Below are 57,740 nucleotides of genomic sequence, written 5' to 3' on the forward strand. Positions count from 1 at the left end.
CCACCTTAAGCTTTGCCTTTTGCTAAGAGAGACACAGGAGATTTTAAATTTCATAGATGAATTCATTCGATGGACTTCATCTTGTAACTTGTACCTTTAGTAAGAGCCGAAGAGTTTCTAAATCATTTAGTTCAGGACTCAAATTAGGGCATTAACAAGCAAGAGAGATGGTCGCTTCAGAGGATGCCAGTTTAGAATGCAGGTGGTAGGAAGGGACCTAGTCTCTACTTAGAAGGAGGGAAGGAAAAGGGGTTGTGGGAGAACTACTCCAGAGATCTCAATAGTCTCCTCGTGATGCCACCCTTTTGGACAGCATGGAGACGATAACAATAGTGAACACAATAGTCCCAGCAGCTCCTCCAATCATCATTCCCAGGAGGCTTCCATGAACCTGCATAGCCTGACATCGTTCTCCAGTGTAAAAGAAGGCATGTCCAGAGGCACACCTGGGGAAAAACAACATAAATGGCCAAATGTTAGAAATGACCAGACGTTAATAGATTCACAGATTTTTGGAATGGAGAACATCTAATCTGATTCTCTATTTTTCATTTAGAATCTGATGTACCGAGGAATAAAATACTCTATCAAAGACCATACAGTGTATCCACGGCCACATTAGAACCCAGACCTCCTGGCTCCTCAGTGCTTCTTAAACTGTGAGTCATGACCCCATATAAGGTCACAAAAAATTGGCAACAGTAAAAGGTTTCTGAATGCACAAGGACAAAAAATTAAGTAAAAATCAAATACATAATGAATCTGTGGTATTTCTGGCAGTGCTTGCCCATGTTGCATGGTGCAACTTCACTGCAGCCTTGATTCTGAACGTAAAGCAGGCACACTTTGCACTGCGCATGCCCTCAGGCCACACAATGCCAATAAAGCTGCCAAAAGGAAAAGAGGTTATGAGTGGAAAAAGTTTAAGAAGCCCCATGGACAATGCTTTTCATACTATACTGTCTCCCAGTGTTCGAGTAATCTTCATGTGATATCAGAGAAATACTCCCCTCCCCTCCCCTCTCCTCATTTCTCCTCTCCTCCCCTTACCTTAGGGTATTCTGCCCAAAGGAAGGTATATTTGATGTCCAAAAGCTACCTAGTTAACTTGGAGTTTACTGGCAAGATTTCTTTCTCCAAGACCAAGCTTTAAACCCAATTCACTCTGGATTTCATGGATTGGACAATAGATCCCTAATCAAGCACCACATAATGGTTATTTTTTAGGCCCTCCTGGCTCAGAGTGAATGTAAATAGTAACTGTTTCTCTTTTGGCCAGCTACTCACAGCATCTTCCCTCCTAGTTTGATTTTTTTTTTATTAAAGGGGCCATCCCTTGACTCACTTCTTAAAGAGCCCTATTCACTGAATGGGTGTTGCCTCACTCAAAGTGAGAACCTGAAAGGACATTAGCTTAAAAGGGCCAAGGTCTCCCACCAGTAATTGAACATTTACTAGGATACCCCTGGTTGCATTTGTGACAAATCCGATAGTGTTTACTTGTTACGAGTCTTGACTCCTACTCAACGAAGTTATGTCTGCTTATTCCGAAAGAATTTCCATAGATCTTTTTTTCCTATTTGTCATGTGCTCTAAGAATGTCTGCTACTACTACCCCTACTACTACTACTACTACCACCATTACCACTACCACCATTACCACTACCACTACCACTACTACCACTACCACTACCACTACTACCACTACTACTACCACCACTACTTCTACTGCTGCTGCTATTTCACTATATAATTCTCATGCATACTCCCAAGCTTTATAAATAATTATTCTCTTAGTTCTAGATGTGATTATTTTGCCTAGCCTCTGAGGAGAGATCATAACCAAGAATTCTCCAAATTGGAAAAAAGATCAGAATTACAAGAATTCTAGAATTGCATTTTTTTGATCAACCCTGTTGGCTATCAGATTCCAACTTCCGAATTTCCACTGATCCACCACCGCCACCAACATCACCACCACCTAAGGACCCTAGTACTAGTTGCCCTGGGTTCACACTGAAAATTTGAAAGCACCCTGGAGATCCTTTTGGTGCTAGTTTTCTCATTAGTAAAGTGAGAGAGTAGGGAGGGGAGGCAGGATGTTGCAATTGATTAGTTTGAGTCCCAACTTTATCAGTCTATGTATGACCTTGGGCTAGTCACTCAACCCCTCTGAGCCTCAATTTATATATCTGTGAAATATTGTCCTATTTGATCCTTTGGATCAAGTGCAGCTCCAGATTCTAGTTTCTTGGGAAACTATTCCAGTGTTTAATGACATGAGTTCTTCATTCCATGTGCTAAGACTCCTATCACAGAGGAATCTTATTTCCCAGTTTTAGTATAACTTTGAGTCATTTTTTTTCTGGAAATATTTTAGATCTGGAAAGATGCAGGAAGAATGTGTAAGATGGTAGTAAAACACTGACTTTGCTTTTAAGCTAGAAGAAAGGAACTAAGCTGAAACACAGGTTAAAATAAAAAGGCTATAAAAATGGTATAATATCATTGTTACTATTTTTAATAGCTACCATTAGATAGCACTATTTAAGACACTGAAAGCTGTTTATTTATGCTATTGTATTTGATACTCACAACAGACCTAGAGGTTTCATAGCTAACTTGAAGGGTTTTGAAAAGAATTAATCTGAGAGAGAAATAAGTGAATACTAGTCCAAACTGAAAAGCCAACTTACAGGTGCTAGGGACTGTTCCCCCTGAGTTAACTGACGCTCCCCGTTAATCAGGCAGAGCATTGGAATAGGAATCAGGAAACCTCATTCAAATTATGGCTCTGCTAAGAATCAGCTGTATGAACCTGGGCAAGTCATTCTCTTTCCCCCATTGGTTCAGCTTCTTCTATAAAGTGAGGAAAAATATCCTCATGAGCTCTAAAGTCCTTTCTAGCTCTGACAGAAAGTGATTCTCTAAAACTGCCACATTGCTCTGAAAATATAAACCACGGGAAGGGCTAGGATACCTTTTTTTAAATGTAAAAAGTTTTTTCTTTTAGATCTACAAAATTTGTCTGGAATACTATATGAAGTAGGTAGAAGGATAATCCCAGGGTTCCTGGAGCCCCCCAGCACCCACCTGCAGCTTGCCATTCCTTTCACGTTCACACAGATCCCTTCATTCTGACAAGGGTTTGGTTCACATGGGTCTCTGAAGTACTGTGGCCAGTTGTGATCCTCCAAGGGGCCCGTGTTTTCCACAGACCGCTTCTGCCGCCCAGCTCTAGCAACCGGGCTGTTAGGTTGGTCTTCTTCTAACACCAATGTCCTGGAATCCTCCTGTGATGTTTGAAGCTCTTGACTTTGGAGAATCAGACCTGAGGATCTCTGTCTCGCTGTGGTAACAGGAACTTCAGTCTGACTAAGGTGAGTGATATCTTCACAAGGAAACAGACAAAGGAAGGGATCATGCAGATGACTCAAAGTTAAAACAGTGAACACAATCAGTTTTCATTCCCCAAGATGCTAGAAAAACCTAAGATTTCTGTGGCACTCATGGATAGAACCTGACCCAATAGTCTGTGATATCTGCGATTAAATGGTCCATTAGATGAACTGTTTGTTCTCATCCAGGCCCAGTTCAAATATTCTATAATTCCATCTGCCAGACAGGCTGAGGCTGATGGATCACTTGAGCTAAGGAGTGCTGAGCTAAGCCAACAGGCTGTTTGTGTTAAGCTTGGCATTAATACATGGAGCCCGTGGGAGTAGAAGGGCCCCTAGGTTGCCTGAAGGAACAATGGGCCCAGATTGGAAATAGAGCAAGTCAAAGTTCCCATGCTAAGCAACAGCGAGATCAGGCCTGTGAATAGAACTTTGCATTTCCATTCTGGGGGAAGTAGAAAAATCCAGTCCTTCCTTTGTTTATTTCTTTCTTCTTTCTCTCTCTCTCTCTCTCTCTCTCTCTCTCTACCCCTCTCGCTCTCTCTCTATCTCTGTCTCTGTCTCTCTCTGTCTCTGTCTCTCTCTGTCTCTGTCTCTCTCTCTGTCTCTGTCTCTCTCTCTCTCTGTCTCTGTCTCTCTCTCTCTCTCTCTCTCTCTCTCTCTCTCTCTCTTAAAAATAGGAAAGAGTAAACCCATCTGAAGAGGCCCCTGAGGTAATTGTTTTAAATGAGTGATGATCCTTGAACCTGGGGTAGCTTATCTGGGGGCCCTATGTGCAAAAGAGTATTACCCCAGGTCTCAGACTCATGGACTTGCAGGAGCACCTCACCTTTCCAGAATCTGCCCCAAATGGCCAACAAAGGACGCACTCTCTGCATCATTTAGATGTCAGCTACTCTAGTAACTACTGGCTTCCTTGTCCTCCATCATAACTAGGATCCCTTTCTGCCAAGAAATCTACCTACTTCAAGAAACCAAACTCTGGCTATTTTTCAAATTTAGCTCTTCTTCCCTTACCTCCACCTCTTCAAAGCCCTAGCTCCCCTTCCTTAAGGCTCACCTCAAAGGTTTTTCCTGATTCCCTTAGGAAGGAAAAAAAACTGAATATGTTTGATGTTTTAATCCTAGGCCATCTCATTGATCCCTTAGAGTTAGCGAGAATTGAGTAGTGATAAAGAGGCAGCTAGGTGACACAGTGTATAGTCAGGAAGACTCTTTTTCTGAGTTCAAATCTGAGCTCAGACACTTACTAGCTGTCTGACCCTGGGCAAGTCACTTAACCTTGCTTGCCTCAGTTTTCCCATCTATAAAATAAGCCAGAGAAGGAAATAGCAAGCCACTACAATATCCTTGCCAAGAAAACTCCAAATGGAGTCACAAAAAGTTGGACATGGGGGCAGCTAGGTGACACAGTGAGTAGAGCACCGGCCCTGGAGTCAGGACGACCTGAGTTCAAATCCGGCCTCAGACACTTGACACACTTACTAGCTGTGTGACCTTGGGGAAGTCACTTAACCCCAATTGCCCTGCCTTCCATCCTCCAAAACAAAAATTAAAACTCCCCTACTGAGAGTTGCTCAAGCCAAAAAGTCACTGATCCAAGTGCTTACCTGATAGATTCCTTTTTTTAAAAAAAAATTAATTTATGAAATAAAACAAGCATTTCTATAATATAATACAATAAAAAAGATGATTGTACATGAAACTGCAAATCTACTATGAGCAACTTGTTATGCCTTTCAAATATACAAGAAAATTATCATATAACTTTCTTTTTTTTCTTCCCTTCACTTCCTCTCAAACTAGACATGGCTACCATTAGACATGAATATATATATATATATATATATATACATATATATATACATATATATACACATACACACATACATATATACACATATATGCATACATATACACAATTATGTATACACACCCATACATATATATATACATATACATACATATGTGTGTGTATATTATATATATATATATATAAAATTATTAAATACACACTTCTATTTATCAGTTCTTTTTCTGGATGCAGATAGTGTCTTTCTTCATATGTTCTTTGTAGTTAATCTGGGCATTTATAATAGTCAAAATAACTTATTTGTTCAAAGTTATTCTTAAAATAATATTGCTGTTACTGTATACAATGTTCTCTTGGTTCTGCTCATTTCACTCTTCATTATTTTGTGCAAGTCCTGATTCCTTTTACTATTACTTTTTTTAGCTTGTTTTTGGCTTTTTTTATATCAAATCTCTGTATCTCACCTAGGCTGGAAGTTCAGTGGACACTCATGGACCTGGCACCACTACAGATCAGGACAGAAACTTTGATGTGGTCCATTCCTAACTTGGGTTGGTTTGCCCCATAGTGGGCAGGCTTGTGCTTCCTCCCACCTCTAGGGGACTCCCTTACTGAGAGTTAATGTGGATTTACTGTGAGTACATGGCAGGTCTTAGCCCTACTACAGCTCAGAACTCCTGAACTCAGCGATCATTCCACTAACCTCAGCTTTCCCAATAGCAGAAGCTACAAGCCTGTGCCACCACTCCGACTCACCCAACTTCTTAATAAATCCCCAAATAAGGGTCACTGAAAACAGTTCCTTCCACCTTAATCTCTCAAAAACAATTCAGTAGTTCAACGTGGGAAGAGCCATGTGGCTCTTTGCTAAACAAAGAAAAAAAGGTTCACAGAGTTCATGATTACTTCAGGCAATCAAATAAGACAGGTACCTTCAAAGTCCACAAAAATGACAAGTGTGTCATCTTTAAAAAAACTCCGCTTTTCTAGCTGCTTATGAGAAACGATGGCACTCCAGCCCCAAGAGATGCCTCTGTAACAGTCACAGCTCTCCTCATAGGTCCCCACAATGGATGGTCTGTCCCAGATGACAGAATTATTTATGGCTGCAAAATCAAAAGTTTTTTTTAATTATGTTTTCTAATAGAATATATTTTCCCCAAAGGAATCAAGCCAGGGAGAAATTTGAGAAGATTCTTTGGAGCAGCCAAACATCTATCCCTGATTATCTTCCCCCAATAAATGACAAGAGAGCTATATATAGAAAGAAGTTTCTTGAAGTTGACAGTACAATTCAAGGACTGAATACCAGGTTTGTCCAGCTGTATCTGCTCCCTAATAATAATCCTTTTTTTTAAAAAAAAGTTCATTTCTTGGAAGTTCTGTTGTTATTAAGGTTCTGTCAGGATTTGCTGTGTTGTGTTTCTGGTTTTGGTCTTTTTCTTTGTTTTTCCCAGATGATCAGACTTCTAAGATGACAGGGCATTTGAATTTTAACATGTTGTATGCAGCACCAAGCTGAGGATATTTAATAAAGTTAAAAGTAACAAGGAAAATGCTTTAAGTTCTTCATTAACAAAAATTAATGGAAGCATTGGCTTAGACAACCCCAGTCAGCAGATGACTGGTGAACCCATTATTTTTAGCTTTGGAATACATTATATGGTAGCTTAAAGGTTGGAGTGGTTTGGGGTTTCCGTTTTTTGCTTTGTTTTTTGTTTATTTCTAGTTTTGTCCTGGATTTGACCTTCATAATTATATATTTGCTTTTCTTAGCTTAACATTATAATTACTTTGCTTAGGCATTGAGTGGAGAATGTTCTTTCCTGAGCTCAGCACAGAATGCAACTAGGAACTGAAATTGTGTGGCTAAAAATGGAAACAAAATAATGGTCCATTAGAGAACAGCTTGACTGACTATGGTATTCATGAATGCAATGGAATATTATTGTGTCACATTGGTGTTTTGCTGTTCTGATTTTTCTTGATCCCATTTGGTGTTTTGTTTTTTTGACAGAGTTACTGGAACAGTTTGCAGTTTCCTTCTCCAACTTGTTTTATAGTTGAGGAATTGTGGCAAACAGGGTTAAGTGACTTTCCCAGGGTCACACAGCTAGTAAGTGTCTGAGGTCACATTTGAACTGATGAAGATGAGTCTTCCTCACTCCAGGCACAACGCTCTATCCGCTGTGCCACCTAGCTGCCCCATTTATTGTGCCATGGGAAATGATAAAAAATAGACTAGGGCAGACTGTTGCATATATTCTCAAATGATGTTATTCATTAATTATTTTTTGCCTAGCTATTTTCTTTGTTAAAAAAAAAGAGGGAGGAAGTTGAAGGTTGGTCCCTGGAATGACCATGATGTTTAAAAAATGTATCAATTTTAAAAAAATAACAGGAAGAATTCAAAGAAACATGGGCAATATGTATATGAACTGATACAGAGTAACGAAAGTAAAACCAAGAACACACACTACAACTACACTAATAAAGATAAAAAAGAAATCACTAAATGATATCCGAATTCAGCTGAAATTCAATGACCAATCAGTTTTAAAGGACAGATGGTGAAGCACTCATGCTTAGCAAAGAGGTGGTAGGTTACATAAATGGGATGGAGCACGCATTGTCAGATGGAGTTACTATGCTGGTTAGTTTGCTTACTTGATTTTCTTCATTAGAAGAAAGAATTCTGAGGCTGGGGAAATTTATGGGAATGATAGTGGTGTTAAAAAAAAGCATCAATAAAACTTTAAAAAAAGGCAATTTGCTGTAAGGAATCAAAAATAGACAGAACAGGTCATTGATGTGCCTGTTGAAGGATATAACCTTGTTATATTGTTTTTGTTGGTTTCTCTTAAACAGAGAAAATCACATCTGTCAGTCCTTTCCAAAGCTTTTGGTCACATTCATACCAAAAGCCACCTACCTACCTGCAGACGTATGGTCCTTGGAGGTAGTGAACACCATGCTTGATGACATTCTCTGGATGACATCAGGATTGTTATCGACAATTGTCATGATGACTTGCCTATTTTCCACTGGCCACTCCAAGATAGCATCATTCTCCCCACTGTAGAGTTGAAAAGCAAGTCCAACATAGCCAACGCGGTCGGTGTTAGTTCTGCCATGGGGGTATAAGGTCACCCCATAACCATATCCTTCTGAGCTGTAGAATCGAGGGCTTAAGAGCCCATCACCTTTTACCGTGTCCTGAAGGACCTGAGAGAAGTTTCGAACCATCCAGACTCCTCTGGGGCAGGGAGTTTCAGTCAAACTGATGTCATCCAGGAAAATCCCCCCACTAGAGTTCTCAGGGTCTCCCTTTGTGCCTTGGAAGAGGTAGCGGAACTTAACTTCCTCTCTGAGGGTCACATGGCCAATTTTCCAGCCATAGTCATTATCACCTGGGATATAAACAAAGCGAGCTGTTAAATGACGCTCAACCATGTGTTTCATTCAGATCAGTCATGTATTTATCTCAGTAATTATTTAATTCTACGATTTTCCTTTTGGGTCTTGGTTCCAGGCTTTCTGTTTCCTCATACCTGTAACATTGAATGCATTAGTGTTCAAAATGATCCAATCATCAAAACTATGGAGTCACTGAGTCTGTACTTGAGACTTAGGGAAGTGGGAACCCCTGCCTAGATATTCCTCATCCTCCCAAAAAGCAAATCTTTTTGTTGCTTGAAATTACAGCATTTCATTTTCTCACATTGTCAAAAGTTGTACCTTTTAGAGGTTTGCTTAAATTCACAAGCATTTTCTTAAAATCCAGTTAATGAAGGTAGGGTTAAACCTACTGCTTAAAGCTCCTTCTGCCTTAGTGCAAATTAGTTCCAGAAGCTTCTCTTTTTGCTCTGTTTAGGGAAACCAGTCTTTTGTTGAGAGAAGGATGAAAGAAGGGAAGAGAAGTGATGGGGTTATAGGATTTAGAACTGTAAGAGGAGTTAGAAATCATCCAGTCTAAGCCATTATTTTTTTTATAAATGAGAAAACTGTTAAATGACTTGTCCAGGGTCATACAGGTAAAAAATGAGAGGTAAGAGTTACAGCCAAATTCTCTTATTCCAAATCCAGTAATCTTCCTGCTATGCCATGGAGAGCATTCCTGAACTGGGCATTTTAGTGAGGAGCTTTCCAGGTCAATTACCATGTCAAACTTTCCATGACACCAGAAAGCCAGTAGCAGAAGAAAGAACAGAAAAAGTAAGATGAGAGGGTACCAAATACAGGCTTTCCCACTTTGAACCATATATTGTCTAGGGCTGGCCCTAACTTTCGACTTGTAAAGAAAGAGAAACCCCACAGGGCAAGCATCAAGATAAATAAATATGTTAAAGTGAAAATGCCCAAATTAATTTTAAATTGTATTGAAATCATTTATAAATAGAATTATTAAAGATTATCCTACTTAAGATGTTAAAGCTTAAACATACCATAATGGGACTGGAATGAAAACTTTTAATTGTCATACATGACATATATTTACCTAACTTTAAAAACAAATTTATCAAAGGTCACAACAGTTGTGTTGATTATATTAGGGGGAGAAGTCTTAGAGACTGGTCTGCACACAACAGGTGCTAAATAAATGGATTCTATCTGTAGATAAAAAGCTCACTTTATAGTTGTGTAAACCCTCCACATGGGAAACTCCTCCACTAATGCAAAGGGCAACTATAAGTCTACACATCAGTCATACATGTAGAGTGAGGGATATCAGATGAACAGGCCATGTGCTGTCCTGATTCCCATAAAGTTTAAAATAGCCTAGAGAAAGGTCTCTGATGTTTGTTGGATGCTCTATGGAATATTTATGGGAGAATATGGACAAAATTTGCATAGCACTTGAAAACAGAGATGGTTGCAAATCTGCACCATTGGGCAGATATTGCCTTCTCCATGGCACCTCATCTTGTACAATTCTTATCCACGTGTTTCCATTTGTCTTCCATAGAGAATTCACCAAATACCCTAGAAGATTTTATTAAGCAACTTGAGGTTACCAGTGGAATGGTTGGGCTATCTATCATCTCCAATTCTTACTATATGACAACTCCACCTTCTTTTTCGCCATGCACACCCTTAAGAATGTCTTTTAAGCCATATCTCTCAATAGAATCCTCAGTTTTTACATGGTATATTCTAATTACACTCACCATATGTCTTTCTATTATCAAGCAGGTTGTTAAAGTTAATTTTTTTGAAGTTCTTGATGATAGTTGGCATTAAAATATCCCCCTTATAAGCCTTGATTAAACCAGTTGTCCTAGTAATGGTTTGCCTTTTAATGACTCCACAAATCTTTTTTAAGTTAACTTGGGCAAATGCAATTTAATTTGCAAAATATTTTTGGAGTGCCTACCATGTGCCAAACATCATGCTAGACTCTGTCAACACAAAGAAACAGTCTTTGCCCTCAAGGAACTTACATTGCAAATGTTTTTAAAACATTTGTTTTATATCATTCACACAACAGTGATTGCATTCAACTTTGTATTATAGTTATTTGGATATGTATCCCAGCTATCCTACTAGAATGTAAACTCCTTGAGGTCAAGGGATATGTCATGATCACCTTGGGGAAAGCAACCTGGTTCAGCAGAAAAAGCCCTGTATTTGGAGTCCCAGTACTTAAGCTTCACTCCCAGCTCCGAAACTTAATACATCTCAATTCCCTTCCTGTGCTGTATCTATGATCTTCCTGAACCAAGTATCCCTCCACTGTCAGGCACCGATTTGATTTTCAATAAAATTGGTTGATTTAAATCATTCAATTGTCCAAAGACATGGGTGTGATGGAGACAATAATTAAATTTTCGCAGCAAACATTTACACCTTAACAATTGACAAAGGCTACAAATCAGGGCTTAATTTAGGGTTTTAATTGTCTAGACTTAAAGTGATGGAGAAAATGTTAATAATTCAGATTTAACTTAAAAGTCTATCCTGTGCATTTTTTCCAGAGAGCTGATTGTTAAATATTCACCCAACACTTCAAATCTATCTCAAAAACACCCAAATTAATAATTCTGATTGATCAAATTAATCATAAGCACCTGGTTTAAAAGGTATACTGTATACTTTCTTTTTTAAAAAAGACTTTATTACATTTCTTGAGAAGAGAATATGCTAAAATTATCTGTGACCAGGTATCCTCTTTTTAAAGAAAGAAAATCTCTTAATCTGATTTTTCTTCTTTAGAGATTCAAAAGCCATGGTTTCAATGGATTTGATTAAGCTCAAACTGGCCTTTTAAGTACCTCGAAATGTTTCTAACTTGACCAATTTTCGGACATTGCCGGTGCTGTCATCCCTCCTGACCCAGACAACGAGTCTGTCTAAAGGGCTTCCCGTCATCTTGTAGTAAAACTGGAGACACTGTTGCTTCCTCTTGGGATAAAGAATCCTCGACTCCAAAAGAGCAGCTTCTTCCGTCGTCCCAGAACTGGTGTCAAAGTGCATGAAGTAGCCTGCCTCTAACAAGAGAACAGAACAATGCTTTATCGCAGGTCCTTCCACTCTGGTCTCTATTTACATAGCTAAAGGTAAAGACAGCATCAAGGCAAAGACCAAAAAAAAGGATGAAAAAGCAAGATATTCACCAGGCATCCTTCCAACAGGCTATCTAGACCAGGACAGAATTCACTGACTTGTGCTACATTCCACTATGAAAACATACCCTTCATTTCCTTCATCCTCAGATTTGTGAATGAGATTCACTCTTTGCTGTTGACATTCTATCAAATATTAGATAGAGGCAGAAGCATGGGTTGTACGTTTCCGCTAGCCTATAACAAAATGCTGTGGAGGCAACAGACTCTTAACAAGCATTTGTGGGATTTGTTTAAGAGAAAAAAGAATACTTTATGAAGGAAAGCTTCTTAACATTGGGAGCTGCCTAAAAAAGGAATAGGTTGCCTCAGGAGACAGTAGAGTGCCCTTCATTGGAAGTCTTCATGCAGAGGTTAAATGGCCAATTATCAGGAGTAAAGCAAAATATATTCCTCTTCAGGTGTGGACTAGACTAGATGGCCTCTGAGGTCCCTTCCAACTGGAGATTGTGTGGATCATAGAATGTTGCCTACTTTCTCTCCCATGACAGGCATACCTCGTTTTATTGCACTTTGCTTTTTTGTACTTTGCAGATATTGTTTTTCAGCGTGTATGTTCTTTACAAATTGAAGGTTCATGAAAATCCTGCATTGGGCAAGTCTATCGGTGCCATTTTCCCAATAGCATATGCTGACATCACGTCACATTTTGGTGATTCTCAAAATTTCAAACTCTTTCGCTGACCTGTGATCAGCGATCTTTGGTGTTACTATTTTAATTGTTTCAGGACCATATTCATAAGACCACACCCATAGAAGACATGCAATGTAATCAGTAAATGTTGTGTGTGTTCTGACTCCTCCATCAGCCCTCTTTCCCCATCTCTCTCCTTCTCCTCAGGCTTCCCTATTCCTTGAGACACAACAATATCGAAATCAGTCCAACTGATAACCCTACAAAGTCCTCTAAGTGTCCAAGTGAAAGAACCAATCAATGAGGCAAACTTCACTGTTGTCTTATTTTAAGAAATTACCACAACCACCCCAACATTCTGCAACCACCAGTCGGTAGCCATTTACATCAAGGCAAGACCCTCCACTAGCCAAAAGATTATGACTCACTGAAGGCTCAGATGAGGGTTGGCATTTTTTAGTAATGAAGTAATTTTTAATTAAGATATGTACATTATTTTAGACATAATACTATTACATACTTAATAGACTACAGTATAGTATAAACATAACTTTTGTATGCACCAGGAAATTTTTTAAAATACTGAAATTTGCTTTATTGTAGTGGTCTGGAACTGAACCCACAATATCTCCAAGGTATGCCTGTATATGTTTTATATTTACTTCACCTGTGTACATCTTATTTCTCCCTAGTGGAACATAAGCTCTTTGAAGATGAAGATGGTTTCATTTTTGTCCTTCTATCTCCAGTACCCAGCATAGGGACAGGCATGTTATGGGGGAGTGAAGAAAGGACTCCAATTGGTCTCAGAGGATCTAAGTTTAAATCCTGGTTCTGCCACCTACTACATGTATGACTTTGGGCAAGTCATTTAATTCTGATGGGACTCAGTTTCCTCATATGATGTCCCATAAGGTCCTTTCCAGCCTATGCTCCTATGATAATACTAGGTGACTGGTCCAAAGTAATACAATTATTAAGTGGAAAAGTCAAGATTTGAACCCAGCTTCTCTGACTGTTGTGTCAGTATTTTTTCTGCTTATATCCTGCTACCTACACATTCTTTACTGAAGGGAATAAATTTGTTTAAGCAGTTTTCTTCAATCAACTTCTCTGAAGCAAATCCAATTTTCTCATTAACTTGTATTATAATGTCATAGGTGCATTCCACGGAAGGAAAGTTTATATGTCTAAGGAAACCTGGGAATTTATGGACTCAAGAATCCTATTCAGACTATTTACTATATTGCTTGATATGGATTTAGCTGCCTCTGCTCCAGGAGTCACTGTAGATATACTAACCCGAGAGTACACGTCTTCCTTATACATTTTTTTAAATTTTGGTCCAGACCTGTGGTACCAAATGCTCTGTTTAATATTCAAAGTCCTTCATAACCTAGTCCCCTCCTGCCTTTGCAGTCTTCTTAACCTTACTCTCTTAAAGGTACTCCTCAATCCAGTGACATTGGCCTCCTCACTATTCCACAAGCAAGATACCCCATCTCTTGGCCCCCCAGAATTTTCTTTGACAGCCTCCATGCCTTGAATGCTCTCACTCCTCCATTTAGACCATTGACCTCCCCGGATTCCTTTAGGTTCCAACTAAAATCCCACTTTCTGCAGGAAGCCTTCCCTAACCCATCTTAATTCCAGTGCCCTCTTTCTGTTAATTGTCTCCTATTTATCCTATGTATAACTTGCTTTGTATATATTTGTTTGCATGTTTGTCTCCCTCATTAGATTGTTTACTCCTTGAAGGCAGACTGTCTTTTGCTGTTTTTTAATATCTGCAGAGCTTAGCACAGTGCCTGGTACATAGTAGGTCCTTAATAAATATTTATTGATTGATTGGTTGGGTATAGGGAATTCTTGGTAACTCTTGTTCGGTATGGGGAGCTCTGGGTAACTCTTCTCCAGTGTCTGGTCTTCTAGGATTATCTGGGGCACTACAAGAGTAAACAACTTGCTTATGGTCAGATAGTCATGTATCAGGGCATAAACTGTACTAAACTTTTCTATAAGTTCTCCGTTAGGCCAGGCTATCTCTAATGGAAAAGACATGACTAAGTATTAAACTTGTATGTGATTTAAACCTTGTTCTTGTTACAATCAGAAGAGTCTCAAGAATTCTACACATTGAATCAAAGCTCTAGAACTCAAAGGAACCTATCTCATAGTTCATCTAACCCCACCACCTCATTCTACAGATGGGAAAACTGAGATCAGAGGAGTAACCTTGGGCTAGTAGTAGAGTCTGGATTCAAATTCAAGTCCTTGTATCTCTGAGTGCATTGTTATCTCTGCTGAACCACAGCATGTCGGGATTATGTTAGATGCTAGGGATGTGAAGACAAAAGTGAAACAGCTCCTGCCCTCAAAGAGCTTATATTCCACCAGGGGGAAACTACATGAACACAAATAAGTAAATCTAGAATATCTATATCCATTTGATATAGATTTATATATCTATATGTCTCTAAATCATATAAAGATATATACACATATACTACACATGTATATTTCTTACATAGACACACGTGTCTATATATAAATGTATAATTCACATTGTTTTTCAGTCATTTTTCGGTCATGTCCAACTCTTCATGGCCTTATTTGGGATTTTCTTGGCAAAGATACTAGAGTGGTTGCCCTTCCTCCTCCACCTCATTTTACAGAATAGTAAACTGAGGCAAATCAGGGTTAAGTGACTTGCTCACTTACACAGCCAGTAAGTGTCTGAGGATGAATTTAAACTCACAAAGAGGAGTCTCCCTGACTCCAGGTCCCCACAGTCTATCCACTGGGCCACCTAGCTGTCCATATATGTTATATAAAAGCATATTATGTTGTGGATATATATATATATATATATATATGTGTGTGTGTGTGTGTGTGTGTGTGTGTATGTGTGTGTGTGTATGTATATGTGTGTATACACATATTTATACATATATGTGTGTGTATGTGTGTGCATATATATCATTTGAATAGTATTTTAAGGTTTACAAAAAACTCTATGAATATTATTCCATTTTATCCTCACACCAATCCTGGAAGACGAGTGTTATCTTTCTTTTACAGAAGAGGAAACTGAGAGAGATCAAGGTTAAGTAAGTTGCCCAGACTCATGCAGCTAGTAAGTGTCTGAGGCTGGATTTCAAATGATTCCAGGTCCAGTGCTCTATTCACTGTGTTGCTTATATCTTGACAAAAAAGCCAACAGCATTTTAAGTGAGAAGTAGATCCCAGTGGGTTCCCCTATCACAGGAAATCCCTAGGAGAAAGATAGACTACACTATGAAAACCTCGTGAGGTCAGGAATATCTTAGCCAAACATTGCATTTTTTCCCAGGCCTCATGCACCATTCTACACATGGCAAGCCTTCATTAAACACTGAACCTTGTGAGAAAAAGAACACTGGGCCTTAATCCCCGCATCGCCACCAGCTTGACTGAGGGTGGGACATGCTGTTCTTTAGTGTTGCTTTCAGCTGTATAACCTATGATTTTTTTCTCAGCTGATTAAAAACTATCTAATATCTTACAACAAACACCAGATTTTTACATTGTAGAAACTACTCCTTCCTAAGAGGAATAAGTTATAGATCAGAGTCTCATAAAGCAATTCCAGAAACTTATTCAAGGCTGAGGTGGTCTTTTCTCAGTAACATTTTGAACATTTCAAACAGTATACAAAAAATTCCTCCCATTTAAAGATCACTTTTGCTGCTTGCTTGAAAATCAATTATTAACTTATAAGCAATTATGATTCAGACCTTAGATTTATGATTATAATTGGGCTTCAAGAACATCTTCAGTATCACCAGGAGATAACATAATGCTGACTTAATAACCTTGAAGATAGAAAAGAGATTTTATCTTTGTCTGGGATACAGGAAAGGAAATTTGCCTTGCCATAAGGCAGCTGTGTATTTGTCCAACCTGCTTTGGGTAGAAAGTCTAACCCCAGATGTCATTTCTACCTATTGACTCTCAGAAGACATTGAGCAAATCACTTAAAAGACTATATTTTTAAGTACCTAAGTTATTCACATGAGATGACCTGGTATAGTACATGGAGAGCAGGACTCAGAGTCAGAAAGGCCAGGGTTCAAGTCCAATTTCTAAAGCATGCTGTCAGTGTAAGTGGCTCTGGACAACATGGCAACTCTCCATGACCATACACCACACAATGGCTTGCCAATCTGCTTTGAGAGAGGAAATCTCCACACTGGAAATTCCTTATACTAAGAAATAACAGATCCAGTCAAAAATCCAAAAGAAGATATTCATATTCATAGTCTCTCAGAGTTAGAAAGACCTCAGAATCCATCTAGTCCAGTCCAAACCTGAATAAGAAACCCTTTGACATTATCCCCAGTAAGTGGTTACCTGGCCTTTGCATGAAGAACCCAAATGATGGGGAACTCACTTCCTATCAAGGCAGCCTGTTCTACTTTTGTACAGCAATAAAGTTTGAATTGTTAAGAGGGAGATAGGCATAGATAAATGGATAAATAGAAAGGAAGGAAGGAAAGAAAGAAGGAAGGAAGGAAAGAAGACATCAAACTGAAATTTGTCTCTGGGACTTCCACTTATTTCGAGTTCTGCCTCTGGGCCAAGAAGAATAAGTTCAATCCATATGACAGCCCTTCAAATACTTGAAAACAACTACAAAAGTCTTCAAGTCTTTTAAGTGATTCCAGTAAGGCACCTTCCTGCTTGCCCTCCTCTGGATGTTGTTCATCTTGTTAACGTCCATCTTAAAATCCACTGCCCAGAACTAAATGAAATATGGTTTGAACAGAAAAAAAGACAGGGAAAACCTTCTCCCTGGTCCTGGACACTATTCCTTTCTTAATGTCTCACCTCCACTATCTTATTGTTAATTCATGTTGAGCAGTTGGTCCCCTAAAACCTGAAGACATTTTTCAAACAGTTATTCAGCTGTTTCCCCCATCTTGACTTTGTTGAAGCTGACTTTTTGAACCTGTGAATCATCTTTTTCCTTCTCTCGTTGCTCATCACACATCCTCTCAACTTTCCTGTCACTCAGTTTTATCTTTTCTTTGCATGCACTGTCCTTGATTGTCTTTTTCATTCAGTTAATGTATACAACATGCCCTTTGTCCTTTATTAGATTCCTACATATAAAAGTATCTAGATGCCAGAAAAAAATGCTGACTTGAGGCAGTCCAAATCAACCTAGTAAACAACCTGACTGCCCTTTAATTTTCCCCATTTATCTTATTTCACTGACCTGTGCATTGTCCAACCACAGTGTGATCCACTTGTCCAAGACTATCACCTCTCTCATGAATCCAATCAGCATCATCGCTAGTTCCCTGGATCATGCCACAGATGTTTTCCTTCTCAAAAGTACACTGGTCCAGAAGGGTATGAGTTGCAGCTGGAAAGAATGTGCCATATAAATTCATGGTTCAAAAGATCAAGGTTTCTTCTTTCTAAAGGCAATTAACTTCTAGATAGAAAGTCTAGAAATTGTAGTGTACTTCTACTTCACTTTGAGTTTTATAAGATTCTTCACAACATCTGGGAGGTGAATAATGCAAGGATTTGTAGGCCTATTTTACAGATGAGCAAGCTGAGGTTCAGGGTAGTTGAACAACAGTCAAGGCTAGGATTCAAACCCAGGTGTCCTGACTCCAAGTCCAACAATTCACTCCTACCATTTCACTAAATTTGTCCAGAAATGATAATATCATGAAGCTCTGATTTCAGAATCTGAGTTGTCTATTAACACCAAATTGTTGTGTCCTCAATTAAGTCACAGCAGGTTCTCCACTTACACTTGTTAGACACATTGATACAGATGAGTGATTGTTCATGCTGGATGAATGAAATGCTGGGTTTATAAAGGACGCTAAAGAGAGCTTACAAAAATCTCCCTTCTAGAGACACAAACAAGATCAGTTCTAGTGTGCCTGGGTCTCTGCCCTTCAAAGTAAAGTGGAAAGAAAAGAGAAGATCACCACAAAGACAGAGTGCACAGACCCAAGGTGAGCAGGGAGATGACAGTTTCGAAATCCCGTTGTTCAACCCCATCATAACTCACTGCAGTTGTACATGCGATTAAGCCTCTCTATGTCAATGGTGCTAAAATCAAGGCGCTGCCCAATGACATCATCAAATGCAGGGATCTTGGCTGTGATGGTGGGTGCATCATTCTCATTAAAGGAAAGTGGTCCATAGTGCATCACAGATTCATAGTCATAGGGAGTGTTGAGGTCAGTTATGAAGCTGTCATCATAGGTATCGAAGTTGTGCTCGTAACCTGTCAAGGAGAGAAACAGCTGATCGTCAGTGTTGAAAAGTATTTATATAGCTTGCCTGCAGTGAAATGTCTCCTGGTGCATCCCAAGGAAGAAGCTCTTCTCTCATCAGTCGTTAGCAGGAAGCGGATAATGGAAGACAGGTTGGAAGTTGGAGGCGAATGAAAGGAGATTTAAAACATGTAGACTGTGAGATCCAAATTTATAAATAAAATAAGTTTGGCCATTTCTTTTTAGAAACTATGGCATACCTTCAGATTTCTGCAATAATTGTTTAGGAAATTAAACTATCAATGGTTCCCTTGTTCCTGTAGGATGAAGCTTAAACTCCTTAGCCTAAAAATCTGACCACCACCTTGCCTTTACCTGCATTTCCAGCTTTATCATTTCCTTATGCTCTCTGACATAAACTCTCTGCTCTGTTCACGTTGATTTAATCACAATCCTGATTCCTGTGCTTGGCTACCTTTTATTTTTGCTCATGCTACTTTCTTCTACCTAGAATACCCTCATTCCTCCTCTTTACTTACATAAATCTTATCTAACCAGTTAAAATCCTTCTTCTAAGAAGCCTTCTCTGACCACCTCAGTCCAAGAGGACTATTTCTTCATTTGAACTTCTATGGCACTTGGCTTTTGGACTCACATGGCATTTGCCCTGTGCTTTATAACATCTTGTACCATTGGTGATCTTTTTATGGGTTTATGCTTTCTCTTTCCAGTGGGCCTATAGAGCAAGTGCTATGACATGTTTCTTAGCATTGTCGGGAGGTGCCTTTATTCAAATCCCATCTCCACTAATTGCTAGTTTTGTGACTACAGAAAAGAGATGTTGAGACTCGTTGAGACTCAGTTTCCTTGTCTGTGTACCATGTCACAAGGCTGTAATGAAGATAAAATGAGATCATGTAAATAAAGTGCTCTGCAAGCCTTAAGTCATATAAATGTTAATTGGTGTTTCTATTATTATTTTTTTGAATGAATGAAAAAGCGTTTATGAAATACTCATCATATGTCAAGCATTTGTATCCTTCGTGGTACTGAATGCAGCTGCTTGTATACAGTAGGTAGATTACAGTAGGTAGGCTAATCAACAAACATGTACAGTATTCTGTCATTTTAAGTGGGTACTTATTACTTCCTATAGTTGAAACTAATAGTGCTTATTTCTTCCTCCTGAACCTACGTTATCTGACAGTCAGTATGCATAATAAAATGTGTTCTTTTTTTGCACTTAATAGTATTTTAATTTTTTCCAATTACACGTAAAGGTTGTTTTCAACATTAATTTTTGTAAGATTTTTAGTTCCAAATTTTTCTCCCTCCCTCCCTCCCCTCTCCCCTCCCCAAAACAAAAAGCAATCTGATACAGGCTGTACGTGTATAAAATTTGTTCTTAATAGTAATGTACATGCATATATATTTACATGTAAATGTATGTTTCATATGTATAAATAGAAAAGGTTTTTAGTTTGTTGGAACTTTAATCGATCAACTATACGTGTATATAAATGTATACACACGTGTATATATACATATATATGTACAAACACACACATATATATATGCACACACATATATGTTACCATAAAGAACAAATTTTATTACATATACTGACTCAACCAGACAATCCCAGAGGAGGAAATAAAGACTGTTAGTCTCAATTATGGGAAGTAATAAGTACCCCAACTAAAATGACAGAATATTAGGACATATTTATTGATTAGGGACTATTTAATTAAAATATTCATTATGTTAGCACATATAGTTGATTGATTAAACAAAGTTACAACAAACTAAAGACTTATATTATTTTTATTTTAACTCCTCGCAATTGTCTGGAGCTCAAAATCAACCCCTAAACGATTAGGCCTAGCCCAAAGCGATTAATGAGATTCTCGGTGGCTGGACCCACAGAAGCCAAGTTTAAGGAGAAGCTAAACAAACTGAAAAGGCCAGGTCCATCTCTCCTCTATGGACCAGCCTAACTAGTTTAGTTTACATGAGATTTGGCCACCACTGGAGTTTTTCAAACACAACAACTCATGAAGACCAAGGTATGGAGGAGTTGCAACATATTTTGGTGGGAGGAGCATTGTCTACCATTGAACTCACAGATCTTTGAAGTAAGTAGATTATAGATCATAGATTTTGAGCTCAAGGACCTCAGAGGCCAGAGAGGAAAACCCCTTCATTTTTTTTACATATGCGAGATCAAAAGCACAGAGTTTGGTGGCTTGCCCAATGTCATATAGTAACCAAGGGTCTGAGGTAGGATTTGAGCTCAGATCTTCCTGACTCCAAGTCCATCACTTTATCCACTGAACCAGCTACACAAAATTATCATGTATTTGAATTTTGGATTTTTTTTTTCCAGCCTTGTTCCTTCCTTTGGATCCTGTACAGCATCCGGTTTTCTACTTTTTGCACAAAAACAACTCGGATGCTTCTCTATAGTAGTCCTGACCTTTGCAGACTTCTTTCTCCATAAAAACTATCCTACATTTCTCTGGGTCCTGGCAGATGAATAGTTAGCAATTCTGATCTACTTATTCTCTGTTGGTGGGTTTATGGATGATGATGAGAGACAGAATTGGAGTAAAGGGCAGGGGAGGAGTGGATAGAGCTAGAAAAGTCTGGCCTTGGAGTCAAGAGGACCTGACATGAAATGCTAGATAAAACAATGTTACCCGGGGAGACAAGTAGATTTCCAGTGGAAAAAAAAATGTTACAGTAGGATTTCATGACATTATGTCACAGTTTGCTTAAAATTTATTAGGGACTTAATACTGTGAAACGATATTGATTAGGGCAATATTAAGTGACTTATGCCTGTATTTTCACTTCTGTGACCTCTCACGTGTAAGATAGTAAGTATAGTGTGGTAGATGGAGAGCTGGTCTTAAAGGCAGGAAGATCTTGATTCAAATTCTGCCTCTTCCCAATACTGGCTGTGTGACCCTAGGCAAATCACTTAATCTCTCAGTCGCCCTTTAGCAACTTTCTGAGATTAAGCATTGCAGAGAGGGTGCTGACCTGCATTGGTTGAAAGGATGTCTTAACCTGAGAGTTCCCTGTAGCAATTAAATCATTTCAGTCATTGTTTTTTTAGCCATGTCTGACTCTGTGATCTTATTTGGGGTTTTCTAGGCAAAGATACTGGAGCAGTTCCCCATTCCCTTCTCCAGCTTATTTTACAGATAAGGAAATTGAGGCAAACAGGGTGAGGTGACTTGCCCAGGGTCACACAGCTAGGAAGTATCTGAGGTCACACTGGAACTCAGGTCTTACTGACTCCAGGCCTGGTTGCCCTAATAAAATCGTAGTTCTAGGCATTATCCCTAATTTGTCACATGGCTTAAAGCATTGTGTTTGTTTTTAAATAAAGAAGCTATTATGAAAATCTGAATTATCTTTTTGCAACCCAGACTTTCAAGTCTGGAGCTCTTTGAATGTGCAGAAAGAGACACTTAATTGGAAAGCTAACAGTGGTGCTGCCTGCCTGCCACAGGGTTAGAGCTGGTGGGAGAGCTGTGGGGAAGGAGCTAGGGACATGTGGTTCTTTGAGATAGAGACATGTGGTTCCAGACTTCTTTCAGACCCGCTCCAGGGAGGAGAGAGAGAAAAAAATTATAAAAATTGCAAACCAACTCTTTCAAATGTCTCTGATTTTCAGGTTACCTCCTAGGAGATTCTGGAGAAAATAGTTTCTTCTTGAGCGAGCTAGGGATCTCTCTTTTAATTCAGCTGAGAACATCTCTAGCTCCCATCTTTAGACTTAATTCACTGTTCTGTATTTTTCTGATGTATTCTCTCATTTTTGTTTCTATTTTGCTTGGATAAAGCTCTTCTCTATTTGTATAACCAGCATTCATAGGAAAGGTGCCAAGCCAGTGGAAGTAAGCTTAGGCGTATCCTACCCTAAGGAGTGACAAAGGAAGAGGCTTTTTCTTAGAACTTATCACACCTTGGGACCAGCAATATTGAGGGGGAGAGGCAAGTAGATATAATTTAATATAGTACCCCTCTCAGAGACTGGTGAAAAGAACGACCAAATCTTGTAGCCTTTCTCTGGCTTCCCTGAAGGCAGGAATCACAGCCTCACCTAAGAGGGAAGGGCAAAATTCCAAAGGTATTTATCAATGCTTCTCATGTGGACATGCATACCTTATATGCATAAAAAAGCTTCTACACAGGTAACCTTTTAGAAACATGATATTATAAGCAAGGGCAACAATAAGTATGTGCTAACATTCTGACAATTTAATTGGGTACTTATTATTTCCTGCAATTGAAACTATCTGTATTTCCTCCTCCTGAATTTATCTGGTTAAGTCATTATATGTAATAAAATTTGTTCTTAACAATAATATGCATATGTGGGTACGTATATGTATTCATATATATGTATATGCACATATTTATGTATATGTGTGTGTATATAGAGACAGAGACAGAGACAGAGAAATAAGAGACAAATGTCCTCTGTCATAGCATGGCTATGTGACTATCTCAATTCCTTGTGGCCCCACTTCAGGTTCTCTTTTTCATTTCCTTCTCTAGCTCATTTTACAGATGAGGAAACTGAGGCAAACAGGGTTAAGTGACTTGCCTAGAGTTACACAGCTAGTAAGTATATGAGGCAGGATTTGAACTGAGATCTTCTTGACTCCAGACCTGGTGCTCTATTCACTGCATCACCTAGATGCCCTTAACCTGACATAAAGAACACAATCTGGACATGACCTAAAATGCTAATTACATTAAAATTTGAGTAATTTCCTTCAATATCTTCAACCAAAAGAGTGCCTAGAGAGAGGAGATTTCAGACACAGTGGTAAGACTAGTGGGAAGATATTTTAGTATGAGGAAATCAGTCTTGATACTCCTCAAACAGAACCAAGTAGCTACCTATTTCTCTGGCCTTGTTTACTTAAAATCTATCTCTCTTTCTCCTAGTATTGATATTTTTAAGTCAAATGGTCAGAAAGAAACTATGTGAATAAATTTTACTCAGATATGTAGAGTGGAAGAGTGGAAGGGAAAGTTTCCCAATTGATGCTCGGTCTGGCAACAGCGGAAGGTATGTAGGTACCCAGTTCATAGAGAAAGCATCCTAGCACTTCCATCCACTGGTTCTATTTCCTTTCTGCCATTAATATATATACATGATGACTGCAACAAAATGATTTAAAAGAACAAAAACAAGTGAAACTTAATATTAGAAAATTATGCCTAAACTTGGTGTCAAAGACAACATGCGTGGGCCTGGGGTAAGGGTAAGGGGTTATAGGAGTGGAACATTGTATGCACTGTTGGACTTTTTAAAGATGTTGGTGAGTTTACCTGAACTGGTTTTTTTTGCCTATTTTTTAATCTTTTGTTATAATGATCCAGAAGTAGGAAGAGGATTGCAATTGGTGGCACAGCTAATGTTGGAGGCATGATATGAACCCAGGTCTTTGCAAAATCAAAGTCCAGCACTTTCCCACTACATCATGCTGGGAACATAGAGAGGAATGACTTCTCTATGGTTGTGCACCTAATACCCTTAGCTAGCACCAATAGGAGAGAGAAGTCATTAGATTACTACTAGACCACTCCATCCAACTTCTTCCTAAACTTCTCTGGCTAACAAATTCATTTTTCATCCATACTGAATTTGGTGGGATGAAAGGAATATTTTCTGTCCTTTTATCTTAGAGGTAGCATGGTGAAGCTACCTTCAGAGACAGGGAGGGCTGGGTTCAAATCCTCCCTCTGACACCTATTGGATATACGACTCCAGACAAGTCACTTAACTTTGCAGTGCTCTAGACAACTATCTAAGATCATAAGTTGCAGGGAAGGTGCCAACCTCCATTGGTAAAATATATTTCCTTCTGAGAATTCCCTATACACATGAAATCATGGGTCCAGTCTTTACTCTGCTGAATTGCCTTCTGGTTGATTTCCCTACCTCAAGAATTATCCCACTCTATCCTCCACTCCACACAGTAGATAGAGCACTGGGCCTGCAGTCAAGAACACCTGAGTTCAAATCTGGCCTCAGACATTTACTTTCTGTGTAACCCTGGGCAAGTCACTTAACCCTGTTTGCCTCAGTTTCCTCATCTGTAAAATGAGCTGGAGAAGAAAAGGACAAACTACTCCAGTATCTTTGCCAAGAAAACCCCAAATGGAGTCACAAAGAGTCAAACACAAACAATAACCACAAAGCTTCCACTCAGCTGCCAAAGTGACCTCCCAATACTATACAACTTAATTATGGTAAACTTCCGTACTCAATAAGTTCCAGCAGTTCCCTATTACCTCTAGGATCAATATCTTTAAAATCTTCTGTTTGGCTTTTAAAGCCTTTCACAACATTTCCTACCTTTTTGACCTCTTTACTGTTTATTTCCCTCCTTTTAATCTACAATATAGGGACAGTGGCCTTTTTGCATCCTATCTCCCAACTCTCTGCCTTTTCACTGGCCATCCCCCTTGCCTGGAGTGCTCTTCCTGCTTCCACTCCTGGCTTCCCTGGCTTCCTTCAAGGCTCAAATCCTAACTTCAGCACAAAACCTTCCTTGGCCATCCTCCCATTTCCCCTCCCCCACCCACACATCGCTAATGCCTTCCCTTTGAAATGGCCTGCTATTATTTTGTGGTTGTTTGTTGTTGTTGTTTAGATATTGGAGTGGTTCGCCATTTCCTTCTCTAGCTCATTTTACAGATGAGGAAAATAAGACAAATGGGGTTAAGTGATTTATCTGCCCAGGGTCACACAGCTAGTACGTGTCTGAGGCCAGATTTGAACTCATGAAGGTGAATCTTCCTGACCTCAGACCTGACACTCCAATCAGTACACTGCCTAGCTGCCCTGGCTCACCATTGATATTGTATATATCTTGCACTTACGTAGTTGTTTGCATACTGTCTCCACCCTTAGACTATGAGCACACTGTTACCAAAGATTACAATTCAAGATTTTTACGATACTCTAGTTGCATTATCTTGTTGTTATTTAACAACTACAGCTAATAAACAGTCATTCAATAAACATTTATTAGGCACTTTTTATCTACTTTCCTAGACAGGAATCACCAGTTAGGAACAGGAGAAAAGAGTTTGCTCATTTGGCTCTGCCCTCTCTGGCTGACCTGTGGCAGAACATGCTGAGCTCATATTGGTCTTATCAGCCACAGTCTGACACACTGATAGCATAGTGATGTCTTTTTGGTCCTTTTGAGAACGAAGGACAGCAACCACTCAGTACAGTGTTGATACAGGATTGCCGGGGTCCACACACCTTGTTAATTTGCTCACACATAATTTATTAGGGAAAGGAAGGTGGACTCTGCCAAATTTTACTTGCCAATGGTCAGATTAACACCTACCTGGAATAATTTCATCCCACCAAATGTTCACATAATCATCCCGGTCCGACCTTGACTGCTCATGAAAAAATCCCAATGCATGCAGTATTTCATGCTCAACAACAGCCTTGAAGTCACAGCCTTGACCAATGGAAATGTTCTGCCCTGTTTGTTGATCTCCAACCATAGACCAGCACCTTCAAAGACAGAAAGGAAACTTTTCTCTGACAATTCCCAAGCCCCAACACCAATTACTAAAGCATGGAGTGGCTTCTTCTTAGTTGCTTGATATTGGCACTAAACTTAATGACAGGAATCATAGGGATGCTGAGGGTTTTAACAAAGATTATCAACACCACCTCCAGCAACCAGCAGACGTGTATCTCATCCAGTGCAATGAGAAAAGAACCTACCATGTCTCAAAAAATTCACAAAACATGATTCCATAACATCCTTCCCAAAAAAAAAAATCCTTCTATTCAGGACTTTTTTCATGGACAAAACTTAGATCCCTCAGGGTATAATATCTTTTCTTTTTTTCTTTCTGGTTATTTTGGTCTTTCCTCATAGATCCATTGTTTCTTAAAGGAGTTATGTAGTTTTCTCTTTCCCATGTTTTCACGTAAGAGACAGGGTGGGTTAATGGAAGAATACTGGATTTGGGATCAGAGATTTCCTGTGGTAGAGGAAACAAATAGCTGTCCTGATATCCATACTGTACAATGCGATCCTGCTGCTTACATTTTGTGGAGACCTTAGACATGAGCCATACTTAAACTTTGCTTTATAGATTACCTTGTAATTTTACTCTAAGGTGGGAGCAGAATCAGAGAAAGAAACCTAAAAACCACACTGCACTCAGCCCCACCCCTCCAGAATGAATAAGTGTATATGGGAGTCTAGAGCTCTTTTGGGGAGCCCTTGGGGTCACTCATAAATTCATCATAGGCAGAATTTTCAAAGTTTTTAAAACACGAACCCATCAAACTCCTGAAATATGATGTAACTTTCTTCTCCTTCGTAGGGCTTGAAATCCACACAGGACTTGAGACGGAACATTTCAAAGGCATAAAGAATGGCTCCTTTAGCATTCAATCCTAGAAAACACATTATGCTCATTTTAAATACCCACTTGAGAAAATGATTCCTGTATAGTGGTGAAATAAGTCTGGCTTCTGCTGTCCCTCCTCTGTCCATCAATATTGACCCTCCCTCTGATAGCTAGTATAGCATTCTATATTATATCTTCTGAATGCATTTTGAAGTATTATAGTTAGCTGGGTAGAATTTAGAACTAGAAAGAGAGGGTGTTTGAGATCATTTAACCCAACTGTTTATATTATTGATGAGACAGCTATGGTCCAGGGAAGAGAAATTACTTGCCCAAGATTACACAAGCAATACAAGCAGCAAAGTGGGATTTGGACCCAAGTCTTCCATTCCAAATTCAGTGCTCTTTAAGCTACATCTTGTTTCCTTCCCTACTAGGCCAGGAACCTTCTAAACCTTATGTCTTCCTCAGTGCTCACTAGAGTATATATATATATACACACACACATGTATATATGTATATGTATATATATTATATATATACACACATATATTTGTATATGTATATATGTGTGTATATATATATATGAAACTAAATGGATATCTGTTGAATTGAATCTATTCATAAAAACCTTACTGAAACATTTCTTAAAACAGTATTTTTAGAAAAAATACTGGTCTTTTTAGAAAACAGTTCCTAGGAGTGTTTCATAATAGGGAGTCTGGCAAAAGCTTAGAACTCAAGTCTTTCTAGGGATAACCTCAGTAACAAAGCAGGGGTGTCATCACAAGTAGAGGCAAGTTAAATAACTAATGAGAGGGGGGAAAATGATGGCTCTCAAAAATAAGACTAAAATCTTTGACAGGAAAAATAGTAGATATGTTGATTGATAGTTTCAAATTACTCATTTTTTTTTCTCTTTAAAAATTATCTTTGTTATAGGGGATTAGATAAGAAGGGACACATTCAAAAACAAATATGGTATAAAAACTAAAGGTATCCAAAAATTAAAATAAAAAGATAAAAAATGTAAGCAATCTAGAAGAGCTTTAATGCCAGATTTACCTAGAACTTTAACCTTGGATTTTATTCCAAGATAATATTGAGAGTACATTAGAAGCTAGATAGGTAGCTAGTTAGGACAGTGGATAGGGCACCAGTCCTGGAGTCAAGAAAACCTGAGTTCAAATGTGGCCTCAGACACTTACTAGCTGTGTGACCCTGGGCAAGTCACTTAACCCTGCTTGCCACAGTTTCTTCATCTGTAAAATGAGCCAGGGAAGGAAATGGCAAACCAGTTCAAGGTCTTTGCCAAGAAAACCCTGAATAGGGACATGACTGAAATAGCTGAACAACGACAAACATCAGAAAAAAACCTTCTACTCTATATCATGGGATGAGATGAGGATTTGATAATCATATAGTACCACTTCTTATTCAATAAATATTTGCTAATTAACTGGCTAATTGAAGCTGTGATCAAGAGAAAGGATTTAAAAGAAGAGGTCCTAAACCACTACCGTTTGTTTTTGGAAGTTTACTTCATGAGATTATTTACCATATTGCTTAAGGGCTGCTCTGCTTACCCATTTTATTTGCATGTGGTATTTCTTTAAATTTAGCTGCATACAAAATGTATAATTATGATCTAGATCTGGGAAACTATGTGATTATTCAAATCAGGTGGTCGTAGTGAACAGAGACAATGAGAAGTAACTTAAGAAAAAAACCACCACAACCAAATCAGGATTCAGAAGATCTGAGTTCAATGCCTGACTAGCTGAGTGAAATTTGGCAAGTCAAACCAAGTCAATAAGCATTTACTAAGTGCCCATGATGTGCCCCCACAATGCTCAGTCCTGGAGATTGCAGAGACAAAAAATGAGATAATCCCCTACCTCTAGGAGCCTGCATTCTCTTAGGGGTGAGTTTAGGAGGAAAAAATATGTTTACAAATAAATAAGTATAAAGGGAAGAGAACAAACAAATTATATGGTGCCCATTATATGCCAGGCACTGTATACTAAGTACTTTTTGAAAAAATTTTGGTTTTTTTTACAAATATCTCACTTGACCCTTAGGAAGACCTGAGTTTAAATCCTATATTAGAAATTTACTAGCTGGTATGACCAGTGGCAAGTTATTTAACCTGTGTCTGTCTTAGTTTCCTCATCTGTAAAAAGGGATAATAGCAGGACCTACCTCATAGGGTAGTTGTGAGGATCAGATGAGATAATAATATATAAAGTGCTATTCAATGCTATCTATTATTAGTATGTATCATATAGTACCCTTTAACAGATAAATGCTACATAACACAGGCTCCACACAAATACAATGTTAGCTGAAACAACATTATAGGAGGAAGTTCAATCTATAGGAGCAATAGGCATTTTAACAATGTTATTGGAAAATAATATTGGTTTGGCGCAGTATAATATGTCGGTAGGCCTTTAAATGCAACATTCTCTCAGGAATTTCATGAATGACCATGTCTGACACTATTGTATAGAACAGAAGAAAATGAATCAAGCTAAGTCATGGGTGCCAAGTTTAGAACAACCACTGTTACCCAGATTATCAGCCAGAATGTAAGGAATTGGGAATGTCCATCTTGTTGTTGGATCTCGCAGTGCATTTCGGCTTTTCTTCTAGAAACAAAGAAGATAAATAATTCACTATGGTCCCCTGGCAGGGAGGAGTACTCTTCCAAGAAGTCTCCCTTTACTTCTCTAGTCCTCAGGAATATTTCCCCCATCACTAAATGCCTTCAGAATTTATTATCTGCACTCCAACACTTAATGTATATAGTCTTTAATGTTGTGATAGGTTCTGGTCACTATGTTTTTTTAGAACACTCAGAGGAGGCATCCAGTGTGGTCAGGACTGGAGACCATATTATTTCACATGCAGTTGAAGGAAGTAGAGATGTTGTTATGGTAATTAGGGTAGGACTTTTTTACTGCTTTCTCTTTTAGGATGCTAAAATAATCAAGCGCCTTTGATTAAGTCTTGCTAGGAAGGAGGCCCCAGGCCCACACCCTTTTACTGATTAGGTGGAAAGCCTTAAGGTCCTAAGAAGCCAATATAAACTCAGAGGTTAGCAGTTTGTTTGGGGCTCTCACTCACTGGAAGAGTGTTAATGTGGAGACTCTGGGTAGCCACTGGAACCTCCTGGGCTTGAAAACCCAGACAGTAGATGTTGGTGCTTCTCCGGTAACTATGTAATGCTGTGAATAGACTAGTTTGTGTTGCTTGCTCTGTTTGTAACGTATGTTTGTAATTTCTGTTTGTATTTGTCCTGAAGTTCAGGGGGCTGATCTTTTCCCCCTGAACTAAGTGAATGATATAAGTATGTTTAATTAAACTGAGCCTGTTAACTCCTTAAAGTTGCTTCCCTTAGAAAAGCAGATCAAAGAACGTGTGTTGGTAACCCTTCCTGTGTGCTGTTGTTGTTGGTCTTACACAGCCACACTAGCTGCTAGCCACATTGTTGTTACAGATGTTTAGCCTGGAGCAAAGTAGGAGCAAAGGGAGAACGTAATAATTATTTTCAAGTATTTGGAGAGATATCAAGTTAGATTTATCCTGCTTGGCCACAGAGTCCCAAAATATGAGCAAGATGTTTTAGAAAAGCAGATTTTGACTTTCTGTAAGTTAAAGCTGCTACCATGTTGATTGGACTGTCTTTGGATGTAATGGACTTCTTGTCAATGGAGATCTTCAAGTGGCTAGTGTCTGTGTGACAGAGGATTGTATGGACAAGATTCCCACTGAGGTATAGGTTGGCCTGGCTAACCTCTACGATCCCTTCCAATTCTAATATTTTGTGACTGCCTTCTGTAGGTGACTAATTGCCTTATAATCTTATCACCAACAGTGTTAGAGTCTCCTTAAGAATAAGGACAGGCCTCTTACACTTGATAAATGCACAATAAATACTTGATGGAGCAAATCAGAAGTGTTTTAGCTAAGGAAATTCCATGACTTTGTTGGCAAGAGTACCCACCGGTAATAAAATGTCTCCTTCAAAGAGGTCCAGACCAGCAGCTGGAAATGGATTAGAGAAGGAATGCTTGGATGAATAAAATTAAACATCAACATAGCATAAAGCAGAGTTTTCCTATGGTTAAAAGAAAATTTCTTTGGAAACAAGGAAATCTAGAACAATTCTCACCAGTCACCAATCTACAACAACAACAAAATCTAGAAAAACTCCTCAATCTCTTAAACAAATAGTAAATCCTACAGACTACAGGTGTACCTTGTTATTTATATGGACAAATAATAAACAGTTAAGAGTATTTTGCTCACCGGTAGAGTTCCTTGGTTAAAACACAACACCGAGGATAACAAGGTTAAGACTTAGTCTCTGTGTGGATCATGACAACAAATTCATTCCAGCCTTGAAATGCCTGCTCTGAGTGATAATGGGGAAGCAGGGAAGAGTATGGGGATGAAACGCTGCAAATCCTTTTCCACTGTTGCAAACACAATACAACCTGGTTTTTCTGGGGAGAGACGAGTACCTACCATCACTTTTTAAAAACAGCAGATTGGTTATAACTTAACCTCAGTGTTTTTAGCTTTGTGGCGGCAGCATGACATAGGGGAAAGAGTGGAGAGACCTGGGGCATGTTAGTTAATTATTCTGTGTCTCCATTTCCTCCACTATATAACGATGATAGTAGAACTTACTTTACAAGGTCATTGTAATGATCCAGTGAGATAATTTGTGTAAAATGCTTTGCAAACCTCAAAGCTATACATAAATATGAACTGCTATTATATACATAGGGTATCCCAAAAGTCTTTGTACAATTTTAAGCTATTAGACCTTAAAGTCTTGGTGAAGTTTAAGTTATCAATATTTAAATCTTTGCTAAAATTTTTAGAATACTCTATACTAACATATATATATGAAACACCAGTTTACATTATGTATTGTATTAAATATAACATAACGTAATAACAGCAACTGGCACGTATATTTATCGTAAAGCTATATATACTAGTCAGCTGCTGCTACTATTATACAGTAAGTCATATAATACAGAGAAGGGAAGAGAAGAGAGGAGAAATAAAAAGAGAAAAGATGAAGAGAGAAGGGAAGAGAGGAGAGGAGAAAGAATGAGGGAGAGACAGAGAGAGACTAAGAAAGACAGACAGACAGACAGAGAGAGATGGAAAGGAGGGGAGGGGAGGGGAGGAGAGGAGAGGGGAGAGGAGGGGAAGGAAGAGAAAAATAATGACACCAACTGACATTTCTATTTAACTTAAAGGTTTATAACTATATTGTTTTCTCATGGAGTTCACACTCTGAGATCCTGCATTCTTTGATGGAGTTCAGAAAGAAATAGTCTTAGGATAAATCACCATCCCGCTTTTACTACTTTCTATTCAGTGTTCTACTATCTATTGCAAAAGTGGATAAAATAAATGTTTTTATAATTGAATGAAAGTTTTGAGATGTAAGTTCATCTTCTATAGGCTCACTTAGAACATTTCTACTATAACCATAGCAGCAGATAGAATGACAGTGATGACATGTGCCTGGTCTTCTTCCCAAATGGTTTAAATTTCTTTGACTAGTTCTCTATATTTTGAAAGCTTTTCATCTCATGCACATTGGAGATCATGAGAATTTGACTTGTTAATCTACTAAAATACTTCTTAAATTTTTTGTGTATCAATGTGTGTAACCATTCTGTCAATTATGGTGCTTCAGGTAATTTTCATTTTATTTTAACAAATTCATCATTGGCTTAATTTTCAAGGATTTCTAGTTGGTAGCATGGGGATTGGTTGTCTGTGGATTTATAAAAGGTAATGAGCTCCTGTTGTACAATTCTACCCACCTAATCATGTCTTTCTAGGTATCTGGTGAATGCTAAGTTGTTGCAGCCTTTAGTGATACGCTGCAGTTTCCACTACTTCATTGCATAATCTATATCAATCAATGAGTTTCATCTCCTTAAAGAAAATCTTTCCTTATCTTCTAGTAGCAATGACCCGATGCTGAATTGCTATCATAAACCCGTTGGAATTCTATAGACAATTCTGCATAACTCAGCTATTTGTTCAACATTTAATGTTAGACCTTTGAATTAGGTAGATTATTATGGAAGCAGTTTGATAATTAGATGATGGGGGAAATGCTAGTATCTTCTCTCTGAGACTACCTCCAATTTGTCTTGCATAGATCTTGTTTGTACATAATTACTTGCATGTTATCTCTCCTTTAGACTATGAACTCCTTGAGGGAGAAGATCATTTTTTGCCTTTACGTCCCCAGAGCTTTGCCTTATTTGTTGACCAGCTGACTGATTATTGACACCCTTTGAATCCTCTTTTGTAACTTAGCTGCTTTAGAGGCTCTACACCTTTGGCTACATTTGACAAATCCAATGGTTATTCATATTGTTATCATTTACTACTTCTTTGTTAAATAAAGTCTGTTTGTTCCAAAAGTATTTCTGTAAATTTTTAACCTGTTTTATCACATACAGCTAGGTGTCAAATTCCCTGCAATGGTCACATGGATTTGAATTTACCTTATTGAAAGTCACAATATGGAAAATACAGTAATTGTATTTCATCACAATGAAAATACACAGAGCAAATTCAAATCATTGAGAACATCATGGGGTCTATTATTTCCACCAATTTCCACTAGCTCTATTCTAGACTATCTATCAATATTCTGACTTCTTAAATTAACATTACTGAACCTTTCTATAGCTGTCTCATGGTGGTGACAAATCATTTGTTTTGTTAATGTGAAGCCTCTTCGAAATCCATTGTCAATCCTTTTGCCATACCAGATGTCTACATTAACATAGGAATTGCATAAGTACAATTCACTTGAATTGACTTTAGGACACTAGTCAGCTTCTTAACAAACACATCCTCAGCTTTCTCCCTTATAACCTTCTGCTTGTCTTGGTATTTCTAAGCATTGTTCTCATTCACTGGTGTATTTTGACCTCTGGATTCAAAGCCAATTTCTATGTGTCAGAATAGAAGGAATTTGGCATCAGAAGATATGGTTGGAATCCTACTTCTTTGTCACTAGCTCCCTTTTTGGCCTTGGGCAAGTCACTTAACCTCTTTGTGATTAATTTTATTCATCTGTAAGAAAAGAAAGCTGTACTAGATAACCTTTAAGGTACATACCAGCTATAAATCTAGGATTCTGTGATCCTGCTGGCATAGATCTAAATGACTAGTTATTAGAGAAAGTTTCCTCAAGATTAAGTAGCTGGCTTTCAGTAGAATTCTATAACTTAATGTTATCCAAGTACATCAAGAAATTGATATAAATATTTTTATGTGATTCCATCTTGACCTGAAAGCTCTACTCAGTTCTGTTTAGCAAGGATGATAATGAATTTAAGGCTAGTCATACTCATAACAGGCTTAAGGTCGTTGTGTTTGTCTTTCATTTTCGAAGAGGACCATGGCATCGGGGAAATGATGACTTGCAGTTGACTTTGATTTGAGTAAGGAAGGGCCGTGCAAGGTCACCAGACTCACTTTCTCCTCCAGAGCCATCTGGGTCCAGTGACCAGATATTCATCAGGAAGACTGGAGATATCCCAGGATGCAATGGGAGACCCTGGCCCTTTTAGGCTGAGGTCTTTTCATGTACTCGCTTAGAGTGAGGCAATGCCCATTCAGTTAATAGGTCTCTTTAAAGAAGTGAGTCAAGGGATGGCCCCTTTAATTAGAAAAAAGAAAAAAGAATCAAGCCGGGAAGGTAAGACCCTCAGGGTTGCTGTTCCAAAGAGAAACGGTTACATTGATGTTCACTCTAAGGCAAGAGTGCCCAACACACAGCCATTAAGTGGAGGTTGGGCAGGGACCTATTGTGGGCCAATCTGAAACCCAGAAGGCTTAAACGGTCTCTCTGAGAGATGTTATTTTGTTGTTGTTTTTGTTGTTTTTTACTTGTTTTTCAGTTCTGTCCAATTCTCCCTGACCCAAACATAGAGTATGAGAACTAGAGGGGATCTTTAGAACACAAAGCATGGTCTCTGAGAACACAGAATGCAGGATCTCAGAGTGGGAAGGGACCTCCAATTGTATCCTATCCAATTTCCCACCCAGGTCAGGATTCACACCTTATAGCTTTCGTAATAATAATCTCATATTTCTATAACACTTTATAGAGCTCTTTCAAGAACAATCCTGCAAGATAGTATAATTATCCCCATTTTACAGATGAGGAATCAGAGGCAAACTACGCAGAAGGTATGTGATTGGAAGACTGAAACAATAGAGGAGACAGAATGATAATAGGATGCCATGAGTGCTACCTTTGGAGTCAGATGATCTAGGTTCAAATCCAGTTTTTGATACTACCTTGACAGATCATTCACCTCTCAGTGTCTCAGTTTCCCCATTTGAAAATGAGTGTGTTGAACTAGATGGTCTCTTGGGTTCCTTTCCGGCTCTAAATCCATGACCCTACGAAAATATGGTTTCACAAGATAACTCATGTCTGGCTGTTCTGTCTACACTAGTCAAATGCAGTAGAAAGGTTCATAATTATTTGGTAAATACAGAGCCTGAAATAATAGTTAGTCCCTTGTGACAACTTCTATCATAATGTCTATGTGTAAGAGTCTTTATAAAACAGTGGTAAACACTGGTATTCAAAAAAGGCGTGGACTTTTTGGTAATGGTGGTGGTGTCATTTCATTCATGTCTATTTGTGACCCTATTTGGGGTTTTCTTGGTAAAGATACTAGAGTAGTTTGCCATGTCCTTCTCCAGCTCACTTTACAGATAAGGAAACTGAGGCAAACAGGGTTAAGTGACTTGCCCAGGGTCACACAGCTAGTAAGTGTCTAAGGCTGGATTTAAACTCAATTCTTCTGACTACAAGCCCAGAGCTCTATCTACTGTACCACCTACCCGCCGGTGGACCGTCCTACTTAATGCCAAAAAGTAGAATGTATAGCAATAGATAAAACAATAGAAAGGTATAATTTTATCGTGATCCAACAAAGATTGTCTCCTGACATATTGTTCTCCCTATTTCTGGTGACGTTTAGGCAGAAGCTACACATATGAGCATCTTGGAAACTATAAGGTGTGAATCCTGATCTGGGTGGGAAATTGGACAGGATACAATTGGAGGTCCCTTCCCACTCTGAGATCCTGCATTCTGTGTTCTCAGAGACCATGTTTTGTGTTCTAAAGACCCCCTCTAGTTCTCATACTCTATGTTGTAAGGTTTCAAAGTTTTAAAGGTTAAGAGTCAGAGGATCTGGATTCAAATTCTGGCCATATCTTTTAAAATCTTTATGAATTTGATCAAATCACTTTACTCTCTGGCCCTTTTTCTTCCTCTGTAAAATTATGGGGTTGAAAAATCTGGTCTTGGATGTCCCTTTCAGTTGCAAATTATATGGTATGATGGTCCCTGAACAGACACATTCATTCAGATTCTGGCTCTGTCTTGAAACAGCCAGCACTTAGGATTTATCAAATTTGGCAAACTGACTCTTGGTTGGCTGGGACCCTTAATCTTTCTTGCCAAGGTCATGCCCTAAATTCAAGAAACAGAGAAATATAAATTAAAACACTAGGTTATTTTAAGGATATTTGTGTCTGGTCATTCTTATTTACACTAATAAAGTGACATAGAAAATTGCATAATTATCTGAGTCAATGACTTAAGGAACACAGACTGCAAGGCCATCCCTACTGGCTTCTCAAGTCACTCATACTGTACCCTGTAAGGATCAGAACATTCAACTACTTCCTCCCTGTTACAACCTGTTCTGTATGAGACAGAAAATTTACATAATGCAGGGAACAAAAGAATAGGGCTTGGTGCCAAATATATTTTTGAGAATATGAGAAGTCGTGCTGAAGGGGTCTCACAGTACCAAGGGAAAACGTGAGGGTTAAAATTTGGAATTTTTTATCACTCTAAGTTTTTTTTAAAAATAATATTTACCAATATAATCTCTAGGTGGTCAGGGGTAGAGAGTGTCAGATCATAGAAAAAGTATGGTACCATAGATCTGAAGAAGTACATGGGGATCTACTTATACAATGGCACAAGCCATTTTATTTTTCATGTTCTTCATCTGTAAAAAAGGCACTTTGGATGAGTCAGTGCTAAGATTCCTTCCAGCTCACACATTCTATGGTCTTGGATTGTATTTGACTTGTTAGACAAGCTAATAGTTGAAAGAGGCAATTGTAGGCAAGACTGAAAATACGTTATTAGCTCTCCATAGCCTAGGTTAGGCGAAAGGGTGTATACTCATCAGGAGTTAAATCTCGTTCTTCCTTCCAGGACTAATCTAAAGAAAGTGATAGCAATTTATGACTTTAACACAGAGAACTTTTTAGTCTCTTTACCATGTATCATTAAACGCTACTCTGCTCTATATTTTGTATATATCATATTTTCCTGCTTCCATTACTTTGTTACCACTGAGGAAACCATGGTTATATATAGAAGAATCTCACCTTTATGACCCTCATTGCCCAGCTTAATCTTCTGAACATAGAAAACACTCAATGAATGTCTGTTGTGTAAATGAACAAACTCCCAATTTCAATAGTCACTGGTTTCACCTTCAGTTGATGTCGCATGGTAGAAAGAGTTCTGAACTCGTATTCAAGAGACCTTGTTTTAATCATAGGACCATAAAATCAGAGGTTTAGAGTTTGGAAAAAAATCATCAAAAAGCAATCCTTTTATTTTACGGAGGAGGAAACTGAAGACTGGTGAAGATAAATTACTTATGGTTACAAAAATTGTAAGTGGCAGAGTCGGGATTTGAACCTAGGTCCAGTGATTTCATGTTCAGTACTCTATGTTAGGTCATACCACCCTGACATATGACCTCTCAGACGAATCTGCTGTGTGACGTTGAGCCAATCATTTAACCTCTCTCCACCTTAGTTTCTTCATCAGTAAAATGTGGGATAGTATCTACAGTTTAGACTTCACAGGGTTGTAAGACTCAGATGAGAACATATGGAAAGTAGTTTGCCAACCATAAAGCATTGTACAAATATCTGCTCTTGTTACTTTGTTCATCACAGACAGAATCGACTTGGGCTTAGGTAACACTAAAGCAAGCCTAGGTACATTTGGGTAGCCTTACTATTTAGGTTGACCCTCAACATATTTTGGGGAGCCCTAACCATTATGCCAACCTTATAGGTTGCATAGTAAAGATATCGCTGAGTTATAAATGAGAGAATTTGCAAAAAAAAAAACATTTAAATGTACTTGGGGGGGGGCAAAAATTTAGAATTATATTCATAATGGTTATGTTCTCTGACTACTTAGAGATTATATTAGTAAATAGTAAAAAAAAAAATGAACTCTACTAGAAACATGTTGGGTTACATCAAAGAGTTCATGTGACTCTTTCTATCACAGGCCTGTGTTATAACACTGAAAACTCTTACAGAAAAACCTTTTCCTTCTAGGAAAACCTCCTGTTTCTTACAGGAAAACGTCCTTTTCTCCCCACTAGAAGACTATGTCATTTTGTCCTCATCATCCCAGGGGCAGGGGATGATGAAGAGCAGATGGTCAATCCTTTGGAGCTCATAATATCCTCCTCCTCAATCTTTAATCTACTATTTTCATGAAAACATCTTCTTCTAGCTTTTCTTAAACCTTAAGAAAAGAGATTCAGTATATCTTGGATTCCCCTGGGTGAGACAGAGAAAGCTTAATGAAGCTTTGATAAAGTTTTTCCAATAAAAGAGAAATCATGACTGAGACAATACAAGAAGCATTTTTTATTTGTATGAACAGATGGTTTATACTTCTGTCCCTCCCCCCCAAAAAAAAATCTAATCCTAAATGGGAGCTCATTGATTACAAAGTGGCTTAAAAAACTGACACACAAATAGAACTATACAGTAGTTATATGATATTACATAATAATGATACAGCATTATGATTGTATAATATAGTAATTGTGTTGCATTTAATGTATATTAATTGAATGTAAAGTGACTTGTTCAAATAGCTCATTTGTACAACTGGTTTTTCATATGAAAACTTCAGAGAAGTATGGGAAGATTCTTATGTGCTGATCCAGAGTGAAATAAGCAGAAGTACTAAAATAATATGTACATTTCAGCATGATGGAAAAACTACAACATGACTGAAAAGATCACTAAAATGATTCAAGTTCCAAGAAAATGGGGAAAAAATTAATAATGATCCCAGGGAATTGGACCTTCTTGACTCCTCTGGTCTTGACTCCTCTGGTCTATAGGGATAGAATGCTCATGCATGGTGAAAGAGTCCCAATATTGATTTTCTTTGTTATAAGAAATGAGTCATTTGGAGAAGGAGAATTTATACACAAAGTAATGTCAAAAAGTGTGGGCAGTTTGATGTCACAGTGGATAGAGTATGGGACCTGGAGTCCAGAAGACCTGAGTTCAAGCCTACCCTTAGACACTCACTAGCTATATGACCCTAAGCAAGTCACTTTACCTCTACATTCCTTAGTTTCCCTCTCTGTAAAATCAGTGCAATAGTAGCACCTATCTCCCAGAGTTTCTGTGAGGATCAAATGACATAATATTTGTAAAGCATTTGGTGCTGTATAAATATTTATCATTATTCCTGTTGTTTTATAAAAATAAAGTATTTTTTTGAAGCAATGAATAGGCAGAAATATCACTTACCTAGGTTGATTTCTAAAATATCTTTTATTTCCTTGCCAGCATCTACATCTAGGGAGAAAGGAAATATTATTACTACTATTGAAAAGAGACAGTAAAGAAGCATTCTCTGAACATTATGAGAAAACCTTACCATTTTCTTTAGAGGAGCGTTTGATCTGCAAAGAAATATACATATAATGGATAATATGCACATATGAATAAATTGTTCTCAATAGTAGAGGAGAATGGAAAGCCACTTACCGATATGGAAGCAGCAAAGGCAAACAACAAGGTGAAGGATAGGCTCCAGGTGGCCCTGGTGAAAAGCATTGTGGCAAGTGAAACAACTTTCCTGGAAGTGCCTTGTAATAGATGTCTCCTGACCTTTGCCCTGGCTATCTGTTTCTGAACTTTGACCCTCCTCACCATACTTAATGTAGGAATTTTTTTTTAAAAAGACTTTAGACTAACTAGTAAGAACTAGATTAGTTCCTTACTAAGTCTTTGAATAGTCTTTGTTCAGTTGGGAACCTGGGATGGAATTCACTTTTCATCAAGAAAGCTAAAGAATGAGAAAGTTAGAGGCACAGCAGTCACTCTGCTTTCTACAAAAGCCAGTGACAAGAATTTCCAGAAGGCTTTTCCCTCAGGAGAGGCATATTTTGCAGATACAAAGTCAGGTGACATGGAAAAGGGAAATCTTTACTAATGTTGTAGACTTTTTATCCTTACATCAGGTGTTCTTTACCTGAAGTTCATGAACTTGTTTGCTTGTTTTTAACATTTTGATAACTATATTTCAACATGATTGTTTTCCTTTTTGATCCTATGTAGTTTAGTTAACACATTAAAAAAAATTTTTTTTTCTGAGAAGGGATTCATGAGCTTCACTAGACTTTCAAGGCCGAAGTAGCCCTCTAAATTGTTAAGTGTGAATCCAAATTTCAAAGATCATCTGTGTGTGGTCTCAAAGTCACAGGTTCCCCACCCCTGGTCAAGGGGGTCTGTGACACAAACTTCTGCCTTATATTGCTTTTTTTTAAAGGCTTACTTAATATGCCTCTTATGTAAAGGATTCCCAGTAAAATTCTTTCTCTCCCTCTCCTTTACTGACTCTCAACATCTGGGACAGCAGTAATAAATGATACAAATAAGCTTCAGTCTTACAGACTTTTCCTGATTCTTCCTTTTTAGGATGCTAAGACTATCAAGTCTCCCTTTTGTTTGAATGGGTGGGAAACCTTTTTGCTGTCTTTGTCTTGGAATATTTCTCAGCATTAAGACAATCAGGAGTGGTTGACTTGTAAGTGTTACTGGAGGTGGGGAACTTTCACACACTCAGCCTGGGTGAGGTCAGAGCCCTCAAGGCTCCGAACAGGACGTAATTGAGGGGAGCTTGGCATTTGACTTTTGGGGGCACACTCATGGAAGGAGTGTTGAGACTCTCGGCAAGCTGTAAGTGCTCCGTGGCTTTGTAACCCAGACAGATAGATGTTGGTGATTCTGTGGTAGCTATGAATTGTGATTTGAATCAGACAAGGTCTGTCTGTTGATGTTTGTAATTTCTGTTTGTATTTGCTTTGAAGTTCAGGTGATGAGGTTTGGGGTTGAAGGGTGCTCGAGACCCCAAACTGCTGAGTGGGACGGTGAAGCCCTCTCATGGAATCTGGATCTGGGCCTTTCTGTGAGTTAAGTGGGATGAATGGGGATGGGGACCTTTCAGCATGGCTCAGGGCTTCTTATTGACAGCTAGGCCTAAAATCACCTGAACCATGTCCTTGCCAAATAAGGATAAAAGTGTTTTTAAGAATTGTTATTGGCTCAATTAGCGTTTCCTTGTCCCTTGTACCTGAGTTAAATTAATAAATCTATGTATATACATGTGTATAAATGCATATGCTAAGTATCTATAGCTTAATACAGAGTGTTAGGGAGCGGTATTTGTGGGGATGAGCCACAGCTTCATGCAGGAGATAGGGCTAAGCTGCATCTTAAAGTAAGATGCTTCTTTGAAGCTGAGGTAGGAAGAGGGTATATTCTGGAATACCCGCAGTTTTCTCTGCTGTAAAGTGGGAATAATATTGGTCTTACTTGCCTCTTAGGGTCTAGAGCTGGAAGAGATCTTGCAGGTTCTGTAGTCCAACCCCCTCATTTGATGGATAGGAACCTGAAGCCCAGAAAGGTTAAGAGATTTTTCCAAAGTCACATAGTTAATAGATAGCAGAGCCAAGATTCAAAGCCAGGTCCTCCAACTGAATCTGGTGTGCTTTCCCCTGTATCACAGAGTTTTAATGATCGCAGAATCATATGAGCATAGATTTAGACCCTGAAGAGACCTTAGACCTCAACTGGAAGACCATCTAGTCCCACCCTCTCCAATTTTACAAATGAGGAAATAAGTCCATATGAATAAAGGGACTCTCTCAAGCTCGTGTTGGTGGAGTCAGGATTTGAACACAGATCTTCTGAATCCACCTCCAATTCTCTTTTCATTGTATCACACCAATAATGTTGTGAGGATTTCCAAATATTAATCTAAAGCACAGAGTAGGCACTTAATAAAATATTGTCAGAGCTCTGATTTCTAAAGTATTTATGACATTGGGAGTAATAATTTCCCTTCTCTGGGCCTCAGTTTCCTCATCTGTAAAATTAGAGAGCAAGACAAGATCATCTAGTTCTAAAGTTCTATGATTTTATTATTACATTTACTGGACACTTTTAGGTTTCTTTTATTACGTACACATTTGCTGTTTGGCAATATCATTCAAAAGCATTTTGTCCACCAGAGGGCATTATCAGAACAATTTTTCAGTTGCTCCAAGTTCTTATCAGGATTTTCTCTTCTATCCGTATATTCTCATTCACTTTTTTTCCTTAGTGTATACTACATTCTCTTGATTCTTTTATTTTTTTCACTTTGCATTATTTCAGAAAAGGCTTTCTGGATTTCTTAAACTTGCTCATAATCACACTATTCCATAATGTTAATGTAGCATAATTTACTTAGCTATTCCAGTGGTGGTGCAGAGGATAAAGTACTGAACTCAGCATTAGAGATCACTGCATTGGATGCTTCCGAGCACTGTGACCCCAACAAAGTCACTTAACCTCTATGAGCCTCAGTTGTCTCACCTGTAAAATAGAAATAATCATAGTACATATAATCAGGATTGTTGTGAGATTCAACTAAGATAATACTTCGCTGGTTTCGAAAAAAGCCTGGGAAGACATATATGAACTCATGCATATTGAAGCGAGTAGGACCAGGAGAACATTGTATACAATTATAGCAATATTGTAAAAATGATCAACTGTGAAAGACTTACTACTCTTATCAAGACGATTCAAGACAGTTCCCAAAGATTCATGATAAAAAATGCTATCTACCTCCAGAGAGAAAACTGATGGACTCTGAATGTATATTGAAGCATACTTTTGTTTCCCCACTTCATTTTTATTGTTTTATTATGTTTGTGTTTTCTTTTGCCACACAGCTAATATGGAAATATGTTTTGCATGACTTCACATGTATAACCGATATCAAATTGCTTTCTCAAAGAGGGAAGAAATGTAGGAGGGAGGAAGAGAATTTGGAACTCAAAATTTAAAAAATATATATTGTTTAAAAAAACTTTCTTACATGTAATTAGGAAATATTTAACAAAATAATTTATATCTAAATATATATAAAATTCTTTTCAAACCTTAAAGCACAGTGAACTTTTGGAGTCTCTCAGGATAAAATACCACCAAGCCCATTTTCATTAACAAGAAGGATGGCATTTTTGAGCATCACAGCATACAACATTGCCCGGCTGCTGTCTCAGGCAGTCAAAGACCAAATTATGACTTTGAACTCATCAGTGGAGCTCCTCCCCTCTACTGATATTTTACCTGGACTTATTTCCTATGGTTAACAAACTCCTTCCTCTTTTAATCTCCCCGTCCCAATAATGCTGGATCCCACACTGCTGATGAACAAATTCCTTCCTTTAGTCACTAGTATTCACTCTGTTTTTCCCATCCACCTCAATCCTACCTCCCCAATGTATCACTCCAGATCTGCCTGTCTTGTCCACTATGCTCTCTGGCACTATTTCTCATTCTCTTTCCATCTTTTGATACTTTAACTTCCCACTGATGACTATCATCTTATTCTGTATCTCTCCTCCCCTTCTCAACAAAAATTCTGGGAAAATGTCTTCACTCAGTACTCCTACTTCCTCTTCTCTCAATCTCTTTTCTACCATCTGTAGTCTGGCTTCCTCCCTCATTATTCAACTGAAACTGCTCTTTTCCAAGTTACCAAATGTGTACTTCATGGCCATATCTGAAAGAACCTTCTGTTTTCACTGTATATATCTTGCATGCACACTTTTTTGCATATTGTCACCTCCATTAGAAAATCTGAACCCCTTAAGACCAAAGATTGCAATTTTTCCTCTCTATATGCCCAGCACCTAGTAAAGTGCTTAGTATATATATAAGCACTTCATACATTTTTGTTTACTGACCAACTTTTCTCACTCCTCATCCTTTCTGACCTCTCTGTAGCATTTGACACTTGGCCCCCTTCTCTCGGATGTTCTCTCTTTCTGGGTTTTTTCTTTCTTTCTCTTTTTCTTTTTCTTCCTTTCTTTCAGAGTTTTTGTGTTACTGAAAAATGGGTCCTGACTCTCTTTCTACTTGCCTGATCTCTCCTTCTTTTGCTCCTTTGCTGAATATATCTCCATGTCCTGCCCACTAGCTTGCAGGTATGACCAAAGGTTCTATCCCAGACCCTCTCTCTTTTTTCTCTTCATTTTTTTTTAAACTTGTGTATCATTAAGGAAACACATACAGCTGCTTTAACTATTTTCAGAATCAGATTGTGCAGTATAATGAATGCACTCATACCAGATTAGAATCAGTATAACATTTATTTTACACACAAGGACAATATAAAGCAGGAATAAAGAAATATGGAATAATATATATAAAGATAAAGCCTAATAGAATAATAGAAATATTTACATACATCACCAAATCAGGGGAACACCTACATCAGGGTCATGTAGCTGAGGAGTCCTAGTTCAGCCTCCAGAGTCCCAACTGGGAGAAGGTCCCAGGCAGAGCATCCTCTCCATGGGTGAACTCCAAAGACTAGGGGGATCTCTCCAGGTCATATACAGTTTCAGACAAAGAAGGCACTGGGCCAATTAGTCAGCTTGTCACCAGAGCCTTACATGACTTAGAGTAACTAACTGTACTGGATGTATTGCAACTCTGGACCCAGCCAGAGTCCAAAGGAGCAAAACATCTGTGATCGATATGGCAAAACATCTATGTTCAGAAGGACACAGTATGGATTCCAATTGTTTCTTAGAAGGGCAGCCAATACTTCCAGGAAAATGAATCGAGCAAGCGCAGGTTGAACTGTTAGTCCTGGGAACCAGGGCAAGGCCACTTTTTTAGTCCTGGGAACTTCACCCCGTTCCAAGGAGAAAGTGCGACCTGTGCATTCACGTAGGCCTATAAATGTACAGGGAAGATCTTTAATATTTCATTAACCCAAAGACTTTGTGATTTCCCACAGGTTCAATTATTGTCTCTCTGCATATGACTCCCACATCTACATATACAGCCCTAATCTACCTCTCGAGCTTTACTTTCATATCATAAACTACCTGTGAAAAATTCAAACTGGATATCCCATAGGTATCTCAAGCTTAACATGTCCAAAACAGAATTCATCATTTTTATTCCTCCCCCTCAAAAAAAAATAAAACTCCATCATTTCTGGTTATAAAACCTACCTTTGGAAGGTATGCATTGGTTTTGCAACTATAACATGGTAGATGTTACTGACACTCATGGAAAGAGCTAGATTTGGAGTTAGAAGACCTGGATTTAAATCCTGGAGCTGCTACTTACTACCTGTTTGACTTTGAACAAGTCAGTTAATTTCCCTTGGCTTCAGTGTTCTTATTTATAAAACAAGGGAATAGGTGGCTTCTAAAGTCCTCCCCTAAATCTAAGACTTTAGCTCATTTTATTACCCTTGATGTTGATCCAGGACTTAGCACCATGCCTGGTACATAGTAGGTGCTTAATAAATGTTAATTGATTGATTGATAATTGGGCCTTTCACATGTCCAAAGCATGGTCGTCTCTATGCTATGTGGCATTGAGGTTTTTAATTGAAGAAAGGTTTATTATAACCCCCTACTACAGCAGTTCTCAAACTCCTTTTGTTTGTAGCATAGCATTCTTCACCAGGAGGAACTATAGCATAGTGTACATTTAACGATTCTTCAGAAGAGCTAGGAAGATATGTATATTTTCCCTCCAATAAGAACAGCCATATTTATTCAATTCTTTGTGAGATCAGACATATTTTGAAGTTAGTCTAGGTTTTTTTGCATGTGTATGTATTTTACAAATATTATGCTTACAATACTACATACGCTGAGTAATCAAAATACATAGAGATGGGACTTGTGGCTTTTACTTGGTAAAGGAAACTCCCAAAAGAGGAAACTCCTTCCACCCATGCAAACTTAGCCATACATAGAGAGTTGTCAGGACCAATGAGAAGTTTAGTTGTTTACTCAGGGTCACAGAGTCAGTAAGTGTCTAGAATTTAACCCAGGACTTCCTGGTCATAAGACTAGTTACACTCCCAATAACAGGCTTCCTCGAGTAAAATATATATTCAACAAAATTATTTATAAAATGTAATTACATAGCACTTTGCAAACTTTAAAACACTATGTAAATACTAGATTTTATTATGATTATGTTTCAATCTATGAAAACATAATGATGCATTGCCTGCAAAATCCTCAGCCAGCCACCTTGAAAAGAGTTTGTGTTACTGGGCAAACATAGAAGGGGAAAAAAACAGCTTATATTTTTGGTTGTCTCTGTACTTCTGTTCCCTGCCTTCCCTGCTAAACTACTTTCAGGGCGAGGACCACATTTTCCTTTATCTTGGTATTCTCAGGTGCCTGGCACGTAGTATGCTTTAATAGACGTTTATTGAATTGAATTAATAGGTTTTGTGACCATGCTTCCTGAAGGCCCCTTTAAAACGCACATATATAACCTAGAAGGTAAAGTGGATGATACCTGTGGAAAGTCACCAAGGTGAAATAAATATTGTGCACAACAAGCTGGCTGGTTGGTCTAGAACAGAAAACATGGAGGAGAGTAATGTGAGATGGTTACTGTTTGAGGCAACCAGGAAGTGCAGTGGGTGCACTTAGAATCAGGAAATAGCTGAGTTCAAATCTGGCCTCAGAAACTTACTAGCTATGTGCCCCTGAGTAAATCACTTCACCTCTGTTACCTCGGTTTCCTTATCTGTAAAGTGGGGGTAATAATATCACCTACTTCCCAGGATTGTTACAAGGATCAAGTGAGATAATGTTTATAAAGCTCTTTGCAAATTTTAAAGTATTCTGTAAATGCTAGCTAGTTATTATAAAGCTAGGTTGGCAAGATTATAAAGAGCTTATACTTTACATGTACTTCTCTACCTGGTTTCAACTTCAGGGGGCAGCAGAAGCGGGGGGAGATGCCCCTCCCAGAATAAACTCATTACTTCTAAACTCACCACCATGCTGCTAACTCAAGCGTGTAGAGAAGAGAAGCTCCAATATCTCTAATAAGTTATTATACTCATTACAGAACCCATGTCCACTGTTCAAAGCCCAGCTTTATTAATTAATGCTTGTGCAATTAGTTCCTGGGCAAATCACTTAACACCTCTGGGTCTCAGTTTCCTCTTTTGTAAAGTGAAAGAGTTGGACTAAATGACCTCTAAGGGTCCTCCCAGCTCTAACTCTATGATCTTGTAAATTACTGGGTCTATATCTATGAGCAAGTCAATTAACTCTCTGAACTTCAATATATTAATCTGAAAGATGGGGTTAATCATGCTTGGAGGGTTGTTCTGAGGCCCAAATGAGATCACGTATGCAAAAGCACTTGACAAATGTCAGGTAATGTTTTATAACTGTACTCTCGTGCTTCTCCTACAATTTTGTTATTTTTTTTTCAATTTCTCATTCTTTATCCATCTTTTAGATGTGGGTGTTCCTCAAGGCTGTGTCATGAGCCCTCTTCTCTTCCCTCTGTACAATTTCTCCCTTGGTGAACTCGTCCAATCGCATGGATTCATTGATTCTCTATGAAGACAATTCTTAAATCTTTATCTTTATGCCAATATTTCCTCCAGTGTCCAGTCTAGCACAAAGTACCTGAATGCCCAACTAGTGCCTCACACCCAACATGTCCAGAAATTTAGCTCATCTTCCCCAATAAACCTGTTATAAGATCTCTACTTCTAGGTAACTCCAGCATTCTTCTCAGGCTTGTAACTTTGGACTCTTCTTTCTCTCTCTCTCCTCTCCCTCCTCCCTGCCCCATCCATCCAGTCATTCCCCAGATCCTTTCATGTCTGCCTCTGTCATCAAAATCTTTCTCGTTTGTCTCCTCTTCTCCACTCCCATTGCAAACACAGGTCACGTCAGACTGACTTCGTTGACTTTTTTGATATGATTATTGTGAAATACTGGGAAATAATATAGTTATCATTCACTTTGATTTGACAATCCCAAACAAGCATTAGGTAGTCTTTCATACCATTCTTGCAGAAAAGTTGGAGGGAGTAGGCTAGATGACAAACTGGTTAGCTGAATTTAGAAGTGATTTTTAAACTAGTTGAAAGGCTGAACCCAAAGAGCCCATTAATGGTTCAACGTTAACTTGGAAGGAGGTCTTAAGTAAAGTATAACAAAGATCCACATTTGGACTATGCCATTGAGCATTTTTTTATGAATGACTTGGCTCCCAACATAAATGGCATATTTATCAAATTTATAAATGATGCAAAGCCAGGAGAGACAACTAATATGTTAAATAATAGTAATGCTAATATAGATATTATACAATAATATTAGTACAGGTATTTATACAGTACCTTCAGGTTTGCAAAGGACTTTCAAGATGATACTATATCAGGGTCTGCGGATCATTCTGTATGAGGATTGGCTGAAAGAACTAGGGATGTTTATCCTGGAGAAGAGAAGACTTGGGTGTAAACATGATAACTTTTTTCAAGGTTTTGAGGGAGTGTTATATAGAAGAGGATTAGATTGGCTCTTTGCTTTGATCCAGAGAGCAGAACCAATAGCCACAGGGGGAAATTGCAGAAAAGCAGACTTAAGCTTGACATCAGAGTTATTTATATAAAAGTGAAATATGGGATGCCTCTGGAGATAGTTATAGCAAAGACAGAATGACCACTTGTTGGATATGTCATAGATGGGGTTTCTGTTCCAGCATGAGTAGGACTAGATGGCCCCTGTGATCCTTTTAACTCTAAGATTCTGTAGTTCTCTGATTATGTAACATTAAAAAAATAGATGGAGGAGCAGACATAAGGCATTCAGGAGTAGAGACTGATTCTGTTATGAAGTTCTAATCCATCTAGGAACTTTGTATACGGTTCTTGCTAAGATAGGAACTCACTGAATGATAGTGAATGCACCAGGCTGGAATGAAGAGTTGACCATACTCTCCATAAGTGGCTGAGAATCCCTCTAAATAAACAAAAGGAAAACAGTATCTGTCAAAGAGTCACATGAGCCTGAACCAGTCTAGAAGAGTTCACACAGAAGTCCCCCGATGCAGCCAACCCCAGGCATCCATGCAGAAAATTCTAGCTGACAGGGAGGCCCCTCACCAACAGTGTCTGCCAGGGCTGAATCATGATCAAGCATAACTGGGGCTCTTTGAAAAGAGATGATGGAGCAGAATGAGGAGCATTCCCTAAAAGCAGGATGGCCGTGTCTCTACCCTACAACCCATCCTATGCTATATAGAATATATAAGTCTATGTCAAACCAAGTACCACAAATTAGGATGAAAAGCTAAAAAAAATTAAAAAGAGAGAAAAATAAAAAAAAGAAAGAAAAGAAAAAGAAATCCAGTCGGCCTAGCTAAACTTTTACTAATATAGAAGCATATAGACAGAATTTTTTTAAGCTTCCATCAAGATATATGGTGTCATGTACACATAATTAGAAATAAGCTTTTGCCCCAATCCTGTGGACCCAAGTGCCCATTCAATCAGATTACAATATAGGACTGATAGCAGCTATGTCAATGACTGATTGATTTGGAATATATGTTGTCCCCAGTAGGGAGACATTCAGGTTTTGAAAATTCATTTTGAGACATTAAGAAGCATTTGGATTCAGCCTGAAAATTTTCACCTACCCAAAATCAACATAACTTCTCTGAGCCACAGTTTCTTCAGTATTCGACCCACCTACCTGACAGGGTTGTTATAAGAGTCAAAAGAGATCCTCTATGAGAAAGTGCTGAGCAAGCTATTCAAAGAAGAGAGACATATGTCTACTCAAATAGGAGAGACATAAGGTGAAATCAGGAAATTTCTTATTCTGTAACCACTGGTGGCTCTGTATTTCCTACTGAACTGGAACATAATCCCTTACTGTATTAAAGTGTATTAAGATTTTAAGAGAAAAAGGCAGTGTGGAGAGACTGCTCACTTTGGAATCAAGAAGACATGGGTTCAAGATCTACCATTAGCACAAACTAGCCAGAGGGAATGTCATAGCTGTTCTGTAGAAAGATTGGTGGCTTTGAACTCAGAGGAGCCAGGTATGAATCCTAACTTGGTTACTTAATATCTGTGTGTTCTTTATCCAGTCTCTTATCTCCCTGAGGCTCAGCTTCCTCATCCATAAAGTGAGAGAATTGGATAAATGGTCTCTAAGGTCCTTTCTTATCCTTATTCTGTAATCTATGTGTATGACCCTGGGCAAGTCACCTGACTTAGAAGAAGTGCCCCAGAATTACTGATCTGTATTAGTGGGGAGTTACTTTAGAGTTCTCTACACATTGACATAATCACAAATCCAGGTCCTCTCTCCTCCCCTAAAAATAATAATTCCAAGACACTTTGTTATAGTGACTAGAATGTTAGCCTGAGAATCAAGAAGACCTGATTTCAGATCCCAACTTCATACTGACTGTGACCTTAAACAAGTAACTGAAGAAGAAATATGTAACAAGTGTAGAGAAAAAGTAAATCAAACTCTTGTAAAGACTATTTGTTGGGCAGTTAGGTGGCGCAGTGAGTAGAGCACTGGCCCTGGAGTCAGGAGGCCCTGAGTTCAAATTGGCCTCATTACACTTGACAGACTTACTAGCTGTGTGACCCTGGGCAAGTCACTTAACCCAAATTGCCCTACCTTCCCCCCTCTAAAAGAAAAAAAAAACTATTTGTTGTCATGGGATACATTATACTTGCAGCTTTGTCTAAATGGTTACTTCAACCTTGCCATCTTAGATTAAATATACTTTAGCAATTATAAAAGCATTTGGTCATCTCCTCTTTTTATCTTGCAAATAAATAGGGAATTTCATTCCAATAACAAATCCTTCCAGTTTCACAGCATATGTTCTCCCCCAAACTACTTCTTTTTCTCTGGCTGATTGACCACTCCCCTTTTCCCTACCCCTCCATCTCCTGTGAAAGTTGTTACTTATCTGAGTTGCCAAGGAGTGCTGTTGGTTGACTATGTACTGTAAGTGGGCCCGAAGAGTTGGAGAAACTGAACCCGTACCCTATGAAGCTGAAACTGCTATCAGAGAACCATCTTGCTTAGCATGCTGCTGTTTTTTTTTTCTTTTTAGTTTGGCTATTCAGGTTACTTTAACACCCCTGTCAACAGATCCAGCTGGTGGGTAAAATTCTCCCTGGGATCTTCAGGAACCCAGGTCGAAAAATTTCCTAATATCTTTTAACATCTCAGGGTCCCCTCTTTAAGACGATTTACAGACTGATTATGGGTCTTCTGATAGGAGGAGCTTCCTTGTTTGGAGTTTCCTATATCAACGAAATCACATCACAAACCCGAGCCAAAACAGCAACAAAAAGTTAGACATGTTTAGAAACACATTTTAATCCTCAAGTTAGGACAATATTCCTAGCACTTGAGTGAAAAAACACCAAGACAAAGTAGACTAATAAACTATTCTCCCAGACAGGGTGTACCCTTCCCAAAGATATAGACAGCTTCTCTCAGTGCCAGATTGTAGGAAATTTTTTAGTCATTTCAATCATGCCTGACTCTTTGTTACCCCATTTGCAGTTTTCTTGGCAAAGGCACTAGAGTAGTTTGCCATTTCCTTCTCCTGCTCATTTTACAGACGAGGAAACTGAGGCAAACAGGGTTAAGTGACTTGACCAGGGTCACATAGCTAGTAAATGTCTGAGGGCAGATTTGAACTCAGGATGAGTCTTCTTCACTCTGTCCATAGCACCACCTAGCTGCCCCCCCCAAAAAACATGAAGACCCAGATTCAAATCCTATCCCTGCTGCATAATGGTTGTGTGAAACTGACCCTGAGCTAGTCACTTAACCTCTTAGTGCTTCTGGTATTGTAACAAGGATTAGTTTTCCCTAGACCAGCTTCCTGGTCATCTAAGGGCATAAAAATCTCTCTTCTATACAGTCAGGGCCGCTCCTACTCGATGAACTTCTGAAGACCATGAAAGTCATGTCCTCAAGACCTGATGCATTTTCTCATGAAGACAAGGTGGGGGAGGCATCTGTTAAAGCAAAATTCCACCATATCCTTGCTGCATAGCTTTGCCATATTAGGACAAAGTAAACCTCCTTTCGTTGATTATTTAATGACTTGGGAATGTCTCATTTCATCCCAACATTGAACTTGAACTAAGAGAATGCTGGTATTAGGCTGCCTCTAACACCGTCCCAGTGGGAAACTGCATTGGTAACTAAGGTGGGGCCAATGAAGGGAGGTCTGATTATATCTTCTCCCCCAAGTAGGTCCCAAACCCCTAGCTACTAGGTGCTAAGCCCCCAGGGTCCTAAGGGGAGTTGCTAAGACTAGAGCCAATAGTAAGACCTTAAGTTCTGGTCACTCAGAGGACGTTTTATGATGGCTAAAGAGTGCATAAAAAGGGAAGACAAAGCTATTTGCTTAGGCCTCTCACTCTTGGTGGTGCGCTGACGTGGAGACTCTGGGCAGCTGTAGTTAAGTGCCCTCCAGCTTATAAACCCAGATGTTTGAACTTTGCTAAACTATGACAACTATGAATTGAGATTTGAATCAGACAAGGTCTGTCTGTTGATGTTTGTAATTTGTTTGTATTAGCTCTGAAGCTCGGGGTGCTGGCTTTTCCCCCTGAGCTGAGTGAATAATATTTGTATATTGGATTAAAGTAAGATTGTTAACCCCTTAATGTTGCTTTCCTTAGTAAAGCAGATCAAAAGAACCTGGGCTTTCATCATTCTTGTTGTTGGGCTCGTGTTGGTTTTTCACTCCCACAGCAGCTGCTAGCCCAATTGTTGAAACAGAAACCAACTCCTTTATCCTCCTATCCCATATTTCCTTTATCTGTCCATCCCAAGTAGCATTACCTCTTATGTTGCCTCCCCTGCTAGTTTTGTAAAGTCCTGAAAAACAGGGGCTGTTTTTGTTTTTGTCCTTTTTTTTTAGTATACTGACTTTGCACAATGCCCAACACATACAAAGAACTTAATCAATGGTTATTGATTTATTAATTGATTGGTGCCAAGATTGACAGACCTTTCATCTAAGCACTTGGGGTGTGCCTGAAGCCAGCTTGAAAGAAACAATGTTTACATTTTCAATGTGAGCATTTGGGTTTGATTTATTGTTGTTGATAACCTAGACTTAAGGAAAGGATAGAAAAATATTAATAATTCAGGTTAAACTTAAAAGTACATCAGGTGTGCAGTGTTGCTGTATCCCCTCCCCGCCACTGCCCCAGAGAGCTAGTTGTTAAACATTTACCAGCATAGCCCTGGGCACTTTAGAAAGTGTTCAGCCATGAAATAAGCCAGGACTTGGGGAAAAGGGAAGGCAAATGCGAAAGGAACAAAGCAGACATAAAATGTCTTGGCTGAGCATTTTGTTTTCATAAACTCCTTGGGGTGATGCTTTCACATACATTGTAAGGTCAACAGAATTGGAATGTTCTTTTAGCAATTACAAAGTGAGCAGTCATCTATGTCATAGAATCTGAGGGGACCCTTGAAGGCATTTTCTTGCCTCCAGTTTCTACTCACTCACTGGATCAGAGATGCTTGAAACACCCTTCCCCCCATCCCCAATGTCTAATTCAGAAACATAAAAGTACTCCCTTCTGTTGGTATCTTTTAAAATCAGGGAAGGGTGAGGCTCAGTTCCCCATAGGCAGCAAGCCAACCTGCTTAGAAGATTCCCAAGGGAGCAAGGCCAGTACATGCTAGTTCAGCTTAGCCCAGATCCCTCTGGCAGGAGGCCTTTTCCAATCTCCCTAGCTACTACTGCCTTCCCTTCAGAGATTATCTTTTACCTACTCTGGATATATCATCTATGTTGGTTATTGTCCTTTGTTCTCGAAGAGGACCAAAATGACGTCACTGTGCTAGAGTCAAGTTTCAGTGCGTCTGACTGTGGCTAATCAGATCAACACAAGCTCAGAATGTTCTACGATGGGTCAGGCACAAGTAGTGCATGTGAATCTTTGGGTCAGATTCTCTAAATTTGTGCATCTTTTGTTTCTTTTGGACTATTTCAGTTCCACTTTTCTCATGGAGCAGAGTATGTTTTCTGATGATGGAAGACTATGCTGGGTAGTCCTGTGTCAGTTCCTCCCAAGTCATGCAATCAATTCCAAAGTTCTTAAGAGAGACCTGGAGAGTGTCCTTGTATCGCTTCTTCTGACCACCATGTGAATGCTTGCCCTATGTGAGTTCTCCATAAAATAGTCTTTTTGGCAAGCATACATCATCTATGTGCTATGTGCCTTGTTATTTACATGCCATGCCTATGATAGGAATGTACAGCCCTTGAGGGCAAGGACTGACTTTGCCTTTCTTTGCCTCCACAGCATTTAGCACAGTGCCTGGCACATAGTTAGTACTTAATAAATACTTATCAGATAGATACTTGTCAAATAACTGAATCCCAAGAGGTTAAACACCATTGTACTGCAAACTGTCTATTATCCCAAATCTTGAGCTGACTATATCCTTGGTCTGGCTCTCCTGGTATTTTCTATCTAGTTTTGGTGTTCTTGGCACTCATTCCTGGTCAATTCCTTGGTTTGGTGTTCTTGACATCCGATCTAAGGAGGACTAGAACCTATGGCCTGAGGGTTTGTCAAGCCCTTTTCAGGGCTGCTCATCCACTTTTGGTGTCCACCTGCCACCCAACTCTCATCTGTGACTCCAAGAAGCTATAGGATGCCCAGTAGGTATCTCAGTAAATCGGCTAAACCAGGTAGAGGGTAACCAACAGGTCTCAAACCCATCCGTTTGTTAGGAGGATGTCTACTCCAACCAGGTGAAGACTTCCCCCAGCACAATTTGTTTCAATGGTCATGAAGGTGGTTGAAGTAGGTGCTGTGCAGTGCTTGTAGCTTGGTCAGACATTAAAGAAGCCAAGGTCATTCACTGCATCCCAGGTCATCATCAGTTGTCCTGACTTTTATCCTGCCACCGGAGTCTGGAAAATAGAATGAGGCTGATGACTTTGTGCAGCTCTGCCTCACTTAAATTCAATTCATACACAAATCTAGACATCACAATGTGGTGCCATTGATCCTCTTTGAAAATGAAGGACAAACTTTCTCATCAATATCTTTAGCATTGACTCGGTGGGAGTGGCCTGTGCCACTCCAGCTCCATTCTTTCTCTCAACCCACCTGCCAATTATCAAAGACTACAGCCAAACCATGCCTCAGTCTAGGTCATTAGTCTTTGCAGCATCTATTAACCTTCAAGTCTTGCCATTTCCTGGTAGGACATAGTGGTTAACATATTAGGAACCTAGATTTAGAGCTCAAGTGCCATCTAGTCCAACATCTATGTTTTATAAATAAACTAAGAGTCAAAAAGGATAAACGACTAATTCAGAGTCATGTAGCCAGAGTCAGGATTTAACCCTCAGTCCCATGATTCCAGATCTTTTCTCCGTATGGAGGACGGAGTAGTTTTATAGCATTTGAGTAAAGACGCAGAGGAAACAGTAGGGAAAGTGGGGGTGAAGAAAGAAGAAACTAGGGGTACAGAAAACACACTTTGAAATCTTGTTGAGTTCTTAGGCTCTTTTAACATGAACCTACATGAGGGAAGATTAAGGAATAGAGGAAAGACAGAATTTTCTCTGCATTTAAGTGAGTATATTTTTTTTTTGGAGGCAATAGGCATTAAGTAACTTGCCCAGGGTCACACAGCTACTAAGTGAGGCTGGATTTGAAATCAAGTCCTCCTGATTCCAGGGCCAGCACTCTATCCCTTGCACCACCTAACTGCCCTAAGGGAATATATTCTTACCATCTTTTAGGAACCAGAGTGGACACTTGAATCTTTGAATACTTTTCCACAAGAGTTGACGGCATTTTCAAAATTTTATTTCAGAGCACACACCAGACAAGTACATAAGAGCAATACCTAGAATCATTCTTTAATGCAGAATGCCGACAATGTGGAATCTGAAGGAATCAATCCATGTGAAAAATGAAGAAACAAAAACACACAGAATAGTCTATGAAAAGAAGAGCCATTAAAATGATTTCCTAAGGTAGAGGTTAGGTTTGCCCTGAGTTCTAGAGGGCCAAATTCCTACTTCCAACATTTTGCCCAATTTTTCTAAAATTGTACTTATGGCTAAGGAACCACAATTATATGGCATACAAATACACATACTCATAAACCAAGTAGACCTGTGGAACAGAAGAGAGCAGTGGCTAAACTCTTAGACCCTTCCAACAATGGAATATTGAATGTTTCTCTGGATATGCAAAAAAGTATATTATGTTATCATAGATTTAGAAATGGAAGGGCTCTTGGGGGCTGTTTAGCTAAACCTCCTCATTTTATAGGTAATGAAATTATGGCCCAGAAAGATTAAGTGACTTGTCCAGTGTGACACTGGGTTCCATTAAGAACAAGGGTTCAAACCCAGGTCCTCTAACTCTAAATCCATTGCCCCAATCCCTAATGTTAATTATTTGGCCTATTTTCTCACACAAACAAAATGAGCTTTTTCCTTAGTGATGAAGAAGGAAGTAGGCCCCCAGACCACATTTCATCCTAGAATATTAGAATGAAAAGAGAACATAATTCAATCTCCTCATTTTATAGATGTAGAAAATGAGCAAAGTCCAGAGAGAAGTGTTTTATTCAAGGTCATACAACTAGTTACCAGAAAAGTAAAACCTCTTGAGTCTCATTCCAACGATCTATGACACCATCCCAGCTTGGTATCAAAGGCAGATCACTGAAGTGTTTTAGGTAAATACTTCCCATTCTGCTGGACTAATATTTGCTGCTACTAATTATATCATCAGGTACCTGTTGTGTTGTATGAGCTCCTTGTTTCCATAAGTTTCTCTTGAAGGATGCACCCTCTGTTAACCTCTTTGAGTTTCCCTTTACTCATGTGTTAAATGGAGATTATGGTATCTGTACTACCAGCTTCACAGAATTGTTATGAAGCTCAAATGAGATAATTTCCACGAAGCACTTTGCAAACTTGAAAATGTCATATGAGCACCAATTATCGTCATGATTATTATCCTTTATTTTGACATAAATGTGCCAGGGAGACCAATTCAGTCTCCAAAGGATTAGTTGACTTCCTGCTTTATGTGATGAACTGAGATCGGTGCTAAACACAGCAGGATTGTGAAACAGACTAGAAAAACAATAATTTCTTATAAAATTTTGGTAGGTTTCTTTGTCTATAACATAAAACTGATTAGGGATTTTGGCCTTGAGTAGTGTTCCTATTATCATTTACTGATGATGCTCTTCTATCGATCTCTATGAAATTTCTTGA

At 38.7% G+C, this 57,740-nt stretch overlaps 1 protein-coding gene across 1 annotated transcript; it reads right to left on the reverse strand.

Moving 5' to 3' along the window:
- Positions 1–277: 277 nt before the first annotated feature.
- On the reverse strand, positions 278–40,169 carry MEP1A (meprin A subunit alpha). The gene is made up of 12 exons (XM_036768344.1): positions 40,101–40,169; positions 31,183–31,248; positions 29,746–29,821; positions 27,102–27,219; positions 26,144–26,319; positions 18,545–18,763; positions 17,729–17,878; positions 11,484–11,699; positions 8,148–8,621; positions 6,144–6,317; positions 3,094–3,391; positions 278–446 (listed from the first exon to the last, which is right to left on the reverse strand). Exons 1-12 carry the CDS (start codon positions 40,167–40,169, stop codon positions 278–280), a joined length of 2,205 nt encoding a protein of 734 aa, XP_036624239.1.
- Positions 40,170–57,740: the final 17,571 nt, after the last annotated feature.

This window comes from Trichosurus vulpecula, chromosome 7 (assembly GCF_011100635.1).
Source record: "Trichosurus vulpecula isolate mTriVul1 chromosome 7, mTriVul1.pri, whole genome shotgun sequence".
In the NCBI taxonomy this organism is placed as follows: Eukaryota; Metazoa; Chordata; class Mammalia; order Diprotodontia; family Phalangeridae; genus Trichosurus; species Trichosurus vulpecula.

Coding starts and splice junctions, on each gene's coding strand:
- MEP1A (XM_036768344.1), bottom strand. CDS start 40,169: ATGCTTTTCACCAGGGCCACCTGGAGCCTATCCTTCACCTTGTTGTTT. Junction 31,249..40,100: donor CCTTTGCTGCTTCCATATCG/GTAAGTGGCTTT, acceptor TATTCATCCAAG/CATTCCTTCTCTAATCCATT. Junction 18,764..26,143: donor GTGGGATGAAATTATTCCAG/GTAGGTGTTAAT, acceptor TCTCCTTGACAG/GTTACGAGCACAACTTCGAT.